Consider the following 59646-nt stretch of genomic DNA (forward strand, 5'->3'; position numbering starts at 1 on the left):
CATTTGGAGTACTGCGTCCAGTTCTGGTCGCCGCACTACCAGAAGGACGTGGAGGCGTTAGAGAGAGTGCAGAGAAGGTTTACCAGGATGTTGCCTGGTATGGAGGGTCTTAGCTATGAGGAGAGATTGGGTAAACTGGGGTTGTTCTCCCTGGAAAGACGGAGAATGAGGGGAGATCTAATAGAGGTGTACAAGATTATGAAGGGGATAGATAGGGTGAAGGGTGGGAAGCTTTTTCCCAGGTCAGAATTGACGATCACGAGGGGTCACGGGCTCAAAGTGAGAGGGGCAAAGTATAACTCAGATATTGCCATTGTTCAGCCAGAGTGAGACAGAGGAGAGATTTTTTGCAGGCGTGCCGGGGTAAGAGATCTACTTTAAAAATACTTTTAAATTAAAAAATAATACTTCTAATTTTAGTTTAAATTACTTTTTCGCGGGTGTTTTTTTAAAAAAGAAACTTTGAACTCTAACCCGGAAGTAGGCCGCTGGGTGTTGTGGGAAGGGTCTAAATTTTTCTTCAGCGCACGCGCGGCATATAAATAGGCCGCACTATTAAGCGGGCAGCGTTGTTAGCGGGCAGCGGAGTGCACAGGGAGCAGAGTGAGAGCTGACGGGCTTTGGCTCACTGGGCTTCGGCGTAAACAGGCAAAGGTTGGGTAGGCTTAGACAGTTTTTCCTGTGTCATTGGAAGAAAGGGGGAATTATGAGTGTGAGGCCAGTTTGTTGTTCTCAGTGTCGGATGTGGGAGGTCCTGGAGTCTCCTAGCCTCCCGGACGTCCATATTTGCGCCAGGTGCGTCGAGCTGCAGCTCTTAAGGGACCACGTTGAGGAACTGGAACTGCAGCTCAATGACGTTCATCTGGTTAGGGAGAATGAGGAGGTGATAGATAGGAGTTACAGGCAGGTGGTCACACCGGGGCCACGGGAGACAGACAAGTGGGTCACAGTTAGAAAGGGGAAGGGGAAAGGTCAGGTACTAGAGAGTATCCCAGTGGCTGTGCCCCTTAAAAATAAGTACTCCTGTTTAAGTACTGTTGGGGGGAGCAGCCTACCTGGGGGAAGCAACAGTGGCCGTGCCTCCGGGGCAGAGTCCGGTCCGGCAGCTCAGAAGGGGAGGGAAAGGGAGGATGAGCAAACTGACCACAGCACCAAGGTACAGGGAGCTGTCCTAGTGGGGGGAGAAACAAAAAATGTAGTTGAAAATGGGGATAGTTCACTTTTGGATGCTGTTTGGCGGGGGGTCGACTTAGCAGGGGTAAGCCATGGTGTACAGGTCACTGGCTCAGAGTCTGTCCTTGTGGCTCAGAAGGGAAGGGGGGAGAGGAGTAGAGGATTAGTCATTGGGGACTCCATAGTTAAAGGGACGGAGAGGAGATTCTGCGGGAACGAGAGAGACTCGCGGTTGGTGTGTTGCCTCCCAGGAGCCAGAGTCCACGATGTCTCGGATCGTGTTTTCGAAATCCTTAAGGGGGAGGGGGACCAGCCCCAAGTTGTGGTTCACATCGGCACTCAAGACATGGGTAGGAAAAGGGATGGGGATGTAAGGCAGAAATTCAGGGAGTTAGGGTGGAAGCTTAGGGCTAGAACAAACAAAGTTGTTATCTCTGGTTTGTTACCCGTGCCACATGATAGTGAGGAGAGGAATAGGGAGAGAGAGCAGTTGAACACGTGGTTACAGGGATGGTGCAGGAGGGAGGGATTCAGATACCTGGATAATTGGGGCTCTTTCTGGGGTAGGTGGGACCTCTACAAACAGGATGGTCTGCACTTGAACCAGAGGGGTACCAATATCTTGGGGGGGGAAATTTGCTAATGCTCTTCGGGAGGGTTTAAACTAATTCAGCAGGGGGGTGGGTACCTGAATTGTAGCTCCAGTGTACAGGAGGTTGAGAGCAGTGAGGTCATGGATGAGGTTTCAGGGTCGCAGGAGTGTACTGGCAGGCAGGAAGGTGATTTGAAGTGTGTATACTTCAACGCCAGGAGCATCCGGAATAAGGTGGGTGAGCTTGCAGCATGGGTTGGTACCTGGGATTTCGATGTTGTGGCCATCTCGGAGACATGGATAGAGCAGGGACAGGAATGGTTGTTACAGGTTCCAGGGTTTAGATGTATTTGATGAGGACTCGTCTACTGAGGTAGTTTGGGCTGAGGTTAGAAACAGGAAAGGAGAGGTCACCCTGTTGGGAGTTTTTTTATAGACCTCCGAAAAGTTCCAGAGATGTAGAGGAAAAGGTTACAAAGATGACTCTGGATAGGAGCGAAAGTAACAGGGTAGTTGTACTGGGGGACTTTAACTTTACAAATATTGACTGGAAAAGCTATAGTTCGAGTACTTTAGAGGGGTCAGTTTTTGTCCAATGTGTGCAGGAAGGCTTCCTGATGCAGTATGTAGATAGACCAACAAGAGGCGAGGCTACAGAACTCAAACGGGGAATTAGAAGGGCAAAAAGGGGTCACGAAATGTCCTTGGCAGACAGGATTAAGGAGAATCCCAAGGCATTTTATTCATACGTTAGGAACAAAAGGGTTGTCAGGGAAGAAATCGGACCTCTCAGGGACAAAAGTGGGGAATTATGCTTGGAGCCCAAAGTAGTAGGGGAGATCCTAAATGAATACTTTGCGTCGGTATTCACAAAGGAGAGGGATGTGTTGACTGGGAGTGTCTCGGAGGGGAGTGTTGAACCGTTGGAGAAAATCTCCATTACAAGGGAGGAAGTGTTAGGTTTGTTAGAGAATATAAAGACTGACAAATCCCCAGGGCCTGATGGAATCTATCCAAGGCTGCTCAGGGAGACGAGAGATGAAATCGCTGGGCCTCTGATGCAAATCTGTGTCGTCACTGGACGCAGGCGAGGTCCCAGAGGATTGGAAGATAGCTAATGTGGTCCCATTATTTAAGAAGGGTAGGAAGGATAACCCGGGTAATTATAGGCCGGTGAGCTTGACGTCCGTGGTGGGGAAGTTGTTGGAGAAGATTCTTAGAGATAGGATGTATGCGCAATTAGAAAGGAATAAACTCATTAACGATAGTCAGCATGGTTTTGTGAGAGGGAGGTCATGCCTCACTAACCTGGTGGAGTTTTTTGAAGAAGTGACCAGAATGGTTGACGAGGGAAGGGCCGTGGATGTCGTCTATATGGACTTTAGTAAAGCGTTTGACAAAGTCCCTCATGGTAGGCTGGTGCAAAAGGTTGGATCTCATGGGATAAAGGGGGAGGTGGCTAGATGGGTGGAGAACTGGCTTGGTCACAGAAGACAGAGGGTGGTAGTGGAAGGGTCTTTTTCCGGCTGGAGGCCTGTGACTAGTGGTGTTCCGCAGGGTTCTGTATTGGGACCTCTGCTGTTTATGATTTATATAAACGATCTGGAAGAAGGTGTAACTGGGGTGATCAGTAAGTTTGCGGACGACACAAAATTGGCAGGACTTGCAGATAGTGAGGAGCATTGTCAGAAGCTATATAGATAGGATATAGATAGGCTGGAAATTTGGGCAATGAAATGGCAGATGGAGTTCAATCCTGATGAATGCGAAGTGATGCATTTCGGTAGAAATAATGTAGGGAGGAGCTACACGATAAATGGCAGAACCATAAAGGGTGTAGATACGCAGAGGGACCTGGGTGTGCAAGTCCACAGATCTTTGAAGGTGACGTCACAGGTGGAGAAGGTGGTGAAGAAGGCATATGGCATGCTTGCCTTTATAGGACGGGGCATAGAGTATAAAAGTTGGGGTCTGATGTTGCAGATGTATAGAACGTTGGTTCGGCCACATTTGGAATACTGCGTCCAGTTCTGGTCGCCACACTACCAGAAGGACGTGGAGGCTTTGGAGAGAGTACAGAGGAGGTTTACCAGGATGTTGCCTGGTATGGAGGGGCTTAGTTATGAGGAGAGATTGGGTAAACTGGGGTTGTTCTCCCTGGAAAGACGGAGGATGAGGGGAGACTTAATAGAGGTGTATAAAATTATGAAAGGCATAGATAGGGTGAACAGTGGGAAGCTTTTCCCCAGGCCGGTGGTGACGTTCACGAGGGGTCATAGGTTCAAGGTGAAGGGGGGGAGGTTTAACACAGATATCAGAAGGACATATTTTACACAGAGGGTGGTGGGGGCCTGGAATGCGCTGCCAGGCAGGGTGATGAAGGCGGACACACTGGGAACGTTTAAGACTTATCTAGATAGTCATATGAACGGAGTGGGAATGGAGGGGTACAAAAGAATGGTCCAGTTTGGACCAGGGAGCGGCACGGGCTTGGAGGGCCGAAGGGCCTGTTCCTGTGCTGTATTGTTCTTTGTACATTGGATTTGGTACTAGGAATGAACCAGGCCAGGTGTTAGATTTGGAGGTAGGTGAGCACTTTGGTGACAGTGACCACAATTCGATTACGTTTACCTTAGCTATGGAAAAGGATTGGTATATACCAAAGGGCAAGAGTTATAGCTGGGGGAAAGGAAATTATGATGTGATTAGGCGAGATTTAGCTGGCATAGGTTGGGGAAGGAAACTGCAGGGGATGGTCACAATTGTAATGTGGAACTTGTTCAAGGAACAGCTACTACGTGTCCTTGATAAATATGTACCTGTCAGGCAGGGAGGAAGCAGTCGTGTGAGGGAACCGTGCTTTACTAAGGAGGTTGAATCTCTTGTGAAGAGGAAGAAGGAGACTTATGTAAAGATGAGACGTGAAGGCTCAGTTAGGGCGCTTGAGAGTTACAAGTTAGCCAGGAAGGACCTAAAGAAAGAGTTAAGAAGAGCCAGGAGAGGACATGAGAAGTCTTTGGCAGGTAGGATCAAGGAAAACCCTAAAGCTTTCTATAGGTATGTCAGGAGTAAAAGAATGACTAGGGTAAGATTAGGGCCAGTCAAGGACAGTAGTGGGAAGTTGTGCGTGGAGTCTGAAGAGATAGGTGAGGCACCAAATGAATATTTTTCATCGGTATTCACACTGGAGAGGGACAGTGTTGTCGAGGGGAGTACTGAGATGCAGACTGTTGGACTGGATGGGATTGATGTTCATAAGGAGGAGGTGTTAGCAATTCTGGAAAGGGTAAAAATAGATAAGTCCCCTGGGCCGGAAGGGATTTATCCTAGGATTCTCTGGGAGGCTAGAGAGGAGATTGCAGAGCCTTTGGCCTTGATCTTTGTGTCATCATTGTCTACAGGAACAGTGCCAGAAGACTGGAGGATAGCAAATGTTGTCCCCTTGTTCAAGAAGGGGAGTAGGGACAACCCTGGTAATTATAGACCGGTGAGCCTTACTTCTGTTGTGGGCAAAGTATTGGAAAGGATTATAAGAGATAGGATTTATAATCACCTGGAAAGGAATAATTTGATTAGGGATAGCCAGCACGGTTTTGTGATGGGTAGGTCGTGCCTCACAAACCTTATTGAGTTCTTTGAGAAGGTGACCAAAGAGGTGGATGAGGGTAAAGCGGTTGATGTGGTGTATATGGATTTCAGCAAAGCGTTTGATAAGGTTCCCCATGGTAAGCTTTTGCAGAAAATACGGACACATGGGATTGAGGGTGATTTAGTGGTTTGGATCAGGAATTGGCCAGCTGTAAGAAAACAGAGGGTGGTGGTTGATGGAAAACATTCATCCTGGAGTTCAGTTACTAGTGGTGTACCGCAAGGATCTGTTTTGGGGCCACTGCTGTTTGTCATTTTTATTAATGAACTGGATGAGGGTGTGGAAGGATCGATTAGTAAATTTGCGGATGACACTAAAGTCGGTGGAGTTGTAGACAGTGCGGAGGGAAGTGGCAGGTTACAGAGGGACGTAGATAAGCTGCAGAGCTGGGCTGAGAGGTGGCAAATGGAGTTTAATGCGGAAAAGTGTGAGGTGATTCACTTTGGAAGGAGTAACAGGAATACAGAGTACTGGGCTAATGGTAAGATACTTGGTAGTGTGGATGAACAGGGGGATCTGGGTGTCCATGTGCATAGATCCCTGAAAGTTGGCACCCAGGTTAATAGGGTTGTTAAGAAGGCGTATGGTGTGTTAGCTTTTATTGGTAGAGGGATTGAGTTTCGGAGCCAGGAGGTCATGCTGCAATTGTACAAAACTCTGGTGCGGCTGCACTTGGAGTATTGCGTACAGTTCTGGTCGCCGCATTATAGGAAAGATGTGGAAGTGTTGGAAAGGGTGCAGAGGAGATTTACCAGGATGTTGCCTGGTATGGTGGGAAATTCATATGAGGAAAGGCTGAGGGGCTTGAGGTTGTTTTCGTTAGAGAGAAAGGTTAAGAGGTGACTTAATAGAGGCATACAAGATGATCAGAGGATTAGATAGGGTGGATAGTGAGAGAGCTTTTTTCCTCGGATGGTGATGGCTAGCACGAGGGGACATAGCTTTAAATTGAGGGGTGAGAGATATAGGGCAGATGTTAGAGGTAGGTTCTTTACTCAGAGAGTAATACGGGCATGGAATGCCCTGCCTGCAGCAGTAGTGGACTCGTCAACATTAAGAGCATTCAAATGGTTATTGGATAAACATATGGATGATATTGGAATAGTGTAGGTTAGATGGGCTTTAGATTGGTTTCACTGGTTGGCGCAACATCGAGGGCCAAAGGGCCTGTACTGCGCTGTCATGTTCTATGTTCTATGTTCTATTAGAGGGATGTTTTTTACACAGAGGGTGGTGGGGGCCTGGAATGCGCTGCCAAGTAGGATGGTGGAGGCAGACACGCTGACATCGTTTAAGACTTACCTGGATAGTCACATGAGCAGCCTGGGAATGGAGGGATACAAACGATTGGTCTAGTTGGACCAAGGAGCGGCACAGGCTTGGAGGGCCGAAGGGCCCGTTTCCTGTGCTGTACTGTTCTTTGTTCTTTGTGAATAAAATGAGACAATCCCAGCAGTAAAAACGTGGGCATTTGATTTATAACCAACCGCCTCAGAACGGTTTGTTTTCAACAAGAGAGACTCTGTTCCTTTGCAGTTATGGAATCCTTCCCTTTCATCACAGATACTAAACTCCCCCCAAACAAGCAGCTGATCCCGGAGTCTTTTCTGCATTGTAGACAAATAGATCTTTAATTAAATGCTAGTCATTTTGAAAAGATAAAATAGAGGTTATCAAGTCCTCTCCACACAGCATCAGTTGGTGTTGGAGATTGCTACAAATCTTGCTTTCTGTTAAATAATTCAGCAGTGGTGTGGAGATAAGGCTCTCAATCTCCAACTTGGTGTGAAAGAGCTCTGAATATATTGCTGTTTAAATACTGCTCCCCCCTCCCTCCCCCCCCAAACAAAAGGCAGGCCACAGGGAAACAACTCATTAAATGTCCTCATCTTCATATAAAAGAACCCCATTAAAAACTGTCAAGGGTTCGTCCGAATGGGCCAGTTTGCCCGTCACCAGGTCGATGCACACTGTGTCTCCTTGGCGGAGAGGTAAGATGATATTAAAGATTCCTAGCGATCCTGAGATAGGTTGAGCCCCCACCACAGGCCTGTTCTCCAGCCCCTCCGGTTGGAAACCCCCTGAGTCAATCCTTGCCAGCCCTGTGTTAGACTTGGCGAGAACAGCTTCAATCCGCTGGTTGCGATGTCCGGTCAGAATTGCACTAATGAAGTATCGGCCATCATACGGAACGGTAAAGATACCTGTAAACAGGAGAGAGTGCTCAGAAGGTTAGAATATGAGAGACACAGGTCAGACGTTCAGCAGTGGTCTAGGAGGAGTACTCAGGCCTCACCTGTGCTTGGATTATAATGGCTTCCTTCGTTCACCAGCACGTTATCAAACAGTATGGTTCCAGGATTGAGTTGAGGAGTGGTGAGGGCCGCAGAGAATGAGATCCGTTCAATGAAGGCATCTTCACCCGCGGGACCTGAGAGAATCAAACATATCAGAGATCAAAATAGCCTGAATAAAGCCCAGCACTCAGGAAACAAGGGGGGTGAATTATTTTTTAATTTCACTTTATGGGATGTGAGTGTGGCTGGGCCAGTATTTATTGCCCATCCCTAACTCAAAGAACAAAGAACATTGCAGCACAGGAACAGGCCCTTTGGCCCTCCAAGCCTGCACCAACCATGCTGCCCTACTGAACTAAAACCCCCTACACTTCCGGAGACCATATCACTCTATTCCCGTCCTATTCATATATTTGTCAAGACGCCTCTTAAAAGTCACTACCGTATCCGCTTCCACTATCTCTCCCGGCAACGCGTTCCAGGCACCCACTACTCACTGTGTAAAAAATCTGCCTCGTAAATCTTCTTTAAACCTTGCCCCTCACACCTTAAACCTATGCCCCCTAGTAATTGACTCTTCCACCCTGGGAAAAAGCTTCTGACTATCCACTCTGTCCATGCCTCTCATAATCTTGTAGACTTCTATCAGGTCGCCCCTCAACCTCCGTCGTTCCAATGAGAACAAACCAACTTTCTCCAACCTCTCCTCATAGCTAATGCCCTCCATACCAGGCAATATCCTGGTAAATCTTTTCTGTACCCTCTCCAAAGCCTCCACATCCTTCTGGTAGTGTGGCGACCAAAATTGAACACTATATTCCAAGTGCAGCCTAACTAAGGTTCTATAAAGCTGCAACCGGCCCGGACACGGAAAGGATTGACAGATTGATAGCTCTTTCTCGTTTCTCTCCCTCCATTTCAGAGGGCAGTTAAGAGCCAACTACATTGGCTGTGGCTCTGGAGTCACATGTAGGTCAGACCAGGTAAGAATGGCAGATTTCCTTCCCTAAAGGACGTTAATGAACCAGATGCGTTTTTCAGACAATCGACAATGGTTTCATGGTCATCAGTTGACTCTTAATTCTAGATATTTTTAATTGAATTCAAATTCCACCACCTGTGGTGGTGGGATTTTAACCCAGATCCTCAGTGCTTCTTCTGGGTCACTGGATTACTAGCCCAGTGACAATATCAGTGGATCAGGAATTGGCTAGCGGATAGGAAACAGAGGGTGGTGGTTGATAGTAAATATTCATCATGGAGTGCGGTTACAAGTGGTGTACCTCAGGGATCTGTTTTGGGGCCACTGCTGTTTGTAATATTTATTAATGATCTGGATGAGGGTATAGTTGGGTGGATTAGCAAATTTGCTGATGACACCAAAGTCGGTGGTGTGGTAGACAGTGAGGAAGGGTGTCGTAGTTTGCAGGAAGACTTAGACAGGTTGCAAAGTTGGGCCGAGAGGTGGCGGATGGAGTTTAATGCGGAGAAGTGTGAGGTAATTCACTTTGGTAGGAATAACAGATGTGTTGAGTATAGGGCTAACGGGAGGACTTTGAATAGTGTGGAGGAGCAGAGGGATCTAGGTGTATGTGTGCATAGATCCCTGAAAGTTGGGAATCAAGTAGATAAGGTTGTTAAGAAGGCATATGGTGTCTTGGCGTTTATTGGTAGGGGGATTGAATTTAGGAGTCGTAGCGTTATGTTGCAACTGTACACAACTCTGGTGCGGCCGCACTTGGAGTACTGTGTGCAGTTCTGGTCCCCACATTACAGGAAGGATGTGGAGGCTTTGGAGAGGGTGCAGAGGAGGTTTACCAGGATGTTGCCTGGTATGGAGGGGAAATCCTATGAGGAGAGGCTGAGGGATTTGGGATTGTTTTCGCTGGAAAGGCGGCGGCTAAGAGGGGATCTTATTGAAACATATAAGATGATTAGAGGTTTAGATAGGGTGGATAGTGATAGCCTTTTTCCTCTGATGGAGAAATCCAGCACGAGGGGGCATGGCTTTAAATTGAGGGGGGGTAGTTATAGAACCGATGTCAGGGGTAGGTTCTTTACCCAGAGGGTGGTGAGGGATTGGAATGCCCTGCCAGCATCAGTTGTAAATGCGCCTAGTTTGGGGGCGTTTAAGAGATCCGTAGATAGGTTCATGGACGAAAAGAAATTGGTTTAGGTTGGAGGGTCACAGTTTTTTTTTTAACTGGTCGGTGCAACATCGTGGGCCGAAGGGCCTGTTCTGCGCTGTAATGTTCTATGTTCTATGTTCTAATACCACTGTGCCACTGACTAAGTATTTCAGGGATGCAGATGGAATAGTCTGGAAGGTTGGCATGGTGGGAAAGAACAGGGAAACAATTGGTAAAAATGGGCATGCCCTACCTTGTGGTCCAGGGGGTCCAGGGGGTCCTTCAATTCCTAGAAAGGACAAGAACATAATGAAGAACCAGATTTGGATTCTTCTTTCTTGCTGCTCATCATTGAAACAAGGAAATCAGTTAAACCATTGATCTATTATTAAACCAATAAAACCAATTAATTAGATACCAACCTAGCAATGGTTGACCTACTGCCCCATAAACCCTTATTGTCACCCCCTCCCCCACACTCGTGACACCATCCCCCTGTTCTAGGAGCCAGGCTCAAGTGGCTGAGCTCTTTAATTTGCTTCCCACCATCAACACACATAATCAGATTGGAACAACAATGGTGGCAGCACTGAGTGTGCATATGCGAGAAGGTGACAACTGGATTCATTCGCAGTCATGGCATGAGAAAAGTGTGAGTTTTTGTGCAAACTGTCTTCACATTGCTTATACAAAGAACAAAGAAAATTACAGCATAGGAACAGGCCCTTCAGCCCTCCAAGCCTGCACCGACCACGCTGCCCGACTCAACTAAAACCCCCTACCCTTCCGGAGACCATATCCCTCTATTCCCATCCTATTCATGTATTTGTTCAGATGCCCCTTAAAACTCACTATCGTATCCGCTTCCACTACCTCCCCCGGCAACAAGTTCCAGGCACCCACCACCCTCTGTGTAAAAAGACTTGCCTCGTACAGCTCCTTAAACCTTGCCCCTCGCACCTTAAACCTATGCCCCCTAGTAATTGACTTTTCCATCCTGGGAAAAAGCTTCTGACTATCCATTCTGTCCATGCCCCTCATAATCTTGTAGACTTCTATTAGGTCTCCCCTCAACCTCCGTCGTTCCAGTGAGAACAAATCAAGTTTTTCCAACCTCTCCTCATAGCTAATGCCCTCCATACCAGGCAACATCCCAGTCAATCTTTTCTGTACCCTCTCCAAAGCCTCCACATCCTTCTAGTAGTGTTGCGACCAGAATTGAACACTATATTCCAAGTGCGGCCTAACTAAAGTTCTATAAATCTGCAACATGACTTGCCAATTTTTAAACTCAATGTCCCGGCCGATGAAGGCAAGTATGCCGTATGCCTTCTTGACTACCTCCTCCATCTGCTTTGCCACTTTCAGTGACCTGTGTACCTGTACACCCAGATCCCTTTGCCCATCAATACTCTCAAGGGTTCTGCCATTTACTGTATATTTCCTATCTGTATTAGACCTTCCAAAATGCCTGACCTCACATTTGTCCGGATTAAACTCCATCTGCCATCTCTCCACCCAAGTCTCCAACTGATCTATATCCTGCTGTATCCTCTGACGGTCCTCATCACTATCCGCAAATCCACCAACCTTTGTGTCGTCCGCAAACTTATTAATCAAACCAGTTACATTTTCCTCCAAATCATTTATATATATTACAAAAAGCAAAGGTCCCAGCACTAATCCCTAAGGAATGGCACTTGTCCAGCCCTCCATTCAGAAACGCACTCTTCCACTGCTACCCTCTGTCTTCTATTACTGACATGATATGGAGATGCCGGCGTTGGACTGGGGTGAACACAGTAAGAAGTCTCACAACACCAGGTTAAAGTCCAACAGGTTTATTTGGTAGCAAATAAACCCGTTGGACTTTAATCTGGTGTTGTGAGACTTCTTTCTATGACTCAGCCAGTTCTGTATCCACCTTGCCAGCTCACCTCTGATTCCATATGACTTCACCTTCTGTACCAGTCTGCCATGAGGGACCTTGTCAAAGGCCTTACTGAAGTCCATGTAGACAACATCCACTGCCCTACCTCATCAATCATCTTCGTCACTTCCTCGAAAAACTCGATTAATTTAGTGAGGCACAATCTCCCCTTCACAAAACCATGTTGCCTCTCACTAATACGTTCACTTATTTCCAAGTGGGAGTAAATCCTGTCTCGAAGAATCCTCTTCAATAATTTCCCTCCCACTGACATAAGGCTCACCGGCCTGTAATTACCTGGATTATTCTTGCTAACCTTTTTAAACAAAGGAACAACATTGGCTATTCTCTGGGACCTCCCCAGTTGCCAGTGAGGATACAAAAATTTCTTTCAAGGCCGCAGCAATTTCCTCCCTTGCCTCTCTCAGTATTCTGGGGTATATCCCATCAGGCCCCGGGGACTTGTCTACCTTAATGTTTCTCAAGAACCCCAATACCTACTCCTTTTTGATCTCAACATGACCCAAACTATCTACACATCCTTTCCCAGACTCATCATCCACCAAGTCCTTCTCTTTGGTGAATACTGACGCAAAGTACTCATTTAATACCTCACCCATTTCCACTGGCTCCACGCATATATTCCCTCCCCTGTCCTTGAGTGGGCCAATCTTCTTCCTGGCTACCCTCTTGCTCTTTATATATGTATAAAAAGCCTTGGGATTTTCCTTAATCCTGCTGGCCAATGACTTTTCATGATACCTTTTAGCCCTCCTTACATCTTGGGAGAAAGGAGGGCTAAAATACTTGGGAGTGTTCTCTTATGGGAACACTCCTCCACTCTCAGTCACTGGAGAGAACACACAAACAATTCAAGTACAAAATAAAATATTTTACAGGCATAACAATAAAAAACCTACGGCTGTGATGGAAATATGACTATTAAGGGTTAGAATAATACCACAGGTAATGATAGAAACTACAAAAGGTTGTGAACATAGCCCAGTCCGTCAAGTAAAAAGCCTCTCATCCATTGATTCTGTCTACACTTCCCACAGCCTCGGAGAAGCAGCCGGCATAATCAAGGACCCCATGAAACCCAGACATTCTCTCTTCCACCTTCTTCCATTGGGAAAAAGATACAAAAGTCTGAGGTCACCAACTGACTCAAGAACAGCTTCTTCCCTGCTGCCATCAGATTTTTGAATGGACCTACTTATATTAAGCTGATCTTTCTCTATACCCTAGCAATGACTGTAACACTATATTCTGCACCCTCTCCTTTCCTTCTCCCCATGTACTCCATGAACGGTATGTTTTGTCTAGATAGTGCACAAGAAACAATAGAGGTTATAAAGTCATAGAGGTTTACAGCATGGAAACAGGCCCTTCGGCCCAACTTGTCCATGCCGCCCTTTTTTTTAAACCCCTAAACTAATCCCAATTGCCCGCGTTTGGCCCATATCCCTCTATACCCATCGTACCCATGTAAATGTCTAAATGCTTTTTAAAAGACAAAATTGTACCCGCCTCTACTACTACCTCTGGCAGCTCGTTCCAGACACTCACCACCCTGTGTGGAAAAATTGCCCCTCTGGACACTTTTGTATCTCTCCCCTCTCACCTTAAACCTATGCCCTCTAGTTTTAGACTCCCCTACCTTTGGGAAAAAATATTGATTATCTAGCTGATCTGTGCCCCTCATTATTTTATAGACCTTTATAAGATCACCCCTCAGCCTCCTACGCTCCAGAGGAAAAAGTCCCAGTCTATCCAACCTCTCCTTATAACTGAATCCATCAAGTCCCAGTAGCATCCGAGTAAATCTTTTCTGCACTCTTTCTAGTTTAATAATATCTTTTCTATAATAGGGTGACCAGAACTGTTCACAGTATTCCAAGTGTGGCCTTACCAATGTCTTGTACAACTTCAACAAGATGTCTCAATTCCTGTATTCAGTGTTCAATACTTTTCACTATCCGAATAAATGTGACAATAATAAATCAAATCTAAAGTCAATGGTAATGTAGTAGATGTAATTTATCTGGATTTTCAAAAGGCCCTCAATAACATAGAAACGTAGAAGATAGGAGCTGGAGGAGGCCATTTGGCCCTTCGAGCCTGCTCCGCCATTCACCACGGTCATGGCTGATTGTCCAACCCAGTAGCCTAATCCTGCTTTTCCCCATAACCTTTGATCCCATTCACCTCAGGTGCTATATCCAGCCACCTCTTGAATATATTCAGTGATTTGGCCTCAACTGCTTCCTGTGGTAATGAATTCCACAGGCTCACCACTCTTTGGGTGAAGAAATGCCTCCTCACCTCCGTCCTAAATGGTCTACCCCGAATCCTCAGATTATGACCCTTGGTTCTGGACTCCCCCACCATTGGGAATATCCTCCCTGCATCTATTCTGTCTACTCCTGTTAGAATTTTATAAGTCTCTATGAGATCCCCCCTCATGCTTCTGAACTCCAGCAAAAACAATCCTAACCTGGTCAATCTCTTCTCATACATCAGTCCCGCCATCCCCGGAATCAGCCTGGTAAACCTTCGCTGCATTCCCTCGAGAGCAAGAACATCCTTCCTCAGAAAAGGAGACCAAAACTGCACACAATACTCTAGGTGTGGCCTCACCAAGGCCCTGTATAATTGCAACAACACATCCCTGCTCCTGTACTCGAAACCTCTCGCAATGAAGGCCAACATCCCATTTGCCTTCTTTACCGCCTGCTGCACCTGCATGCTTACCTTCAGTGACTGGTGCACAAGGACACCCAGGTCCCCGCTGCACACTCCCCTCTCCCAATTCACAGCCATTCAGGTAGTAATCTGCCTTCTTGTTTTTGCTTCCAAAGTGAATAACCTCACATTTATCCAAATTATACTGCACCTGCCACTGATTTGCCCACTCACCCAATCTGTCCAGATCATTCTGAAGGACCTCTGCATCCTCGTCACAGTTCACCCTCCCACCCAACTTGGTATCATCTGCAAACCTTGAGATGTTACATTTTGTTCCCTCATCCAAATCATTAATATATATTGTGAATAGCTGGGGTCCCAGCACTGATCCCTGTGGCACCCCACTAGTTACTGCCTGCCAATTTGAAAAAGACTCATTCATTCCGACTCTTTGTTTCCTCTCTGCCAACCAGTTTTCTATCCAACTCAATGCACTTCCCCCAATCCCATGTGCTTTAATCTTGCACGATAATCTCTTATGCCGGACTTTGTCAAACACTTTCTCAAAGTCCAAATATACCACATTGACTGGCTCCCCCTTGTCAACTCTACTAGTTACATCTTCAAAGAATTCCAACAGATTTGTCAAGCATGATTTCCCCTTCATAAATCCATGCTGATTCTGTCTGATCCTGCCACTGCTTTCTAAATGCTCTGCTATAAAGTCCTTGATAATGGATTCGAGAATTTTCCCCACTACCTTTGTTAGGCTTACTGGTCTATAACTCCCTGTTTTCTCTCTACCTCCCTTTTTGAGTATTGGAGTGACATTAGCTACCCTCCAATCTGCAGGGATTGTTCCAGAGTCTATAGAATCCTGGAAGATGACCACCAATGCATCCACTATTTCTAGAGTCACTTCCTTAAGTAGTCTGGGATGTAGATTATCAGCCCCTGGGGATTTATCCACCTTCAATCCCATCAATTTTCCCAGCACCTTTTCCCTACCAATGTTGATCTCCGTCAGTTCTTCCCTCTCACTAAATCTTGCATTCTCCAACATTTCTGGTATCTAATTTGTGTCATCTTTTGTGAAGATAAAACTAAAGTATGTATTCAGTTGCTCAACCATTTCTTTGTCCCCTATTACACATTCCCCCCTTTCTGTCTGTAGGGGACCTACATTTGTCTTCATCAACCTCTTTCCATTCACGTATTTATAGAAACTCTTAGCGTCAGTCTTTATGTTCCCTGCAAGCTTACTTCCGCACTGTATTTTCCCCTTCTTAATCAATCCCTTGGTCCTTCTTCGCTGAATTCTAAACTGCTCCCAATCCTCAGACCTATTATTTTTCTTGGCCAATCTGTATGCCCCTTCCTTGGATCTCTAATTTCCTTTGGAAGCCATGGATTGGCCCTCTTACCCATTTTGTTTTTGTGCCAGACAGGAATAAACAGTTGCTGCAGTTCCCCCATGCGTTTCTTGAATGTTTGCCATTGCCTATCCACTGTCATTCCTTTAAGTTGCTCTCCCCAACCTATCAAGGTCAACTCACGCCTCATATCCTCATAGTTTCCTTTATTAAGATTCAGCACCCTAGTCTCCGAATCAACTATTTCACTCTCCATCTTGATAAAAAATTCTATCATGTTATGGTCACTCATCTCCAAGGGGTCTCGTGCAGCTCGATTGGCAATGATTCCCTTCTCATTACACAGTACCCAGTCTAAGATGGCCTGCTCTCTAGTTGGTTCCTCCACATATTGGTCAAGAAAACCATCCCGTATACACTCCAGGAATTCCTCCTCTACGGCATTGTGGCTAATTTGATTTGCCCAATCTATGTGCAGATTAAAATCACCCATGAGCACCGATATTCCCTTGTCACATGCATCTCTAATTTCGTGTTTAATGCCATTTACAACATCACCACTGCAGTTGGGGGTCTATATATGACACCCACTAATGTTTTTTGCCCCTTGGTATTTCTCAACTCTACCCATACAGACTCCACATTGTCAGAGCTAATATCCTTTCTCACTATTGTGTTAATTTCCTCTTTAACCAGCAGTGCCACTCCACCACCTTTTCCTTTATGTCTGTCCTCCCTAAATACTGAATACCTTGGGACATTCAGTTCCCATCCCTGGTCATCCTGCAGCCATGTCTCTGTAATCCCAATGATATCGTACCCGTTTACATCGATCTGCGCGATTAGTTCTTCCACTTTATTGCGCATTAAAGCACAGAGCCTTTAAGCTTGTCTTTTTAACATTGTCTCCCAATATTTTTCTCAATAGCCTGTTTGAACTTTGTCCTTGGTTTCTCTGCCCATCACTTTTCTTATTCCCTTTCCTACCTTTTGTTTTTGTCCTTGCTCCCTCCTTCTCTGACTCCTTACATAGGTTCCCACACCCTTGGCATATTAATTTGGACATTTAAGATGCCCAAATTAGACTAATGAATAAAATCAGCAAATGTACATGGACTTTCAGAAGGCAGTCAATATAGTGCCACACAATAGACTTGTGAGAAAAGTTATAGTTCATGGAATAAAAGGGACAGCAGCAATGTGGATACAAAATGGGCTGAAAAATAGGAAGCAGAGTAATGGTCAATGGATATTTTTGGGGCTTGAGAAAGGTTTGTATAGGGGTTCCCCAGGGGTCATTATTGGGACCCTTGCTTTTCCTGATATATTTTAATAATCTAGATTTTTGTATGTAAGGAACAATTTCAGAGTTTGCGGATGACACAAAACTTGCAAGCGTTGTAAACTGTGAAGAGGACAGTGTGGAAGAAGGATGTGAACACACTGGAGAGAGTGCAGAAGAGGTTAGAAGAGTGGTTCCAGAGATGAGAAACTTCAGTTATAGAACCATAGAAAATTACAGCTCAGAAACAGCCCTTTTGGCCCTTCTTGTCTGTGCCGAACCATTTTTTGCCTCGTCCCACTGACCTGCACTTGGACCATATCCCTCCACACCCCTCTCATCCATGAAGCCGTCCAAGTTTTTCTTAAATGTTAAAAGTGACCCCGCATTTTCCACACTCCCACCACTCTCTGCGTGAAGAGGCCCCCCATAATAGTCCCTTTAAACTTTTCTCCTTTCACCCTTAACCCATGCCCTCTGGTTTTTTTCTCCACTCGCCTCAGTGGAAATCTTATAACCTCAAAATCTTATACACCTCTAGAACAAAGAACAAAGAACAATACAGCACAGGAACAGGCCCTTCGGCCCTCCAAGCCCGTGCCGCTCCCTGGTCCAAACTAGACCATTCTTTTGTATCCCTCCATTCCCACTCCGTTCATATGGCTATCTAGATAAATCTTAAACGTTCCCAGTGTGTCCGCCTCCACCACCTTGCCTGGCAGCGCATTCCAGGCCCCCACCACCCTCTGTGTAAAATATGTCCTTCTGATATCTATGTTAAACTTCCCCCCCTTCACCTTGAACCTATGACCCCTCGTGAACGTCACCTCCGACCTGGGGAAAAGCTTCCCACCGTTCACCCTATCAATGCCTTTCATAATTTTATACACCTCTATTAAGTCTCCCCTCATCCTCCGTCTTTCCAGGGAGAACAACCCCAGTTTACCCAATCTCTCCTCATAACTAAGCCCCTCCATACCAGGCAACATCCTGGTAAATCTCCTCTGTACTCTCTCCAAAGCCTCCACATCCTTCTGGTAGTGTGGCGACCAGAACTGGATGCAGTATTCCAGATGCGGCCGAACCAACGTCCTATACATCTGCAACATCAGACTCCAACTTTTATACTCTATGCCCCATCCTATAAAGGCAAGCATGCCATATGCCTTCTCCACCACCTTCTCCACCTGTGACGTTACCTTCAAGGATCTGTGGACTTGCACACCCAGGTCCCTCTGCGTATCTACGCCCTTTATGGTTCTGCCATTTATCGTATAGCTCCTCCCTACATTAGTTCTACCAAAATGCATCATTTCGCATTTCATAGAAAGAATCATAGAAATCATAGAAATCATAGAAACCCTACAGTGCAGAAGGAGGCCATTCGGCCCATCGAGTCTGCACCGACCACAATCCCACCCAGGCCCTACCCCCACATATTTACCTGCTAATCCCTCTAACCTACACATCTCAGGACTCTAAGGGGCAATTTTTAACCTGGCCAATCAACCTAACCCGCACATCTTTGGACTGTGGGAGGAAACCGGAGCACCCGGAGGAAACCCACGCAGACACAAGGAGAATGTGCAAACTCCACACAGACAGTGACCCGAGCCGGGAATCGAACCCGGGACCCTGGAGCTGTGAAGCAGCAGTGCTAACCACTGTGCTACCGTATCAGGATTGAACTCCATCTGCCATTTCTTTGCCCAAATTTCCAGCCTATCTATATCCTATCTATATAGCTTCTGACAATGCTCCTCACTATCTGCAAGTCCTGCCAATTTTGTGTCGTCCGCAAACTTACTGATCACCCCAGTTACACCTTCTTCCAGATTGTTTATATAAATCACAAACAGCAGAGGTCCCAATACAGAGCCCTGCGGAACACCACTAGTCACAGGCCTCCAGCCAGAAAAAGACCCTTCCACTACCACCCTCTGTCTTCTGTGACCAAGCCAGTTCTCCACCCATCTAGCCACCTCCCCCTTTATCCCATGAGATCCAACCTTTTGCACCAGCCTACCATGAGGGACTTTGTCAAACGCTTTACTAAAGTCCATATAGACGACATCCACGGCCCTTCCCTCATCAACCACTCTAGTCACTTCTTCAAAAAACTCCACCAGGTTAGTGAGGCATGACCTCCCTCTAACAAAATCATGCTGACTATCGTTAATGAGTTTATTCCTTTCTAAATGCGCATACATCCTATCTCTAAGAATTTTCTCCAACAACTTCCCCACCACGGACGTCAAGCTCACCAGCCTATAATTACCCGGGTTATCCTTCCTACCCTTCTTAAATAACGGGACCACATTAGCTATCTTCCAATCCTCTGGGACCTCACCTGTGTCCAGTGACGAGACAAAGATTTGCGTCAGAGGCCCAGCGATTTCATCTCTCGTCTCCCTGAGCAGCCTTGGATAGATTCCATCAGGCCCTGGGGATTTGTCAGTCTTTATATTCTCTAACAAACCTAACACTTCCTCCCTTGTAATGGAGATTTTCTCCAACGGTTCAACACTCCCCTCCGAGACACTCCCAGTCAACACATCCCTCTCCTTTGTGAATACCGACGCAAATTATTCATTTAGGATCTCCCCTACTTCTTTGGGCTCCAAGCATAATGATGCGCGATAAATCACACGGGAGGCAGATGTACCCGGGAAATAAAGGCTTTTATTGCCAACAATATCAGAGCTACTATATACAATATACAATCCCAGACTAAAGGGTCACCAGGCAGAGCAGTGACCTTTATACCTCTCCCAGGAGGCGGCGCCAACTGGGGTGTACCATAGGACTATATTAACAGGTAGAACAGCCCAACCCTAACCCCAACATTAACATATCTACAGACTCATAGTACTGGCCAAACCATGGCTCAGCACTACCTGGTGGTAACCAACAATGGTTCACCACATTCACCCCTCCTTTGAAAACAAAGGCCGGCGGGGTACAAAACACAGAACAATTGTTCATCTGTCTATAAGTTCAAACGGTCTGGGGACCGCACCGTCGCTGTGACCTCCTCAACACCGGCGATGACACCGGTTCAGGCAATCGCGGTGACGTTCTCTCCAAGGCGACGTCCAGCGACTCCTCCAGTGCCTCACGGGCCGGTAGACCACGAGGTGGTGACAATCCGCTGAACTCGGGCACGCCTTGAAGTGGCGACCATCTCCTGGACTCAGGCAAGCTGTACACGGGAGTAAGAGGGTTAAGTGGTGGTCCCGATACTGCCCGCGCCGTGTCAGGAGGGGAGATAATGGTTGGGGGGTCCCTAACTGGGGGTGTGGGAGCAACAGGAGTTTCCAAGCCCCCTGCTGGTGCCAGATCCCGAATCGAGACCGTGTCCTCTCACCCGTCAGGATATGCCACGTAGGCATACTGAGGGTTGGAGGAGATGGACCTGTTCAACCAAAGGGTCGGACTTGCGGGTCCTAACATGCCGCCGCAGGAGGACAGGTCCTGAGTACGTCAACCAAGATGGTAATGAGGTCCCAGAGGAAGACTTCCTAGGGAATGAAAACATTCTCTCATGAGGAGTAGCGTTGGTTGCCGTACACAGGAGTGAGCGTATGGAGTGGAGCGCATCAGGGAGTACCTCTTGCCAACGGGAGACTGGAAGACCTTTAGACCTCAACGCCAGTAAGACAGCCTTCCAGACTGTAGCATTCTCTCGTTCAACCTGTCCGTTACCCCGTGGGTTGTAGCTCGTGGTGCTACTAGAGGCAATCCCATATGAGAGCAGGTATTGCCTCAAGTCGTCGCTCATGAACGACGAGCCCCTATCGCTGTGGATATAACAGGGGTAACCAAACAGGGTGAAAAGATCACGTAATGCCTTGATAACCGTGGCAGCGGTCATATCAGAACAGGGAATGACAAAAGGGAATCGTGAGTACTCATCAATCACATTGAGGAAGTACACATTCCGATCTGTCGAGGGAAGGGGGCCCTTAAAGTCCACACTCAGTCTTTCGAAAGGACCAGTGGCCTAAATGAGGTGTGCCCTGTCAGGTCGGTAGAAGTGCAGTTTGCATTCCGCGCATACCCGGCAGCTTCTGGTTATGGACCTGACATCCTCCACCGAGTAGGGTAGATTCCGGGCCTTTATGAAGTGGAAGAGCCGAGTGACCCCCGGATGGCAGAGGTAATTGTGGAGAGCCTGTAATCGATTCTCCTGCACACTAGCACATGTTCCACGCGACAGGGCGTCCGAGGGCTCGTTGAGCTTCCCTGGACGGTACATGATATCATAATTGTAGGTGGAGAGTTCGATTCTCCACCTCAAAATTTTATCATTCTTGATCTTACCCCGTAACGTGTTGTTGAACATAAACGCCATGGACCGCTGGTCCATGAGCAGAGTGAACCATTTTCCCGCCAAGTAATGGCGCCAATGTCGAACGGCCTCCACAATGGCCTGGGCCTCCTTTTCCACCACCGAATGTCGAATTTCAGGGCCTTGGAGGGTGCGAGAGAAAAAGGCGACGGGCCTGCCCGCCTGGTTAAGTGTGGCGGCCAGGGCGAAATCAGATGCATCACTCTCCACCTGGAAGGGGATGGACTCATCGATAGCGTGCATCGTGGCTTTCGCGATGCCGGCTTTTATTCTTGCAAAGGCTAAGCGGGCCTCTGTTGTGAGAGGAAAGGAGGTAGACTTGATGAGCGGACGGGCTTTGTCCGCGTAATTGGGAACTCACTGTGCATAGTATGAGAAGAAGCCTAAACATCTTCTCAGTGCTTTGGTGCTAGTGGGCAGGGGGAGTTCGAGGAGGGGATGCATACGGTCTGGATCAGGGCCAAGGACCCCGTTTTCCACCACGTATCCGAGGATAGCTAGGCGGCGCGTGCGAAATACACACTTCTCCCTGTTGTAGGTCAGATTCAGGTGAGATGCAGTGCGTAAGAATCTAAGAAGGTTGGCATTGTGGTCCTGCTGGTCATGGCCGCAGATGGTGACGTTATCCAGGTTCAGGAAGGTAGCCCGCAGCCTGTTCTGGTACACCATTCGGTCCATAGCACGCTGGAAGACCAAGACCCCATTCGTGACACCAAAAGGAACCCTTAAAAAATGGTACAGGCGACCATCCGCCTCAAAAGCCGTGTATTGTCGGTCCTCTGGGCGAATGGGGAGCTGCTGGTAAGCAGATTTTAAGTCGATGGTGGAGAACACCCGGTACTGCGCAATCTGGTTGACCATGTCAGATATGCGCGGGAGGGGATACGCATCCAGCTGCGTGTATCTGTTAATGGTCTGACTATAGTCTATGACCATCCGGGGTTTGTTCCCATTCTTAACCACCAAGGACTAGCGCTAGGTTGGATGATCCCTTCCTTGAGGAGCTGCTGAACTTCAGATCGAATGAAGATCCGATCCTGTAACGCCTGCTCTTTGTTGCGATGGGTTTGCAGCCTGGCACGAGATTCTGGAATAGGGAGGGTGTGGTAAACCTGAGCGTTGAGAGACTACATGTGGAGCGCGTTGGGCAATTTAGAGGCTGCGGATCTCCCACTGAAAGCGGAGGGAGTGGCCCATCGTACTGCAGGGTTACACTCTTCAGGTGGACCATAAAATCTAGTCCTAGGAGTATCGGCGTGCAAAGGTGCGGTAACACAAGGAGCCTGAAGTTCTCGTAAACCGTGCGCTGCACCGTCAGATTGACCACGCAGCTCCCTAGCACGGTGACAGACCGGGACCTTGACGCCATCGAAATTGTCTGCTTGACAGTCCGAATCTGGAGACCACACCGCTTCACGGTGTCAGGGTGAATGAAGCTCTCCGTGCTCCCGCTGTCAAACAAACAATAAATCTGGCGTCTGTTTACCTGTATGTCCATCATGGACTTGTCGAGTCTGTGAGGCTTGGCCTGGTCCAGGATGATCGACGCCACCATTGGTTCGTGGGTGCAACTGCAGGCAGCCGAGATGGTTGATGATGACCCCTGCTGGTCATTCGCGGTCGGTGCCGACCAAAATGGCTGCCCCCACAGGTCGCACGTGGACGATGGCGCCAAAACCTGCAGCCCCTGCAGGTCGCACGTCTCTTGCGACTCCGTCGTTCGGAATGGCGACGTCCTGGAATCGCACGTGGTAGAAGACCTTGAAGACGCAGAAGACAAGGATGCCGGCTCCGGGGAGTCACACGCCGCACTGCTGTTTTTGGATGGAGGTTTGGTCCGGCATACTTTGGAATAATGTCCCTTCTTGCCACAGGCGGAGCACAACACCGCTTTAGCTGGACATCGCTGCCGAGGGTGTTTCACCCCCCCACAGAAGTAACACCGCGGGCCGCCTGGAGCTGCTGCCGTCGTCAGGTCCGAGGCTGGAAACGCAATCGCGCAGTTTTTCGGTCCCGCTGAATAAAGTGGAGTCTGCGATTGCCCCTGCCACAATGTCTCCACGTGGTTGTCGGGGTACATCTCCAGACTTTTGGAGGCCGTTTCTAGAGCGTCAGCTAACTCTATGGTTTTAGTAAGATCGAGGTTACCTTGCTCCAACAGCCGAAGGCGGATGTACGACGAGCTGATTCCCGCCACGAACGCATCTCGAACTAAGTCGCTCATGTACTGGGCTGCCGACACTGACTTGCAGTTGCAGGCTCTGGCGAGCTGCTGACGTTCACACGCGTACTGTTCCGTCGTTTCGCCGGGCTGCCGCCGTCGAGTGGCTAGAAGGAGTCGAGCATGGATCTCATTCGGCGGTTTGTTGTATCGCTTTTTGAGAAGCTCGAGGGCCCCTTTGTAGTCGGTGGCCCCACGGATCGCTAGGTATACAGCGTCGCTTACCCTCGCGTGGAGGACCCGGAGTCTGTCGGCGTCGTCGGTGACCGCTGTGGAGGCGTCGAGGTAATCTTGGAAACACTTCAACCAGTGGTCGAAAGTGTTCGATGCTCCCGCCGCACGTGGGTCCAACGTAAGCCGTTCGGGTTTCAGCATTTGCTCCATGTTTTCTTTTGTTTTTTTTTTCAAAAAAAAGAATTTACTTGTTGGCAATAAAATTGATGCGCGATAAATCACACGGGAGGCAGGATGTACCCGGGAAATAAAGGCTTTAATTGTCAACAATAACAGAGCTACTATATACAACATACAATCCCAGACTAAAGGGTCACCAGGCAGAGCAGTGACCTTTATACCTCTCCCAGGAGGCGGAGCCAACTGGGGTGTACCATAGGACTATATTAACAGGTAGAACAGCCCAACCCTAACCCCAACAATAACATATCTACAGACTCATAGTACTGGCCAGACCATGGCTCAGCACTCCTGGTGGTAACCAACAATGGTTCACCACACATAATTCCCCACTTTTGTCCCTGAGAGATCCAATTTTTTCACTGACAACCCTTTTGTTCCTAACGTATGAATAAAATGCCTTGGGATTCTCCTTAATCCTGTCTGCCAAGAACATTTCGTGACCCCTTTTTGCCCTTCTAATTCCCTGTTTGAGTTCTTTCCTACTTTCTTTGTATTCCTCCAGAGCTCCCTCAGTTCTTAGCTGCCTGAACCTAACATATGCCTCTCTTTTCTTTTTGAGCAGTCCCTCAATTTCCCTGGTTATCCACGGTTCTCGAATCCTACCATTCCTATCCTTCTTTTTCACAGGAACATGCCTGTCCTGCAGCCCTAACAACTGTTCCTTAAAAGACTCCCACATGCCAGATGTGGATTTACCCTCAAACAGCCTCTCCCAATCAACAGCTGCCAATGTCTGCCTAATCCCACTAAAGTTAGCCTTCCCCCAATCCAACACCTTACCCTTGGGACACCACTCATCCTTTTCCATCACTATCCTAAAGCTAACAGAATTGTGGTCACTATTTGCCACATGTTCCCCTACCAAAACTTTGAAGACCTGACCAGGCTCATTCCCCAGTACTAGGTCCAGTATAGCCCCCTCTCTAGTCGGGCTATCTACATATTGTTCCAAAGAACCCTCCTGTACGCATTTTACAAATTCCTCCCCATTCAGAGTCCCAGCTCTCAGCGATTTCCAGTCTATACCAGGGAAATTGAAGTCTCCCACTACAACAACCCTATTTTTCCTGCACCTATCCAGTATCTCCTGACATATCCGTTCTTCCACTTCCCTTGGGCTGTTGGGGGGCCTGTAGTATACCCCCAACATAGTGACTGCACCGTTCCTGTTTCTAAGCTCCACCCAGAGTGACTCGTTACACGACCCCTCTGAATTGTCCTCCCTCTGCACCGCTGTAATATGCTCTCCAACTAATACTGCTACTCCCCAACCTCTTTTGGCCCCTCCTCTGTCTCGCCTAAAACACTTGTACCCCGGAATATTCAGCTGCCAGTCCTGTCCCTCTTTCAACCAAGTCTCTGTCACCGCAACCACATCCAAATTCCTCGTGAGCATTAAGGCCCTAAGTTCATCTGTCTTACCTGCTACGCTCCTTGCATTGAAGTATAGGCACTCCAGACCTACAGGCCCAGTGAGGTCATCCTCCCCCAGAGTGCTCGTCTTCTTTGCCAGCCTTGTCCCAGCCCCAAGCTCGTCCCCAGCCTCTACACTTGTAGACCTAATATTTTGATCCCCACCCCCCTGCCATACTAGTTTAAACCCCCCCGAACTGCACTAGCAAAACTCCCAGCCAGGATATTCGTGCCCTTCCAACTTAGTTGTGACTCGTCCTTCTTGTACAGGTGCCATCCTCTCCTGAAAACTTCCCATTGATCTAGGAAAATGAAGCCCTCCCTCCTGGACCAGTCCTTTAGCCAAGCATTCAATTGTACTAACTCCCTATTCTTAGCCTCACTGGCACGAGGCATTGGGAGCAGCCCAGAGATGGCCACCCTGGAGGCCCTACTTTTTAGTCTATTTCCCAACTCCTTGAATTGCTCTTGTAGGATCCCCCTGCTCTTCCTATCTACGTCATTTGCACCAATGTGTACAATGACATCCGTTTCTTTATCTTCCCCTTTTAAGATGCCTCCTATCCGCTTGGAGACATCCATTACCCCAGCACCAGGTAGGCAGACTACCATCCTGGAGTCCCGTTCGCACCCACAGAATCGCCTGTCCGTGCCTCTAACCGATGCATCCCCCACCACTATTGCTCTCCTAACCCCTCTCTTTCCTTTCCGGGCCACAGAGCCTGACTCTGTGCCAGTGACCTGGTCACTGTGGCTTACCCCTGGAGAGTCATCCTCCTCCACACTATCCAAAACAATATACTTGTTTTGGAGTGGGACAACCACAGGTGACCCCTCCACTAATTGCTCACTCCCCTCCCCTCTCACACCTGTCGCCGAGCCCTTCCTATTATGAGAGACAGCCACTGGAGTACTCTCTGGTACGTTACCCTTCTGACCTTTACTCCTCCTAACTGTGACCCACGTGTCTTCCTCCCGATGCCCCGGTGTAACTAGTTCCCTATAACTCATGTCAATTATTCTCTCTTTCTCCCTGACTAGACTAAGGTCAGCAATCTGCAGCTCCAGTTCCATGACGCGGTCCCTCAGGAGCTGCAGTTCCACGCACCTGGCACAAATGTGGTCCTCCGGGAGGCCAGGTGTTTCCAGGAACGCCCACATCCCACACCGGAAGCACCAAACTGGCCTATCACTCTATCAAATCTCCCCTCAATCTTCTACACTCCAGGGAATAAAGTCCCAACCTATTCAATCTCTCTCTGTAACTCAGCTTCTCAAGTCCCGGCAACATCCTTGTGAACCTTCTCTGCACTCTTTCAACCTTATTTACATCCTTCCTGTAACTAGGTGACCAAAACTGTACACAATACTCTAAATTCAGCCTCACCAATGCCTTATATAACCTTACCATAACACTCCAACTTTTATACTTGATACTCCGATTTACAAAGGCCAATGTACCAAAGGCACTCTTTACAACCCTATCCACCTGTGATGTCACTTTTAGGGAATTCTGTACCTGTATTCCCAGATCCCGCTGTTCAACTGCAGGACAGATTGGAGAGAAGAAGGCTAAGAGGAAATTTGTTAAGAGGAGGGTGGCTGGGAGGGGAACGTGCAGGTGGTGGTGTTCCCATTTATTTTCTGCCCTTGTCCTTCGAGATGGAAGTGGTCGTGGGTTTGGATGGTGCTGTCTAAGGATGCAAGGACTGATTAGGGACAGTTAGCATGGCTTTGTGAGTGGAAAATCATGTCTCACAAATTTGATTGAGTTTTTTGAAGGGGTAACCAAGAAGGTAGATGAGGGCAGTGCAGTTGATGTTGTCTACATGGACTTTAGCAAGGCCTTTGGCAAGATATCGCACGGTAGGTTGTTGCATAACATTAAATCTCCCATGATCCAGGGTGAGGTAGTCAAATGGATACAAAATTGGCTTGATGACAGAGGACAGAGGGTGGTTGTAGAGGGTTGTTTTTCAAACTGGAGGCCTGTGACCAGCGGTGTGCCTCAGGGATCAGTGCTGGGTCCACTGCTATTTGTCATTTATATTAATGATTTGGATGAGAATTTTGGAGGCATGGTTAGTAAGTTTGCAGATGACACCAAGACTGGTGGCATAGTGGACAGTGAAGAAGGTTATCTAGGATTGCAACAGGATCTTGATCAATTGGGCCAGTGGGTTGACGAATGGCAGATGGAGTTTAATTTAGATAAATGCGAGGTGATGCATTTTGGTCGATCGATCTAGGGCAGGTCTTACTCAATTAATGGTAGGGCGTTGGGGAGAGTTATAGGACAAAGAGATTTAGGGGTACAGGGTTCATGACGCCTTGAAAGTGGACTCACAGGCGGACAGAGAAGTGAAGAAGGCATTTGGCATGCTTGGTTTCATTGGCCAGAACATTGAATACAGGAGTTGGGATGTCTTGTTGAAGTTGAACAAGACATTGGTAAGGCCACACTTGGAATACTGTGTGCAATTCTGGTCACCCTATTACAGGAAGGATATTATTAAACTAGAAAGAGTGCAGAAAAGATTTACGAGGATGCTACCAGGACTTGATGGTTTGAGTTATAAGGAGAAGCTGGATAGACTGGGACTTTTTTTCTTTGGAGCGTAGAAGGCTGAGGGGTGATCTTATAGAGGTCTATAAAATAATGAGGGGCATGGATAAGGTAGATAGTCAATATCCTTTCTCAAAGGTAGGGGAGTCTAAAACTAGAGGACATAGGTTTAAGGTGAGGGGGAGAAATACAAAAGTGTCCAGAGAGGCAATTTTTTCACACAGAGGGTGGTGAGGTAGTAGTAGAGGCAGGTACAATTTTGTCTTTTAAAAAGCATTTAGACAGTTATATGGGTAAGATGGGAATAGAGGGATATGGGCCAAATGCGGGCAATTGGGACTAGCTTAGTGGTTAAAAATGGGGTGGCATGGAAAGGTTGGGCCGAAGGGCCTGTCTCCATGCTGTAAACCTCTATGACCTCTATGACCCTATTTGTTCAAAATCATGAGTGGTCTACATAGAGTAGATAGGGAGAAACTGTTCCCACTTGCTGAAGGATCAACAATGAGAGGGCACAGATTTAAAGTGAAGTGGGAAAAATATACAGATGGGTACACATAAAATGGCTGCCTGGCACATAAACAGTCACCTGGGAAAGAGACACTAAACAGGCACTGACTTTCAGTACAGACAGCCACCTGAGATTAAAACATAAAGGACAGACAGCTATTCAAAGTTAAACATGCAGGAATCAAATCCTACAGGAAGCCAGCCAGGGCTTGAGGCACTCTTTAGGATAAGGACAATAGGGGTGGATAACGAGATTAGCTACAGGTGGGATCAGGAATACATAACTGCAGGAAAACCAATTACTGTCAATTACGATGTGAATAGACTGAAACCAAAACCATTGATTGTCACTGACGAAGGAAATGTATCCATTCATAGAACAATGCGATGTTAACATGCTTATGTCTCTATCTGTCTGTATTTGTCTATAACGATGTGTTAACAATCGATCACCTACTTGATTACAATGATGTGATAATGGCTCGATGTCCGGTCCATCTATTGTGTAAAGGGTATAAAGATGGACCGCTCCTATTGTCTCATTGAGAGAAGGTTTGCTGCTTGTTAGTGCCTTTTCTCCACGAAGCTTCGTTAAAATAAAACTGTATTCTTGAAACCTTCAAGTCTGACTCAGTCGTACATTTCCCACCACAAAAGCGATTTGCAAAAGAGGAAAATGTGCTACGAGAAAAATATTTTTCAGATTGTAGGCACCATTCTCCCAAATCAAGACTTGTGTGTCCATGTCAGCAGGAAAATGGGAGTATTTCCCACTGGCTGTGGCAGCGTCTGTTACCTTCCTGATCGATGCAAATTCATGCCTCTCGGAAAACCTGCCGACCAGACTGGCTGTTCAGAGTTTGGGGAACCTTTTTTAAAGGCGCCCGACCTCCACGAGCCCCTCGCCCAAAACCGAAATCATGACCTCCCAACTTATTAGGGGAGCATCACCAACCCCACAGAAAAGAGGGGCATCCTCCCCGCTACACATCACACAGACATGATGGTGGCCCAATCCAACCCCACCCCCAGCCGCTGTCACTCCCAAGGCCCCCACTTTTTAAAAATATTCATTCATGGGACATGGGCATCGCTGGCTGGCCAGCATTAATTGCCCATTCCTAGTTGCCCTTGAGAAGGTGGTGGTGAGCTGCCTTCTTGAATCGCTGCAGTCCATGTTCTGTGGGTTGACCCACAATGCCGTTAGGGAGGGAATTCCAGGATTTTGACCCAGCGACTGCGAAGGAACAACGATATATTTCCAAGTCAGGATGGTGAGTGGCTTGGAGGGCAACTGGCAGGTGGTGGTGTTCCCATTTATCTGCTGCCATTGTCCTTCTCGATGGAAGTGGTCATGGGTTTGGAAGGTGCTGTCTAAGGATCTTTGGTGAATTGCTGCAGTGCACCTTGTAGATAGTACACACTGCTGCTACTGAGCGTCGGTGGTGGAGGGATTAAATGTTTGTGGATGTGGTGCCAATCAAGCAGCTGCTTTGTCCTGGATGGTGTCAAACTTGTTGAGTATTGTTGGAGCTGCACCCATCCAGGCAAGTGGGGAGTATTCCATCACACTCCTGACTTGTGCCTTGTAGATGGTGGACAGGCTTTGGGGAGTCAGGAGGTGAGTTACTCACCGCTGTATTCCTCGCTTCTGACCTGCTCTGGTAGCCACTGTTTATGTGGTGAGTCCAGTTAAGTTTCTGGTCAATGGCAGCCCCAAGGATGTTGGGGGGATTCAGTGATGGTAACACCATTGAATATCAAGGGGCGGCGGTTAGAGTGTCTCTTATTGGTGATGGTCATTGCCTGCCATTTGTGTGGTGCAAATGTTACTTGCCACTTGTCAGCCCAAGCCTGGATATTGTCCAGATCTTGTGGCATTTGAACATGGACTGCTTCAGTATCAGAGGAGTCGCAAATGATACTGAACATTGCACAATCATCAGCGAACATCCTGCAATCATCAGCAAACATCCCCACTTCTGACCTTATGATGGAGGGAAGGTCATTGATGAAGCAGCTGAAGATGGTTGGGCCGAGGACACTATCCTGAGGGACTCCTGTAGTGATCTCCTGGAGCTGAGATGACTGACCCTCCACAACCATCTTCCAATGTACCAGATATGACTCCAACCAGTGGAGAGTTTGCCCCCTGATAGCCATTGATTCCAGTTTCGCTCGGGCTCCTTGATGCCACACTCGGTCGAATGCGGCCTTGATGTCAAGGGCTGTCACTCTCACCTCACTTTTGGAATTCAGCTCTTTTGTCCATGTTTGAACCAAGGCTGTAATGAGGTCAGGAGCTGAGTGACCCTGGCAAAACCCAAACTGGGCGTCACTGAGCAGGTTATTGCTGAGCAGGTGCTGCTTGATAGCGCTGTCGATGACCCCTTCCATCACTTTACTGATGATTGAGAGTAGACTGATTGGGCGGTAATTGGCCGGGTTGGATTTGTCTTGCTTTTTGTGTACAGGACATACCTGGCAATTTTCCACATTGTTGGGTAGATGCCAGTGTTGTAACTGTACTGGAAGAGCTTGGCTCGGGGAGTGACAAGTTCTGGAGCACAAGACTTCAGTACTATTGCCGGAATGTTATCAGGGCCCATTGCCTTTGCAGTATCCAGTGCCTCCAACCGTTTCTTGATAACACGTGGAGTGAATTGAATTGGATGGAGACTGGCATCTGAGATGCTGGGGACCACTGGAGGAGGCGGAGATGGATCATCCACTCGGCACTCCTGGCTGAAGATTGCTGCGAATGCTTCAGCCTTATCTTTTGCACTGATGTGCTGGGCTCCTCCATCACTTAGGATGGGGATATTTGTGGAACCTCCTCCTCCAATGAGTCAGCCTCCCTACCCTGTCAGACCCCCACTCAGACCCCCTCCAGGCCCTGCCCCTTGGCCCTGCCACCCTGGCCTGGTGTCTTGGGCCCTGAGGGGGTGGATCAAGGAGATATGTGCCCACTGCTGCTGCCAGGCTGCAGAGGAAGGTCCCTCAAGCGTCCTGAGGGTTGGGTGGGCTTGGGCTGGGGGCAAGGGGTTGACCCCCCGGGACAGGGGTATCCTGGCTAAATTGTTCCTTCTAGCACTGGCAGGCCTTAAAATAACCCCTGGCATGATGATTTCAGCCAGCTGTGTGATCAACATCTGCATTCCTGCCTGACAGCTGTTAAAGTTTTGAAGTGGCCTGATTTGATTTGATTTATTATTGTCACATGTATTAACTGCAGTGAGAAGTATTGTTTCTTGCACGCTATACAGACAAAGCATTCTGTACATAGAGAAGGAAATAAGAGAGTGTAGAATGTAGTGTTATAGTCACAGTTAGGGTGTAGAGAAAGATCAACTTAATGCATGGTAGATCCATTCAAAAGTCTGACAGCAGCAGGGAAGAAGCTGTTCTTGAGTCGGTTGGTACGTGACCTCAGACTTTTGTATCTTTTTCCTGACAGAAGGTGGTGGAAGAGAGAATGTCCGGGGTGCGTGGGGTCCTTGATTATGCTGGTTGCTTTGCCGAGGCAGCGGGAAGTGTAGACAGAGTCAATGGATGGGAGGCTGTTTTGCATGATGGATTGGGTTACATTCACGATCTTTTGTAGTTCTTTGCAGTCTTGGGCAGATCAGGAGCCATACCAAGCTGTGATACAACCAGAAAGAATGCTTTCTATGGTGCATCTGTAAAGGTTGGTGAGAGTCGTAGCGGACATGCCAAATTTCCTGAGTCTTCTGAGAAAGTTGAGGCGTTGGTGGGGCTTTCTTAACTACAGTGTCGGCATGGGGGGACCAGGACAAGTTGTTGGTGATCTGGACACCTAAAAACTTGAAGCTCTCGACCCTTTCTACTTCATCCCTATTGATGTAGACAGGAACATGTTCTCCTTTACACTTCCTGAAGTCGATGACAATCTCCTTCGTTTTGTTGACATTGAGGGAGAGATTATTGTCACCGCACCAATTCACCAGATTCTCTATCTCATTCCTGCACTCTGTCTCATCATTGTTTGAGATCTGTCTCACTACGGTGGTGTCGTCAGCAAACTTGAAAATCGAGTTGGAGGGGAATTTGGCCACAGAGTCATAGGTGTATAAGGAGTATAGTAGGGGGCTGAGAACACAGCCTTGTGGGGCACCAGTGTTGAGGATGATCGTAGAGGAGGTTTTGTTGCCTATCCTTACTGACTGTGGTCTGTGGGTTAGGAAGTTCAGGATCCAGTCGCACAGGGAGGAGCCAAGGCCCAGGCCACAGAGTTTGGAGATGAGTTTCATAGGAATAATGGTGTTGAAGGCTGAACTGTAGTCAATAAATAGGAGTCTGACATAGCTGTCTTTATTATCTAGGTGTTCCAGGCCTGAGTGCAGGGCCAGGGAAATGGCGTCTGCTGTGGACCTGTTGCAGTGGTTGGCAAACTACAGTGGATCCAGACAGTCAGGGAGGCTGGAATTGATTCGTGCCATGACTAGCCTTTCAAAGCACTTCATAACATACAGAACAAAGTAGATGAACTTGGGGCGTGGATTGGTACTTGGGACTACGATGTTGTGGCCATTACGGAGACGCGGGTAGAACAAGGACAGGAATGGTTGTTGGATGTTCCGGGGTATAGATGTTTCAGTAAGTGTAGGGAAGCTGGTAAAAGAGGTGGAGGAGTAGCATTGTTAATCAAGGATAGTTTAATGGCTGCGGAAAGGCACTTCGAGGGGGATCTGCATACTGAGGTAATATGGGTTGAAGTTAGAAATAGGAAACTAACTATTGTTAGGAGTTTACTATAGGCCCCCAAATAGTAATAGAGATGTGGAGGAAGAAATTGCGAAGCAGATTATGGATAGGTGTGGGGGTCACAGGGTAGTTGGCATGGGGGACTTTAACTTTCCAAATATTAGAACATAGAACATAGAACATTACAGCGCAGAACAGGCCCTTCGGCCCACGATGTTGCACCGACCAGTTTAAAAAAAAACTGTGACCCTCCAACCTAAACCAATTGCTTTTCGTCCATGAACCTATCTACGGATCTCTTAAACGCCCCCAAACTAGGCGCATTTACTACTGATGCTGGCAGGGCATTCCAATCCCTCACCACCCTCTGGGTAAAGAACCTACCCCTGACATCGGTTCTATAACTACCCCCCCTCAATTTAAAGCCATGCCCCCTCGTGCTGGATTTCTCCATCAGAGGAAAAAGGCTATCACTATCCACCCTATCTAAACCTCTAATCATCTTATATGTTTCAATAAGATCCCCTCTTAGCCGCCGCCTTTCCAGCGAAAACAATCCCAAATCCCTCAGCCTCTCCTCATAGGATCTCCCCTCCATACCAGGCAACATCCTGGTAAACCTCCTCTGCACCCTCTCCAAAGCCTCCACATCCTTCCTGTAATGTGGGGACCAGAACTGCACACAGTACTCCAAGTGCGGCCGCACCAGAGTTGTGTACAGTTGCAACATAACGCTACGACTCCTAAATTCAATCCCCCTACCAATAAACGCCAAGACACCATATGCCTTCTTAACAACCTTATCTACTTGATTCCCAACTTTCAGGGATCTATGCACACATACACCTAGATCCCTCTGCTCCTCCACACTATTCAAAGTCCTCCCGTTAGCCCTATACTCAACACATCTGTTATTCCTACCAAAGTGAATTACCTCACACTTCTCCGCATTAAACTCCATCCGCCACCTCTCGGCCCAACTTTGCAACCTGTCTAAGTCTTCCTGCAAACTACGACACCCTTCCTCACTGTCTACCACACCACCGACTTTGGTGTCATCAGCAAATTTGCTAATCCACCCAACTATACCCTCATCCAGATCATTAATAAATATTACAAACAGCAGTGGCCCCAAAACAGATCCCTGAGGTACACCACTTGTAACCGCACTCCATGATGAATATTTACTATCAACCACCACCCTCTGTTTCCTATCCGCTAGCCAATTCCTGATCCAATTTCCTAGATCACCCCCAATCCCATACATCTGCATTTTCTGCAGAAGCCTACCATGGTGAACCTTATCAAACGCCTTACTAAAATCCATATATACCACGTCCACTGCCTTGCCCCCATCCACCTCCTTGGTCACTTTCTCAAAAAACTCAATAAGGTTAGTAAGGCACGACCTACCTGCCACAAAACCATGCTGACTATCACCTATCAATTCATTACTCTCCAAATAACTATAAATCCTATCCCTTATAATTTTTTCCAACATCTTGCCGACAACAGAAGTGAGACTCACCGGTCTATAATTCCCGGGGAAGTCTCTGTTCCCCTTCTTAAACAATGGGACAACATTCGCTAACCTCCAATCTTCTGGTACTATACCAGAGGCCAACGACGACCTGAAGACCAGAGCCAGAGGCTCTGCAATCACTTCTCTTGCCTCCCAGAGAATCCTTGGATAAATCCCATCCGGACCAGGGGATTTATCTATTTTCAGACCCTCCAGAATATCCTGCACATCCTCCTTATCAACTGTAATACTGTCTATTCTACTCCCTTGCAACCCAGTGTCCTCCTCAGCTATATTCATGTCCCCTTGCGTGAACACCGAAGAGAAATATTGGTTCAATGCTTCACCAATCTCCTCCGGTTCCACACATAACTTCCCTCTGCCATCTATAACTGGCCCTAAACTTGCCCTAACCAACCTTCTGTTCTTGACATACCTATAGAACGCCTTAGGATTCTCTTTAACCCTATCCGCCAAAGTCTTCTCATGTCCCCTTTTAGCCCTTCTAAGCTCGCTCTTCAACTCCCTCTTAGCCAATCTAAAGCTTTCTAGTGCACTACCCGAGTGCTCACGTCTCATCCGAACATAAGCCTCCTTTTTCTTTTTAACCAACAAAGAAACTTTTTTGGTGCACCACGGTTCCCTAGCCCTACCAATTCCTCCTTGCCTGACAGGGACATACCTATCACAGACTCGCAGTAGCTGCTCCTTGAAAAAACTCCACATGTCGGACGTTCCCAGTCCCTGTAATCTCCTAGTCCAAAATATTGATTGGAACCTTTGTAGGTCGAATAGTTCGGATGGGGCAGTTTTTGTGCAGTGTGTGCAGGAGGGTTTCCTGACACAATATGTGGATAGGCCGACAAGAGGTGAGGCCACATTGGATTTGGTACTGGGAAATGAACCGGGCCAAGTGTTAGATTTGGTTGTGGGAGAGCACTTTGGAGATAGTGACCACAATTCGGTGTCTTTTGTTATTGCAATGGAGAGGGATAGGGCCGTATGGCAGGGCAAGGTTTACAATTGGGGGAGAGGTAATTCTGATGCGATTAGGCAAGAATTAGGGGGCATAAGATGGGAACAGAAACTGTCAGGGAAAGGCACTAATGAAAAGTGGAAGTTTTTCAAGGAACAAATACTGGGTGTCCTTGATAGGTATGTCCCTGTCAGGCAGGGAGGAAATGGCCGAGTGAGGGAACCATGGTTCACGAAAGAGGTGGAATGTCTTGTGAAAAGGAAGAGGGAAGCTTATGTAGGGATGAGGAAACAAGGTTCAGATGGCTCGATTGAGGGTTACAAGTTAGCAAGGAATGAGCTGAAAAAGGGGCTTAGGAGAGCTAGGAGGGGACATGAGAAGTCCTTGGCGGGTCGGATCAAGGAAAACCCCAAGGCTTTTTACTCTTATGTGAGGAATAAAAGAATGACCAGGGTGAGGTTAGGGCCAATCAAGGACAGTAGTGGGAACTTGTGTATGGAGTCAGTAGAGATAGGCGAGGTGATGAATGAATACTTTTCTTCAGTGTTCACCAAGGAGAGGGGCCATGTTTTTGAGGAAGAGAAGATGTTACAGGCTAATAGGCTGGTGGAAATAGTTGTTCGGAGGGAGGATGTCCTGGCAGTTTTGAATAAACTGAAGGTCGATAAGTCCCCTGGGCCTGATGAAATATATCCTAGGATTGCCCCAGGGATCTGTTCTGGGACCCTTGCTGTTTGTCATTTTCATAAATGACCTGGATGAGGAAGTGGAGGGATGGGTTGGTAAGTTTGCTGACGACACCAAGGTAGGTGGTGTTGTGGATAGTTTGGAGGGATGTCAGAAGTTGCAGCGAGACATAGATAGAATGCAAGACTGGGCGGAGAAGTGGCAGATGGACTTCAACCCGGATAAGTGTGTAGTGATCCATTTTGGCAGATCCAATGGGATGGAGCAGCAGTATAAAATGAAGGGTACCATTCTTAGCAGTGTAGAGGATCAGAAGGACCTTGGGGTCCGGGTCCATAGGACTCTTAAATCGGCCTCGCAGGTGGAGGATGCGGTCAAGAAGGCGTATGGCGTACTAGCCTTCATTAATCGAGGGATTGAGTTTAGGAGTCGGGAGATAATGCTGCAGCTTTATAGGACCCTGGTTAGACCCCACTTGGAGTACTGCGCGCAGTTCTGGTCACCTCATTACAGGAAAGATGTTGAAGCCATTGAAAGGGTGCAGAGGAGATTTACAAGGATGTTGCCTGGATTGGGGGGCATGCCTTATGAGGATAGGTTGAGGGAGCTTGGTCTCTTCTCCCTGGAGAGACGAAGGATGAGAGGTGACCTGATAGAGGTTTACAAGATGTTGAGGGGTCTGGATAGGGTGGACTCTCAGAGGCTATTTCCAAGGGCTGAAATGGTTGCTACGAGAGGACACAGGTTTAAGGTGCTGGGGGGTAGGTACAGGGGGGATGTCAGGGGTAAGTTTTTCACTCAGAGGGTGGTGGGTGAGTGGAATCGGCTGACGTCGGTGGTGGTGGAGGCAAACTCGTTGGGGTCTTTTAAGAGACTTCTGGATGAGTACATGGGATTTAATGGGATTGAGGGCTATAGATAGGCCTAGAGGTGGGGATGTGATCGGCGCAACTTGTGGGCCGAAGGGCCTGTTTGTGCTGTGGCTTTCTATGTTCTATGTTCTATGATTCTTTGGGAGGCAAGGGATGAGATTGCAGAGCCTTTGGCTTTGATCTTTGGGTCCTCCCTGTCCACGGGAATGGTGCCAGAGGACTGGAGAATGGCGAATGTTGTTCCTCTGTTTAAGAAAGGGAATAGAAATGACCCTGGTAATTATAGACCGGTTAGTCTTACTTCGGTGGTTGGTAAATTGATGGAACAGGTCCTTAGGGATGGGATTTACGACCATTTAGAAAGATGCGGATTAATCCGGGATAGTCAGCACGGATTGGTGAAGGGCAAGTCGTGCCTCACAAATTTGATTGAATTTTTTGAGGAGGTAACTAAGTGTGTTGATGAAGGTAGGGCAGTTAATGTCATATACATGGATTTTAGTAAGACGTTTGATAAGGTCCCCCATGGTCGGCTTATGATGAAAGTAAGGAGGTGTGGGATAGAGGGAAAGTTGGCAGATTGGATAGGTAATTGGCTATCTGATCGAAGACAGAGGGTGGTGGTGGATGGAAAATCTTCGGACTGGAGGCAGGTTGCTAGCCGAGTGCCACATGGATCAGTGCTTGGCCCTCTGCTCTTTGTGATTTTTATTAATGACTTAGAGGAGGGGGCTGGAGGGTGGATCCGTAAATTTGCTGATGACACCAAGATTGGTGGAGTAGTGGATGAGGTGGAGGGCTGTTGTAGGCTGCAAAGAGACATAGATAGGATGCAAAGCTAGGCTGAAAAATGGCAAATGGAGTTTAACCCTGATAAATGTGAGGTGATTCATTTTGGTAGGACTAATTTAAATGTGGATTACAGGGTCAAAGGTAGGGTTCTGAAGACTGTGGAGGAACAGAGAAATCTTGGGGTCCATATCCACAGATCTCTAAAGGTTGCCACTCAAGTGGATAGAGCTGTGAAGAAGGCCTATAGTGTGTTAGCTTTTATTAACAGGGGGTTGGAGTTTAAGAGCCGTGGGGTTATGCTGCAACTGTACAGGACCTTGGTGAGACCACATTTGGAATATTGTGTGCAGTTCTGGTCACCTCACTATAAGAAGGATGTGGAAGTGCTGGAAAGAGTGCAGAGGAGATTTACCAGGATGCTGCCTGGTTTGGAGGGTCGGTCTGATGAGGAAAGGTTGAGGGAGCTAGGGCTGTTCTCTCTGGAGCAGAGGAGGCTGAGCGGAGACTTAATAGAGGTTTATAAAATGATGAAGGGGATAGATAGAGTGAACGTTCAAAGACTATTTCCTCAGGTGGATGGAGCTATTACAAGGGGGCATAACTATAGGGTTCGTGGTGGGAGATACAGGAAGGATATCAGAGGTAGGTTCTTTACGCAGAGAGTGGTTGGGGTGTGGAATGGACTGCCTGCAGTGATAGTGGAGTCAGATACTTTAGGAACATTTAAGCGGTTATTGGATAGGCACATGGAGCACACCAGGATGATAGGGAGTGGGATAGCTTGATCTTGGTTTCAGATAAAGTTCGGCACAAAACTGGACTTGCGGACAGCAAAGAGCATTGTCGGGCAATACAGCAGGATATAGATAGGCTGGAAAATTGGGCGGAGAGGTGGCAGATGGAGTTTAATCCGGATAAATGCGAAGTGATGCATTTTGGAAGAAATAATGTAGGGAGGAGTTATACAATAAATGGCAGAGTCATCAGGAGTATAGAAACACAGAGGGACCTCGGTGTGCAAGTCCACAAATCCTTGAAGGTGGCAACACAGGTGGAGAAGGTGGTGAAGAAGGCATATGGTATGTTTGCCTTTATAGGACAGGGTATAGAGTATAAAAGCTGGAGTCTGATGATGCAGCTGTATAGAACGCTGGTTAGGCCACATTTGGAGTACTGCGTCCAGTTCTGGTCGCCGCACTACCAGAAGGACGTGGAGGCGTTAGAGAGAGTGCAGAGAAGGTTTACCAGGATGTTGCCTGGTATGGAGCGTCTTAGCTATGAGGAGAGATCGGGTAGACTAGGGTTGTTCTCCTTGGAAAGACGGAGAATGAGGGGAGATCTAATAGAGGTATACAAGATTATGAAGGGTATAGATAGGGTGAACGGTGGGAAGCTTTTTCCCAGGTCGGAGGTGACGATCACGAGGGGTCACGGGCTCAAGCTGAGAGGGGCGAAGTATAACTCGGATATCAGAGGGATGTTTTTTACACAGAGGGTGGTGGGGGCCTGGAATGCGCTGCCAAGTAGGGTGGTGGAGGCAGGCACGCTGACATCGTTTAAGACTTACCTGGATAGTCACATGAGCAGCCTGGGAATGGAGGGATACAAACGATTGGTCTAGTTGGACCAAGGAGCGGCACAGGCTTGGAGGGCCAAAGGGCCCGTTTCCTGTGCTGTACTGTTCTTTGTTCTTTGTACAACATCGTGGCCGAAGGGCCTGTTCTGTGCTGTATTGTTCTGTATTGTTCATGGAGTGCGGTTACAAGTGGTGTACCTCAGGGATCTGTTTTGGGGCCACTGCTGTTTGTAATATTTATTAATGATCTGGATGAGGGTATAGTTGGGTGGATTAGCAAATTTGCTGATGACACCAAAGTCGGTGGTGTGGTAGACAGTGAGGAAGGGTGTCGTAGTTTGCAGGAAGACTTAGACAGGTTGCAAAGTTGGGCCGAGAGGTGGCGGATGGAGTTTAATGCGGAGAAGTGTGAGGTAATTCACTTTGGTAGGAATAACAGATGTGTTGAGTATAGGGCTAACGGGAGGACTTTGAATAGTGTGGAGGAGCAGAGGGATCTAGGTGTATGTGTGCATAGATCCCTGAAAGTTGGGAATCAAGTAGATAAGGTTGTTAAGAAGGCATATGGTGTCTTGGCGTTTATTGGTAGGGGGATTGAATTTAGGAGTCGTAGCGTTATGTTGCAACTGTACACAACTCTGGTGCGGCCGCACTTGGAGTACTGTGTGCAGTTCTGGTCCCCACATTACAGGAGGGATGTGGAGGCTTTGGAGAGGGTGCAGAGGAGGTTTACCAGGATGTTGCCTGGTATGGAGGGGAAATCCTATGAGGAGAGGCTGAGGGATTTGGGATTGTTTTCGCTGGAAAGGCGGCGGCTAAGAGGGGATCTTATTGAAACATATAAGATGATTAGAGGTTTAGATAGGGTGGATAGTGATAGCCTTTTTCCTCTGATGGAGAAATCCAGCACGAGGGGGCATGGCTTTAAATTGAGGGGGGGTAGTTATAGAACCGATGTCAGGGGTAGGTTCTTTACCCAGAGGGTGGTGAGGGATTGGAATGCCCTGCCAGCATCAGTTGTAAATGCGCCTAGTTTGGGGGCGTTTAAGAGATCCGTAGATAGGTTCATGGACGAAAAGAAATTGGTTTAGGTTGGAGGGTCACAGTTTTTTTTTTTAAACTGGTCGGTGCAACATCGTGGGCCGAAGGGCCTGTTCTGCGCTGTAATGTTCTATGTTCTATGTAACGTCTGGTCACTTTAATCTTCATGCCCCCTGGACATTTGGCAGGCTTTTAAATCACAGCAGCACCCCATTCTGTAGCAGAGATTTCTTGTTCTCTCTGTCAGAAACTGCAGGTGTGAGCAGACCCCTTTGAAATCCTCTGACAGAGGGGAGGTGAGAATTTCACTGCGGGGGGGGGGGGGATGTGGTGGTGAGGGGTTTGCCCTCTCCATAGTCGTGCACTCAGCCACAGTATGTTCACACAGCTTTTATTTGAAGTCTTTGAGCTTTCCTAGCAAGCTGAAACCTTTGAAACTCTCTCTCTATTGCATTAAAAACCATTGGTGTCTTTCAATTTCATCGTGCCGTGATTTGAAGAAGGCTTTGATTGACAGCTTAATGATTTCTACTCAGCCTCCTGTCAGTGATGTTTATTTACTTGAATGCATCTCAAGTACTCCCACTGACCCTGTCTGCAATGTTTATGAAGACTCTAAACCTGATTGACAGCTGTGGTTTCTTCAAAATCAATAAGTGGTTTCACATCCTCTTTTGCATAATTATCAGGTTGCCACCCTCGATGGCGAGAACTCAATCGTGGCCGGTGGGGTAGACTGGGAGCATCTCCAGACCCATTTACTGCCCGACACCAGATTCTCGACTCATCACGATTTTTGCCGGGAGCTAGATGACCAGAGAATCCCTCCCAATAAGTGGTTTGGGTCTGGAATATGCTTCCTGGAAGTGTGGTGGAGGATGGTTTAAGAGGGCATTCGATGATTATTTGGATAAAAACAAGGATAGGCAACAACTCATCCTCCACGATCATCCTCAACACCAGTGCCCCACAAGGCTGTGTTCTCAGCCCCCTACTATACTCCTTATACACCTATGACTGTGTGGCCAAATTCCCCACCAACTCAATTTTCAAGCTTGCTGATAACATAGTGGGTCGGACCTCAAACAATGACAAGACAGAGAACAGGAATGAGATAGAGAATCTGGTGAACTAGTGTGATGACAACAATCTCTCCCTCAATGTCAACAAAATTAAGGAGATAGCCATGGACTTCAGGAAGAGTAGAAGAGAACATGTCCCTGTCTACATCAATGGGGATGAAGTAGAAAGGGTCGAGAGCTTCAAGTTTCTAGGTGTCCAGATCACCAACAACTTGTCCTGGTCCCCCATGCCGACACTATAGTTAAGAAAGCCCACCAACGTCTCTACTTTCTCAGGATGCTAAGGAAATTCGGCATGTCCACTATGACTCTCACCAACTTTTACAGAGGCACCATTGAAAGCATTCTTTCTAGCTGTATCACAGCTTGATATGGCTCCTGCTCTGTCCAAGACGTAAGAAACTACAAAGAGTAATGAACGAAACCCAGTCCACCACACAAGCCAGCCGCCCATCCACTGACTCCGTCTACACTTCCTGCTGCCTTGGAAAAGCAACCAGCATAATCAAGGATTCCACGCGCCCAGACATTCTCTCTTCCACCTTCAACAAAAACAGAAAATGCTGGAAAATCTCAGAGTTTCATCCGCTCTGATGAAGGGTCATCCAGACTCGAAACGTTGGCTCTATTCTTTCTCCACAGATACTGTCAGACCTGCTAAGATTTTCCAGCATTTTCTGCTTTTGTTTCAGATTCCAGCATCCGCTGTATTTTGCTTTTAGCTTCTCTCTTCCACCTTCTTCCATCGGGAAAAAGATACAAAGGTCTGAGGTCACGTACCAACCGACTCAAGAACAGCTTCTTTCCTGCTGCCATCAGACTTTTGAATGGACTTATCTCGCACTGAGATGATCTTTCTCTACACCCTAGCTATGAATGTAACACTATATTCTGCACCCTCTTCTTTCCTTCTCTATGAACGGTATGCTTTGTCTGTATAGCGCACAAGAAACAATACTTTTCACTGTATACTAATACATGTGACAATAATAAATCAAATCAAAATCAATGTGCAGGGTTCAGGGAAAAGGCAGGAGAATGGCACTAAGTCATGATGCTCTTTTGGAGAAGTGGTGCAGAAATGATGGGCCAAGTGGCCTCCTTCTACACCGTAACAATTCTGTGGTTCTGTGATGTTGAGTTCGAACATGTGGCAGATTGGATTTCCAGCTGACCAGAAGACAGACAGCAGAGTAGGAATTCAGTGTGGCAGAGGCTAGGAAGTGGTGTTCCTAAGTTAGTGCTGGAACCACTGATGTTCACAATTTTTATTGACAATTTGGACTTTGGAATTAAAAACACAATTTCTAAATTTGTTGATGACAGCAACCTGGTGGGGAGGGAGGTAGTCAGTACTGAAGAGGACTGAAATGAATTATAAGAAAACATTAATAAACTTGCAGAATGTGCAAATAATTGGTAACTGATGTTCAAAGCAGGAAAATGTGAGGGAGTACATTTTAGTAGGAAGAATAGTGAGATCATTTATTACTTAGAATGTGGAAGTCTAGATGGGATAGAGAAACAAAGGAATCTCTGAGATGGGGAAACTACTGGAAGCAATTTTGAGAAACAGACTGAACCTGCATTTGGAGAGACAGGGATTAATCAAGAACAGTCAACGTGGTTTTGTTAAGGGGAGGTCATGTCAAACCAACTGGATTGAATGTTTCAAAGAGGCGACCAGTTGTGTAGATGAGAGTAATGCATTTGATGTAGTTTTCTTGGACTTCATGCAAGGCTTTCACAAGGTTCCACATCAGAAACTGATGGGGAAGGTAAGAGCCCATGGGATCCAAGGAGATTTGGCAAATTGGATCCTTAATTGGCTGAGTGGCAGGAAGCAGAGGGTGATGGTCGAGGGGCGTATTTCTGACTGGAAGACTGTGTCCAGTGGGGTCCCTCAGGGATGAGTGTTGGGGCTCTTGCTGTTTGTGGTTTATATAAATTATTTAGACTTGAACGTATGACAGTTGAAAAGTAAGTTTGCGGTTGCTACAAAAATTGATAAGTGGTAGTGACGAGGATAGCCTTAGATTACAGGAGGATATAGACGGTCTGGTTAGTGGCAAATGGAATTCAATCTGGATCAGTGTGGGGTGATGCACTTGGGCAGGACAAACAAGGCAAGGGAATAGATGATGAGCAGCAGGATCCTGGGCAGCACCGAGGATCAGAGGGATCTTGGTGTGCATATACACCGGTCCCTTAAGATAGCAGGACAGGTGGATAAAGTGATTAAGAAGGCAAATGGTATACTTGCCTTTATTAGCCGAGGCATAGAGTTTAAGAGCAGGCAGGTTATGCTGGAATTATATAAAACGTTAGTTAGGCCACAGCTAGAGTATTGTATGCATACAATCCACATTATAGGAGCAATGTGATAACACTGCAGAGGAGATTTACTAGAATGTTGCCTGGGCTGAGAGTTTTAGTTATGAAGAGAGATTGAATAGACTGGGGTTGACTGAGGGGGGACATGATTGAGTTGTATAAAATTATGAGGGGTATAAATAGAGTAGACAGGAAGAAACCTTTCCCCTTGGTGGAGGGATCTATGATTAGAGGGCATAGATTTAAGGGAAGGGCAAGAGGTTAGAAGCAATGTGAGGAAAAAACAATTCACCCAGAGGATGGTGGAAGTCTGGAATTCACTGCCTTGAAAGGGTGGTGGAGGCAGAGACGCTCATAACAGTTCAGAAGTATTTAGATGTGTGTAGATCTCTATGACTCTATTACTCTCTCACTCTAGTTACAATCTGTAACCTCATGGCCTGGCATAAACCCCACTCTACCATTCCCACCAAGCCAGGGATCAACCCTGATTCAATAAGGAGTGCAGGAAAGCATGCCACAATCCACACTAGACATATATAAAAGTTAGATGTCAATATGGTGAAGCTACTAAATAATAGAATCAACATGTGCTAAACAGAGCTAAGCAATCCCACAAACAATGGAGCAGATCAAAGCTCTGCAGAGTTGCCACATCCAGTTGTGAATGGTGGTGAACAATTAAACATCCAAGAGGACAAGGCTCCACAAACATCCCCATCCTCAATCATTAGTGCTAAAGATAAGGCTGAAGCCTGAAGGCAGACAGAGTGGTGAAGAAGGCATTCGGCATACTTGGTTTCATTGGTCAGAACATTGAATACAGAAGTTGGGATCTCTTGTTGAAGTTGTACAAGACATTGGTAAGGCCACACTTGGAATACTGTGTACAGTTCTGGTCACTCTATTATAGAAAGGATATTGTTAAACTAGAAAGAGTGCAGAAAAGATTTACTAGGATGCTGCTGGGACTTGATGGATTGAGTTATAAGGAGAGGCTGGATAGACTGGGACTTTTTACCCTGAAGCGTAGGAGGCTGAGGGGTGACCTTATAGAGGTCTATAAAATAATGAGGGGCATAGATCAGCTAGATAGTCAATATCTTTTCCCAAAGGTAGGGGAGTCTAAAACTAGAGGGTATAGGTTTAAGGTGAGAGGGAAGAGATACAAAAGGGTCCAGAGGGGCAAATATTTTCACTCAGAGGGTGGTGAGTGTCTGGAACGAGCTGCCAGAGGCAGTTGTAGAGGCAGGTACAATTTTGTCTTTTAAAAAGCATTTAGACAGTTACATGGATAAAATGGGTATAGAGGGATATTGGGACTAGCTTAGTGGTAAAAAAATGGGCGGCATGGACAAATTGGCCCGAAGGGCCTGTTTCCATGCTGTAAACCTCTATGACTCTATGACTCATTTGCTTCGACTAGGACTGCCAAGTGGATGATCCATCATCCATTCCTGAGGCTTCCACCATCATATATGACAGTCTTCAGCCAGTTTGAATCATTCCACCTGGAAATTGCAAAGGCCATGGGCCCTGACAACAACCTGGTTGCAATACTGAGGATCAGTGCTAGAAATATCACTTCCTTGTCAAGCTATTACAGTACATCTACAATAGAGAAAATTGCCCTGGTAGGTCCTTAAAAAACAGGACAAATCCAACCCAGCCACTGACTATCCAATCAGTCTACTCTTAATCACCAACAAAGTGTTGGAGGATGATGTTGACAGCGCTATTAAACAGGACTTACAACTTGTTCACTGATACTCAGTTTGGGGTTTTTCCAGGGCGACTTAGCTCCTTGACCTCATTACAGCCTTGGTTCAAACATGGACAAAAGAGCTGAATTCCAGAGGTGAGGCGAGAGTGACGGCCCTTGACATCAAGACCACATTTGAAGGAGTGTGGCATCAAGGAGCCCGAGCGAAACTGGAGTCAATGGGAATCGGGGGAAAACTCTCTGCTGGTTGGGGTCATACCTGGCACAGAGGAAGATGATTGTAGCAGTTTTGACATCACTGCAGGCATTCCTCAACGTCTTCACAAACGTTTAGCGTGCAGGTGCAGCAAGTAATTAGGAAGGCAAATGGAATGTTAAACTTTATTGCAAGAGGGATAGAGTACAAAAGTTGGGAATTTTTGCTCCAGCTGTCAGGGTATTGGTGAAACCGAATCACTGCATACACTTTTGGTTTCCTTACTTAAGAGAGATATACTTGTTTTGGAGGCAGTTCAAAGAATGTTAACTAGGTTGGTTCCTGGGATGAAAGGTCTTATGAGGAAAGATTTAGTCTGTTGAGCCTATACTCAATGGAGTTTGAATGAGAGGTAGAATGATAGAATCCCTACAGTGCAGAAGGAGGCCATTCGGCCCATAAGACCATTAGACATGGGAGCAGAATTAGGCCACTCGGCCCATCGAGTCTGCTCCGCCATTCAATAATGGCTGATATTTTACTCACCCCCATTCTCCTGCCTTTTCCCCATAACCCCTGATCCCCTTATAAATCAAGACACATCTATCTCTGTCTTAAAAAGACACTCAATGACCCGGCTTCCACAGCCTTCTGCGGCAAAGAGTTCCACAGATTCACCACTCTCTGGCTGAAGAAATTCCTCCTCATCTCTGTTTTAAAGGATTGTCCCTTTAGCCTGAGGTTGTGCCCATCAAGTCTGTACCGACCACAATCTCACCCAGGCCCTATTCCCGTAACCCCACACTTATTAAAACATATAAGTGTCTAAGGGAACTTTACAGAGTAGATTAGATGCTGATACAATCTTCCTTAAATAAGGAGACCAAAACTGCACACAGTATTCAAGATCTGGTCTCACCAATGCCCCAAATAGTTGAAGTATAACATCTTTACTTCTATATTCAATTCCTCTTGAAATACAGAATAGCATTCCATTAGCCTTCTTGATTACAAGCTGTACCTGCATACTAACTTCTTGTGACTCATGCACAAGAACATCTTGATCCCTCTGAACCTCAGAATTCTGCACCTGTTCTCCGTTTGCGTAATACACTGCTTTTTCTATTCTTCCTGTCAAAATGAACAACTTCACAGAATCCCTACAGTGCAAAAGGAGGCCATTCAGCCCATCGAGTCTGTACCGACCACAATCCCACCGAGGCCCTATTCCCGTAACCCCACACGTTTACCCTGCTAACCCCCCCGACACTAGAGTCAATTTAGCACGGCCAATCAACCAAACCTGCACATCTTTAAATTGTGGGAGGAAACCGGAGCACCCGGAGGAAACCCACGCAGACACAGGGAGAACGTGCAAACTCCACACAGACAGTGATCAAGGCTGGAATTGAACCTGGTGCCATGAGGCAGCAGTGCTAACCACTGTGCTACCTTCTTTTCCCAAATTATATTCCATCTGCTAGATATTTTCCCACTCTATCAATGTATCTATATCCTTCTTTAATCTCCTTATGTCTTCTTGATAACACATTTTCAAACTTCTTAATAACATACTTTCCTACCTATCTTTGTGTCATGAACCAAGGTGAATAGGTGTTTCTCTAATTATTCAGTGTTACTCACCAGTGAAGTCCTGAACTGTGAAGTTGTGAATTTCGCTGTATATGTCAGCCACAGACTGGTTCAGGTTTGTTATTTTCTTGTTCAGCAGTCCCAGTTGAGTGTCCTGAATACTTTGCAACGTCCCAGAATGCACCTGCAGTGTGTTATTTAATTCCCGCTGACAGTTCCACAGGCTGGAAACATGTCTATTTAAACCTTCTTTGATTTTCTCCAGACTCTGTGAAACTGAATCTAACTTGACACAGATGTTCTCCAGTTTGGACACTCGTTGCCCAAGTCCTTCACTGGAGTCCCTGCACTCATCAATTTCCACCACCAGATGGCTACTGAACTTTCCCAACTCATTCTGGAAATTGATGAACTTATTATTTGTATCTTCAATGTAATCAGTCATCTCTTCCTGAATTCTGCTGATACCTGTGACCAATCTGTTGGTGCTTTCAGAGAAAGTTGTGTTCAACATGTCTGTATTGTGGCTCTGCTGGTCAATGAAGTCTTGAAGGACCTTCAAGGTGCTGTTGACTGAATTGAAGGTTAATATGACATCTCTCAACTCTCCCTGCATTGAGCCAAGGTCAATGCCCAAATGGCCACCAAATATTCCAAGTCCATTGAGGGTCTTGTTGAAGGTTTCCATTTTAAATAACAGGTCCTTATAATATTCAGCAGGATCCCCGTGCTCCTCTTTTAACCTGCTTAATTCTTTCTGAAGTGCTGAGCAAATTAAGCTACAATTATTCTCACAATGACCAACTCTCTCCTTCAGCTTGAACAACTCCTCAGTCAGTTTGCTAACTCGTCTATCAGTTTCATTCCTATTCAAAAGGGTTTCGTATTTAATCGTGTTGCAAACTCTAGAACTGGTTTCAATGGAACTCTCCAAATTCCTGAGATTTGAGCTAATTAGGTCCATTTGTTCCTCATTAGAATGGATCATTGATCTTAGCTGTTTGACCTCCTGCTTGAACTGTCGCAGCATGTTCTTGAATGAATTGCCTCCCATTGTGAGGTTGTGTATGTTTGATCCAATGTTTTGAATGTGATGCTCATCCTTCACAATTTTCCTCTGAAGCTTTGTTAAAATATCTAAGATCTCAGAGGTATTTAGGTCATCTTGTGTCACAGTGACATGGGGAGAGCTACAGATTTGAGCACATCCATTGACAGCTACTTGCACCTTGGATTCCAACTCGTACACATTCGATGACACTGTCAACAACTTTTCTCCATCAGGCCCCACAATGCTTTTCAGCTTTGCAACATCTTCACCTAAACCAGTGACTGTGTCTCGGACCCAATCATCAAAGGCGGTGCCATTACCCAGAAAATACACCGCTGTGTTGATTCTCTTCTCATTTCCGTTGATCCTGTCCCCAAATTCATGCCTCAGATTCTTGAGATGCGACAGAAGGCGCTTTTCAAGAGTTTTCTCAGTTAAGTTGAGTCTTTGTTCAATATTTTGGAATCGTTTACGGAACTGGTCATTCCATGGAGAACTGCCTGAGGATGAGCCAAGAAGCTGCTCGTCCAACCTTTGATTCAAAGCCCCCACCACGTCTGATAGAGACGTAAGCTTCTGTTCCACATCCTCCACCTTTGCTTTTGTGCTGTCTATTTCCCCACAGCAAGAGTTTGTTCCAGATCCAGGCATTCCACTTATGTGCTTATGGATGCTTTGAATTAGATACCGATTATGTTGCTCAGTGGCATTGAATATTCTTCCCAGTTCTCGCAGCCTCTGCCTATCTTCCTCCTGCTGCTGTCGGAGAAGCTCAATGTCAGCTCGACAGGAGAAACATGAGCTCTGTACCCGACGTTCCACCTCCCTCACAAGCTCTCCCTTCAGATCTGACCATTTCTGGCCAGTCCCAGACTGACCTCCAGCACTTGTGTCTGGTTTGATTGTGTTTAGGAGGTCAATCTCTTCATCATGTTCCTTTACTCGATGATCAATCTGATGGAGCTTTTCCTGGATCTCATTGATGGTCTCCTTCATGTCAGGGTGGGATGCAGCATCAGCTGGCTGCCTCCCATTTATTGCCAACTCTATCGCTTTATGCATTTCCTCCTGGAATTTCGCATTCATTCCTCTAATGGTGGACTGAAGGTTGTGAATTTCCAGGCTCAACCTTTGGATCTTCTCTTCCATCTGATGGGATTTATCAGAATCCATTCTACCTGTGAAAACATGAAATATAAAGACACCTGAAGTATTTGAGTGAATTGAGAGTCACCAGGAATTAGTAAGAACAAGGTCATAGGAATGCAGCTGCCCTTGGCTTAGGGACAGAAGGAAGGATCAGTATAGGCCAGACCCAGATTGTCACCGAGGCTCACGTACCTTCAACTGATGGCCGCGTCCCAGAGGGATCAGGCTGTTGTGGCCTTAGAGTCGCAACTTCAGTCTGCCCTGGTGAACTCATCAAACAGTCGTCTCCTGAATAGCCATGACAACACCTCCATTCCATTTCCGTCACCATTTTGTAGGCAACCTTATATCGTGGTTTCATGAAGGAACGATAACTACAAGAGATATTTCAGAATAGGGCAATTTCAGCATGAATGTAACCATAACATTAACTCACACAAGAAATCAGCAACTAAATCACAACGTAACCTTATTCAGCCTCAACATCACCCCAGAAGCCAAGTCAATATCAGTGAATACTCCCATCACTGTCTATGGGCACTGTCATCCAAACACTGGCATCATACAAAGTAGGAGTAGGCCATTCGGCCCCTCAAGCCTGCTCTGCCATTCAGTATCATAGCTGACCACATTTCTCCACATTCTCACTTACCTTTGGCATGAAATGGTTACTATGACTAAAATTAAAACCTTCTTCCACAAAATTGAGACAATTGAGAAGCTAACCTTAAGAGAATCTTAAGATGATCATGCGAGAGAGAATTTTTAAAAGGACATTTTAATTGAAACAGTTTGAAGGTCAAGGAGAACAAAAGATACTTAATAACAATTGAGCACAAGATGGATTCAGGTAAAGAAATAATAGAAAAGATGGACAGAAGCTTTTCCCTCACAGCCGATGCATAATGTTGGAGCAAATAATTCCCTAGGGGACGAGGAACCACTGCAGATAGATCCAGATCAGGTCCAATAAGAAGTCTCACAACATCAAGTTAACGTCCAAGAGGCTTATTTGGAATCACGAGCTTTCGGAGCGCTGCTCCTTCATCAGGTGAACATAGAACATAGAAAGCCACAGCACAAACAGGCCCTTCGGCCCACAAGTTGCGCCGATCACATCCCCACCTCTAGGCCTATCTATAGCCCTCAATCCCATTAAATCCCATGTACTCATCCAGAAGTCTCTTAAAAGACCCCAACGAGTTTGCCTCCACCACCACCGACGTCAGCCGATTCCACTCACCCACCACCCTCTGAGTGAAAAACTTACCCCTGACATCTCCTCTGTACCTACCCCCCAGCACCTTAAACCTGTGTCCTCTCGTAGCAACCATTTCAGCCCTTGGAAATAGCCTCTGAGAGTCTACCCTATCCAGACCTCTCAACATCTTGTAAACCTCTATCAGGTCACCTCTCATCCTTCGTCTCTCCAGGGAGAAGAGACCAAGCTCCCTCAACCTATCCTCATAAGGTGAGTGGAGAGGTGGGTTCACAAACACGGCAAAAGCATTTCCACTCTCACTTTCTGTACCTGTAAAGACTCGCATGCCAACCATTATCTTGCAATTGTGTCTTGGCCTGTATATCCCATGTTTGTGAACCCACCTCTCCACTCACCTGATGAAGGAGCAGCACTCCGCAAGCTCGTGATTCCAAATAAACCTGTTGGACTTTAACCTGATGTTGTGAGACTTTTTACTGTGCCCACCCCAGTCCAACGCCAGCATCTCCACATCAGATCAGGCTGCACAGGGCTCAAGGAAGTATATAAATGGTTTGGGACAGAACACAAATTCCACATTTCCTACCATCCACAAAGTTCAGGTATAATAAATGAATCAACGAAATTTGCTTTTATGTAAGAGAGAGAGGCAATTTGCATGAGAACAGTACAAACAGCTGCATGGATTAAGGCAGGAGATGAGAGGCCAGCAGATTATATGCGGTGTAGAAAGGGAAGTCACGACAAAACAAGCTAAAGTTCCCAGAATTGGGGAAAAGGTGATGGTTAAGATCATATCTGACAAACCAGGATTTGCACCCAGTGGATAGGGCTGGAGGAGATGATTATACAGTAAGAAGTTTAACAACACCAGGTTAAAGTCCAACAGGTTTATTTGGTAGCAAAAGCCACACAAGCTTTCCGAGCTCCAAGCCCCTTCTTCAGGTGAGTGCCCAAAGAAGTAGGGGAGATCCTAAATGAATACTTTGCATCGGTATTTACAAAATAGAGAGGGATGTGTTGACTGGGAGTGTCTCGGAGGGGAGTGTTGAACCGTTGGAGAAAATCTCCATTACAAGGGAGGAAGTGTTAGGTTTTTTAGGGAATATAAAGACTGACAAATCCCCAGGGCCTGATGGAATCTATCCAAGGCTGCTCAGGGAGACGAGAGATGAAATTGTTGGGCCTCTGACGCAAATCTTTGTCTCGTCACTGGACACAGGGGAGGTCCCAGAGGATTGGAGGATAGCTAATGTGGACCCGTTATTTAAGAAGGGTAGGAAGGATAACCCGGGAAATTAGAGGCCATTGAGCTTGACGTCCGTGGTAGGGAAGCTGTGGGAGAGGATTCTTAGAGATAGGATGTATGCACATTTAGAAAGGAATAAACTCATTAACAATAGTCAGCATGGTTTTGTGAGAGGGAGATCATGCCTCACTAACCTGGTGGAGTTTTTTGAAGAAGTGACTAGAATGGTTGACGAGGGAAGGGCCGTGGATGTTGTCTATATGGACTTTAGTAAAGCGTTTGACATAGTCTCTCATGGTAGGTTGGTGCAAAAGGTTGGATCTCATGGGATAAAGGGGGAGGTGGCTGGATGGGTGGAGAACTGGCTTGGTCACAGAAGACCACAGAAGGTGGTAGTGGAAGGGTCTTTTTCCGGCTGGATGCCTGTGACTAGTGGTGTTCCGCAGGGCCCTGTATTGGGACCTCTGCTGTTTGTGATTTATATAAATGATCTGGAAGAAGGTGTAACTGGGGTGATCGGTAAGTTTGCGGACAACACAAAAATGGCTGGACTTGCAGATAGTGAGGAACATTGTCAGAGGCTACAGAAGGATATAGATAGGCTGGAAATTTGGGCAAAGAAATGGCAGATGGAGTTCAATCCTGATCAATGCGAAGTGATGCATTTTGGTAGAACTAACGTAGGGGGGAGCTATACGATAAATGGCAGAACCATAAAGGGTGTAGATACGCAGAGGGACCATAAGACCATAAGACCATAAGACATAGGAGCGGAAGTAAGGCCATTCGGCCCATCGAGTCCACTCCACCATTCAATCATGGTTGATTTCAACTCCATTTACCCGCTCTCTCCCCATAGCCCTTAATTCCTCGAGAAATCAAGAATTTATCAATTTCTGTCTTGAAGACGCTCAACGTCTCGGCCTCCACAGCCCTCTGTGGCAATGAATTCCACAGACCCACCACTCTCTGGCTGAAGAAATTTCTCCTCATCTCTGTTCTAAAGTGACTCCCTTTTATTCTAAGGCTGTGCCCCCACGTCCTAGTCTCCCCTGTTAATGGAAACAACTTCCCTACGTCCATCCTATCTAAGCCGTTCATTATCTTGTAAGTTTCTATCAGATCTCCCCTCAACCTCCTAAACTCCAATGAATATAATCCCACGATCCTCAGACGTTCATCGTATGTCAGGCCTACCATTCCTGGGATCATCCGTGTGAATCTCCGCTGGACCCGCTCCAGTGCCAGTATGTCCTTCCTGAGGTGTGGGGACCTGGGTGTGCAAGTCCACAGATCCTTGAAGGTGACGTCACAGGTGGAGAAGGTAGTGAATAAGGCATATGGCATGCTTGCCTTTATAGGACGGGGCATAGAGTATAACAGTTGGGGTCTGATGTTGCAGATGTATAGAACGTTGGTTTGGCCGCATTTGGAATACTGCATCCAGTTCTGTCGCCACACTATCAGAAGGACGTGGAGGCTTTGGAGAGAGTGCAGAGGAGGTTTACCAGGATGTTGCCTGGTATGGAGGGGCTTAGTTATGAGGAGAGATTGAGTAAACTGGGGTTGTTCTCACTGGAAAGACGGAGGATGAAGGGTGACCTAATAGAGGTGTATAAAATTATGAAAGACATAGATAGGGTGAACGGTGGGAAGCTTTTCCCCAGGTCGGTGGTGACGTTCACGAGGGGTCATAGGTTCAAGGTGAGGGGGGAGGTTTAACACGGATATCAGAAGGACGTATTTTACACAGAGGGTGGTGGGGGCCTGGAATGCGCTGCCGGGCAAGGTGGTGAAGGCGGACACACTGGGAACGTTTAAGACTTATCTAGATAGCCACATGAACGGAGTGGGAATGGAGGGATACAAAAGAATGGTCTAGTTTGGACCAGGGAGCGGCGCGGGCTTGGACGGCCGAATGGCCTGTTCCTGTGCTGTATTGTTCTTTGTATCAATTTGGTATATCTGAGGATTTGCTAAGCTGTTTAGAGATTATTCAGAGGCATCGAATATTGAGTCACCTGACAGCAGATTTCCTCACCAGAAGAAAAGACATTAATGAAACAGATATTTTTTATGACAATCGCTTTAGTCCCAGATTTTCCAATTGAATTTAAATTTCACCAACTGCCATGGTGGGATATGAAACCCCTGAGGGTTAACCAGTGATATTACCACTCTGCCACCACCTCATGCGCACACTCACATCATTGTCTGTGAGTACTGAAACCCAAATACTCACATCACTGCCCGTGGACACTGCAGCTGTCCCCATCCACACGGCTGGTACTCTGGTTTGACAAACGTTGCAACGCCATCCTCTATGACACAGGACACCACCCGAGTCACTACATAGGCACACCAGTTCCTGTTCAATACAGGGAAAGATTAGCTCTGGACACCAGCATCTGGATCTGTCATTCTGAATGGCTAGTTTATGAGTTAGTAAAATGTGTGGGGCTGGATTTTGCCTTGGAGGTGGAGATACTTTTGAAGGAGGGTGTGGAGGGTGTTGATGTACGATAATAAAACTCTGATCAATTAGAACATAGAAAAAATACAGCACAAACAGGCCCTTCGGCCCACAAGTTTCGCCGGTCATGTCCCTACCTACCTAGGCTTATATATAGGCTTACCTATAACCCTCAATCCTATTAAGTCCCATGTACTGATCCAGAAGTCTCTAAAAAGACCCTATTGAGTTTGCCTCCACCACCACTGACGGCAGCTGATTCCACTCACCCACCACCCTCTGAGTGAAAAACTTCCCCCTGACATCTCCTCTGTACCTACTCCCCAGCACCTTAAACCTGTGTCCTCTCATAGCAGACATTTCCACCCTGGGAAAAAGCCTCCGAGAATCCACCCGATCTATACCTCTCAACATCTTGTACACCTCTATCAGGTCACCTCTCATCCTTCGTCTCTCCAAGGAGAAAAGACCGAGCTCCCTCAGCCTATCCTCATAAGGCATGCCAACCAATCCAGGCAACATCCTTGTAAATCTTCTCTGCACCCTTTCAATCATTTCCACATCTCTCCTGTAATGAGGTGACCAGAACTGGGCACAGTACTCTAAGTGGGGTCTGACGAGGGTCTTATTAAGCTGCATCATTATCTCCCGACTCCTAAACTCAATCCCTCGATTGATGAAGGCCAGCACACCATATGCCTTCTTAACCACCTCCTCTACCTGCGAGGCCGATTTAAGAGTCCTATGGACCCGGACCCCAAGGTCCTTCTGATCCTCTACGCTGCTAAGAGTCTTACCCTTGATATTATACTCCTTCATCCCATTTGACCTGCCAAAATTGACCACTACACATTTATCCGGGTCGAAGTCCATCTGCCACTTCTCCGCCCAGTCTTGCATCCTATCTATGTCATGCTGCAGCTTCTGACATCCCTCCAACCTATCCACAACACCACCAACCTTCGTGTCGTCGGCAAACTTACCAACCCATCCCTCCACTTCCTCATCCAGGTCATTTATGAAAATGACAAACATCAAGGGTCCCAGGACAGATCCCTGGGGCACTCCACTGGTGACCGACCTCCATTCAGAAAAAGACCCGTCTACAACGGCTCTCTGCCTTCTGCAGGCAAGCCAGTTCTGGATCCACAAGGCAACAGCCCCTTGGATGCCATGCCCTCTCACTTTTTCTGGAAGCCTTGCATGGGGGACCTTATCGAACGCCTTGCTGAAGTCCATGTAAACCACATCTACCGCTTTTCCTTCGTCAATGTGTTTAGTCACATTTTCAAAGAACTCCACCAGGCACAATTTGCCTTTGACAAAGCCATGCTGACTACTTTTGAGCATTCTCAACTTCTCTAAATGTTCATAAATCCTGTCCCTCAGGATCTTCGCCATCAATTTACCAACCACTGAGGTTAGACTCACCGGTCGGTAATTTCCTGGGCTATCCCTATTCCCTTTCTTGAATATAGGAACCACATCCGCAATCCTCCAGAACCTCTCCAGTCTCCATCGACGATGCAAAGATCATCGCCAGAGGCTCTGCAATCTCTTCCCTCGCTTCCCACAGAAACCTGGGGTACATCCCATCCGGTCCCGGCGACTTATCTATCTTGATGCTATTCAAAATTTCCAACACATCCTCTTTCTTAATGTCCACATACTCAATCTTTTCAGTCCGCCGCAATCCTGTAGTACAACCACCCAGGTCTTTTTCCACCGTGAATACCGAGGTAAAATATTCATTAAGCACCTCTGCTATTTCTTCCGGTTCTGTAGACTTTCTCACCTTCACCTTTTCTAGGTCCTATTCCTTCACATCTCATCTTTTCACTCTTCACATATTTATAGAACGCCTTAGGGTTCTCCTTAATCTTACCTGCCAAGGCCTTCTCGTGACCCCTTCTGGCTCTCCTAATTTCTTTTAGTGAACATCTCCACATTGAAACTTCGAGCTGCCAGATTGAACCAGCAACATTGAGAACCCACCTGTCCTTATTTGGACAGTGAAGATCACTGAGTCTGTCCTAACCCCACTTGCTGGCAAGTGTGGCGTTAGGACCCTCATATTATCCCAAAGTCAAGGTCCCAAAGCCCACAGAAAAATCCATCTTGTTGTCTTTGATCAGTTTAGAAATGTTTCTGGAAAAAATGTCCTGCTGGGGAAGTAAAGGGAATGTATGAGATGTTAATTTTCAAAAGGCATTGGGTAAACTGCCTCACACGTTGCTGCTGATTACATTCTTCCATCTACAAAAGACAACAGGCTTGCTACAAAAAGTCCATTTCAGGTGAGCGATCTTCACTTGGTGCCTCCTTGCTGATAATTGAAGAGGGAGATTCTGCCACAACTCCTGAAGTTACCAAGTGTCATTGTGGGCTGTTGTTTTTAGCACTGTTCTCAAGCTGCTGCCATTAATCATCATTGTGAAGCAAACCAACACTGGAGGTGTTGTCATCCTACAAGGCATTTGACAAGGTGCCACATAAGAGGCTGGGTGCATAAAGTAAAAGCTCATGGAATTGGAGCAAGTGTGTTAGCATGGACTGAAAACTGGCTGTCACATGGAAAACAGAGTTGGAATAAATGGGTCCTTTTCAGAGTGGAAAGATGTAATTAGTGGAGTACAGTAGGGATCAGTTCTTGGTCCGCAATTATGAATGACCTGGAGGACGGAGCAGGATGTAAGGTTTTCCAGATTTGCTGATGATGTAACGATAGGTGGAAGGGCCGGTTGTGATGAGTCATAGAGGTTTACAGCATGGAAACAGGCCCTTTGGCCCAACTTGTCCATACCGCCCTTTTTTTAAAAACCTCATAAGCTAATCCCAATAGTCCGCATTTGGCCCATATCCCTCTATACCTATCGTACCCATGTAATTATCTAAATGCTTTTTAAAAGATAAAATTGTACCCACCCCTACTACTACCTCTGGCAGCTTGTTCCAGACACTCACCACCCTCTGTGTGAAAACATTGCCCCTGTGGACACTTTTGTATCTCTCCCCTCTCACCCTAAACCTATTCCCTCTAGTTTTAGACTCCCCTACCTTTGGGAAAAGATATTGACTGTCTAGCTCATCTATTATTATTATTTTATAGACCTCTATAAGATCACCCTCCAGCCTCCTACGCTCCAGAGAAAAACGTCCCAGTCTATCCAGCCTCTCCTTATAACTCAATCCTTCATCATGAGGATACTGTGAATCTGCAGCAGGTTATAGATAGATTGGGTGACTGGGTGAAAATCTGGCAAATGGAGTTTAATGTGGGGAAGTGTCATACACTTAATGGACTGCAGGTGAGTGAAGTACAGACGGATCTGGGTGTTCTTGTGCATGAATAACAAAAAGGTAACAGACAGGTTTAACAAGTAGTTAAGAAAGCAAATGGCATTTTGGCCTTTATTTCAAAGGAGTTGGAAGTTTAAAAACAGGGGAGGTTTTGTTGCCATTGTACAGGGGGTTGGTGAAGCCTTGCCTGGAATATTGCGTACAGTTCTGGTCCCTTACCTTGAAAAGGATATAGTAACATTGGAGTCAGTCACAAACGAGATTCACCAGGCTAATTTCTGGGATGAGAGGGTTGTCATATCAAGAGAGACTCAATAGTCTGGGTCTGTGAGGGAACCATGGTTCACAAAAGAGGTGGAATGTCTTGTGAAAAGGAAGAGGGAAGCTTATGTAGGGATGAGGAAACAAGGTTCAGATGGCTCGATTGAGCGTTACAAGTTTTGCAAGTAATGAGCTGAAAAAGGGGCTTAGGAGAGCTAGGAGGGGACATGAGAAGTCCTTGGCAGGTCGGATCAAGGAAAACCCCAAGGCGTTTTACTCTTATGTGAGGAATAAAAGAATGACCAGGGTGAGGTTAGGGCCGGTCAAGGACAGTAGTGGGAACTTGTGTATGGAGTCAGTAGAGATAGGCGAGGTGGATGAATGAATACTTTTCTTCAGTGTTCACCAAGGAGAGGGGCCATGTTTTTGAGGAAGAGAAGGTGTTACAGGCGAATAGGCTGGAGGAAATAGATGTTCGGAGGGAGGATGTCCTGGCAGTTTTGAATAACTGAAGGTCGATAAGTCCCCTGGGCCTGATGAAATATATCCTAGGATTCTTTGGGAGGCAAGGGAGGAGATTGCAGAGCCTTTGGCTTTGATCTTTGGGTCCTCCCTGTCCACGGGATGGTGCCAGAGGACTGGAGAGTGGCGAATGTTGTTCCTCTGTTAAGAAAGGGAATAGAAATGACCCTGGTAATTATAGACCGGTTAGTCTTACTTCGGTTGTTGGTAAATTGATGGAACAGGTCCTTAGGGATGGGATTTAGAACCATTTAGAAAGATGCGGATTAATCCGGGATAGTCAGCACGGATTCGTGAAGGGCAAGTCGTGACTCACAAATTTGATTGAATTTTTTGAGGAGGTAACTAAGTGTGTTGATGAAGGTAGGCCAGTTGATGTCATATGCATGGATTTTAGTAAGGCGTTTGATAAGGTTCCCCATGGTTGGCTTATGATGAAAGTGAGAAGGTGTGGGATAGAGGGAAAGTTGGCCAATTGGATAGGTAACTGGCTGTCTTGATCGAAGACAGAGGGTGGTGGTGGATGGAAAATTTTCAGACTGGAGGCAGGTTGCTAGCGGAGTGCCACAGGGATCAGTGCTTGGTCCTCTGCTCTTTGTGATTTTTATTAATGACTTAGAGGAGGGGGCTGAAGGGTGGATCAGTAAATTTGCTGATGACACCAAGATTGGTGGAGTAGTGGATGAGGCTGCAAAGAGGCATAGATAGG

The 59646-nt window shown here is 46.8% G+C and overlaps 1 protein-coding gene across 1 annotated transcript; it reads right to left on the bottom strand.

The window, feature by feature from the left end:
* Window positions 1–6660: 6660 nt before the first annotated feature.
* Window positions 6661–57319, bottom strand: emilin1b (elastin microfibril interfacer 1b). The gene is made up of 7 exons (XM_078230629.1): window positions 57225–57319; window positions 54624–54749; window positions 50103–50284; window positions 47762–49939; window positions 10094–10129; window positions 7711–7845; window positions 6661–7618 (listed from the first exon to the last, which is right to left on the bottom strand). Exons 1-7 carry the CDS (start codon window positions 57317–57319, stop codon window positions 7290–7292), a joined length of 3081 nt encoding a protein of 1026 aa, XP_078086755.1. The 3' UTR covers window positions 6661–7289.
* Between the last annotated feature and the right edge of the window lie 2327 nt (window positions 57320–59646).

This window comes from Mustelus asterias, chromosome 15 (genome assembly GCF_964213995.1).
Source record: "Mustelus asterias chromosome 15, sMusAst1.hap1.1, whole genome shotgun sequence".
Lineage (NCBI taxonomy): Eukaryota > Metazoa > Chordata > Chondrichthyes > Carcharhiniformes > Triakidae > Mustelus > Mustelus asterias.

Coding starts and splice junctions, on each gene's coding strand:
- emilin1b (XM_078230629.1), bottom strand. CDS start 57,319: ATGACAACACCTCCAGTGTTGGTTTGCTTCACAATGATGATTAATGGC. Junction 50,285..54,623: donor CAGTGTCCACGGGCAGTGAT/GTGAGTATTTGG, acceptor TATCTCTTGTAG/TTATCGTTCCTTCATGAAAC. Junction 10,130..47,761: donor CACAGTTCAGGACTTCACTG/GTGAGTAACACT, acceptor TGTCCTTTCTAG/GAATTGAAGGACCCCCTGGA.